The 62,210-nt window shown below is 36.5% G+C and overlaps 5 protein-coding genes and 1 long non-coding RNA gene across 8 annotated transcripts; all 6 read right to left on the bottom strand.

Annotated features, from left to right (window-relative positions):
* Positions 1-11,993: 11,993 nt before the first annotated feature.
* LOC110849840 (retinaldehyde-binding protein 1) lies at positions 11,994-14,752 on the bottom strand. The gene is made up of 6 exons (XM_022097302.2): positions 14,493-14,752; positions 14,332-14,432; positions 14,110-14,260; positions 13,748-14,052; positions 13,110-13,267; positions 11,994-13,012 (listed from the first exon to the last, which is right to left on the bottom strand). The coding sequence occupies exons 1-6, from the start codon at positions 14,563-14,565 to the stop codon at positions 12,949-12,951; spliced, it is 852 nt and encodes a 283-aa protein (XP_021952994.1). The 5' UTR covers positions 14,566-14,752; the 3' UTR covers positions 11,994-12,948.
* Positions 14,753-15,687: 935 nt separating this feature from the next.
* On the bottom strand, positions 15,688-17,868 carry LOC110849821 (alpha-tocopherol transfer protein). Its single transcript, XM_022097273.2, has 6 exons — positions 17,586-17,868; positions 17,416-17,516; positions 17,190-17,340; positions 16,559-16,863; positions 15,966-16,123; positions 15,688-15,880 (listed from the first exon to the last, which is right to left on the bottom strand). The coding sequence occupies exons 1-6, from the start codon at positions 17,656-17,658 to the stop codon at positions 15,805-15,807; spliced, it is 864 nt and encodes a 287-aa protein (XP_021952965.1). The 5' UTR covers positions 17,659-17,868; the 3' UTR covers positions 15,688-15,804.
* A 1,646-nt stretch (positions 17,869-19,514) lies between these two features.
* On the bottom strand, positions 19,515-24,129 carry LOC110849761 (retinaldehyde-binding protein 1). 3 transcript variants are annotated; one of them, XM_035851986.1, is made up of 6 exons: positions 23,811-24,129; positions 23,643-23,743; positions 23,414-23,564; positions 22,720-23,092; positions 19,931-20,088; positions 19,515-19,859 (listed from the first exon to the last, which is right to left on the bottom strand). In XM_035851986.1, exons 1-4 carry the CDS (start codon positions 23,869-23,871, stop codon positions 22,740-22,742), a joined length of 666 nt encoding a protein of 221 aa, XP_035707879.1. In that variant the 5' UTR covers positions 23,872-24,129; the 3' UTR covers positions 19,515-19,859; positions 19,931-20,088; positions 22,720-22,739. The 3 variants fall into 3 exon arrangements, with proteins under 3 accessions (XP_035707879.1, XP_021952897.1, XP_021952895.1); XM_022097205.2 differs by having other exon boundaries at positions 19,515-19,852; positions 22,757-23,092; positions 23,811-24,128; XM_022097203.2 differs by having other exon boundaries at positions 22,757-23,092; positions 23,811-24,128.
* Positions 24,130-27,038: 2,909 nt separating this feature from the next.
* LOC110850156 lies at positions 27,039-27,935 on the bottom strand. The gene is made up of 2 exons (XR_002547939.2): positions 27,726-27,935; positions 27,039-27,657 (listed from the first exon to the last, which is right to left on the bottom strand). It is a non-coding gene; the product is annotated as an uncharacterized LOC110850156 (long non-coding RNA).
* Positions 27,936-38,972: 11,037 nt separating this feature from the next.
* On the bottom strand, positions 38,973-40,377 carry LOC110850293. The gene is made up of 4 exons (XM_035852528.1): positions 40,244-40,377; positions 39,564-39,863; positions 39,320-39,489; positions 38,973-39,212 (listed from the first exon to the last, which is right to left on the bottom strand). Exons 1-4 carry the CDS (start codon positions 40,259-40,261, stop codon positions 39,182-39,184), a joined length of 519 nt encoding a protein of 172 aa, XP_035708421.1. The 5' UTR covers positions 40,262-40,377; the 3' UTR covers positions 38,973-39,181.
* A 47-nt stretch (positions 40,378-40,424) lies between these two features.
* LOC118432923 (cytochrome P450 3A24-like) lies at positions 40,425-43,096 on the bottom strand. Its single transcript, XM_035852527.1, has 7 exons — positions 42,841-43,096; positions 42,743-42,756; positions 42,333-42,466; positions 42,096-42,252; positions 41,886-42,037; positions 41,086-41,601; positions 40,425-40,773 (listed from the first exon to the last, which is right to left on the bottom strand). Exons 1-7 carry the CDS (start codon positions 43,072-43,074, stop codon positions 40,469-40,471), a joined length of 1,512 nt encoding a protein of 503 aa, XP_035708420.1. The 5' UTR covers positions 43,075-43,096; the 3' UTR covers positions 40,425-40,468.
* Positions 43,097-62,210: the final 19,114 nt, after the last annotated feature.

Consider the following 62,210-nt stretch of genomic DNA (forward strand, 5'->3'; position numbering starts at 1 on the left):
ATCTAATTTATCCTAATTTAATTAAGATTTAGTATTTTTCTTGTGAATAATAAATTATTTTTGCGTGACATCCTCGTCGATTATATTAGTTAAGTAGGCTCATTCCATCTGAACCCACACGATCGTCGTCGCACCCATATTTGATATCTTGTCCACAATCATATCATAGTTGCATAATATAAAATAAAACATGTCATAAAAATCAAAATTTGAAAATTAATTTTTTTCGCAAAGATATAGCATTTAAAAGAAAATTTGCAAATGCATTGAAAATGCTTTCGTCGGGTAAGTGTTGGTTCAAAGGGGTAGGTTACATTTACAGATTTCATTCATTGATCATTCTTTGCTATGAAAAATTTTAAAAAATTTAAAAATTCAAAAAAATCTGAAATTTGAAATGTATTTAAAAACTCGATTATCGAGAAGACGGACAAGAATCGCTCATTGAGAGATAAGCCAATCGATGCCTTTGGGCCTGAGGAAGCAAAAAAGTTTAAAACGCCACGCGATTTTTGTCCGTCTTGGAGTTTTGTCAATTTTTCGAAAAGGTAAAATTAATATGGGCTGTTTGTGTAGACAGTAGTAAATAATTCTGTGTTCCTACGTGGCCGGGAACATTGACAAAGTGTGAGTTGTGTAGTGTTCTCTTGCAAAAGAGAGAAAAATACATGGCCAGGCAACCACCACCAGGGAGCAGGGTTTAGCACCTCTATTTTCTGGTACTCGATCAAACGTGTTGCTTACAAATGGAATGAGCCAGTATGTCTTGCATCATTAAATACACTATGCCTTAAAGTTTACACATATATTATTTATTACTTATTCGTTCTTCTTCTTTTTGAGTCCAAAAATATGAAATTGGAATCTTTAATAGGCCTGATGTTCGCTCAGTGTATGTACGTCTTTGAGAAAATAAAAATCCGACTAAACGCATGAAATAATTTGACCCCTAGAAAAATTGCTTTAAATTTTCTGAAATGCCAAACTATCTTAAAATTTCTTAAATTATTTTAAAATTTCTGAAAAGTAATGGGAGGGTATAGACGAAATGCGAAAATTTGCCAGTTTCGAAAAATTGTTAGATAATTTACGATAATTTAGTCGACTACGTAACCGTAAATTCATTTGAATGTACTGCACATTAAGAAATTTAAAGGCGAGACCCCATGCACGTGTTATTTGGCATTATACATACGCGCTGTCAATGCTGATAAGCAGGGTTCGGAAAACCCCGGGGTTTTTGTAGAAAAATCCAACCCCGTGGGTTTTTCCAGGGTTTTTGTGGGTTTTTGTAGATTTTGGGGCAGGTTGAACCAGAATTCCTAAAATTATATATTAGAGAAAAACTAATCTAATATACGAATTCAGCACGCAATTTTAACCGTTATCATTGACTAGGACTGTTACATCGAAAAATCATGTTTAACATGTAAACCTGAAAATATTCAATGATATTTGGAAATTCAAGTCGCACAAGGAAATTCTCAAAATTTCATGATGAATCAAAAAATTTAATTAGCATTGATCTACAAAAGGCGTTAGGTGATTGTTTTGACGAATTCTCGGGTGAATATCTTTGGCGGGGAGTTGAATTTTGAACTGATTTTTGGTAGGTTGCAAGATAATACTCTCAAAAAGATATCTTTAAAATTTTAGGGTGATAGCTTTACAAATGCACCCTACAGTGCCCCCGGAGTTGGTAGAAGCCAAAAAAACACTTTCCAAACTTAATTGCTTATATAGCATGATAACCAAAGAGGTCAGAGGTGAATGATTGTTAATATAATAACCCTAGATAATCATTGCATGTAATAATAAAAGAATCCGTAATGAATCACACAACGTGGGCCTTCCATCAGATAGGGCGGATAGTTTGCCCAAAAAATGATAAATCAGACCGTGCTCGGAAAAATTAACCTGCTGACCTTGAAAGTTGACCCACCGGGTCAAATGCAGCTTGAGGGTAAAGCTGGAAGTGTCCTAAGTAATATTAAAACAAACAGTCAAGATTTTGTGTAAACAGTTTTATAGAAGGACCCGAGCTAATCAGCTGTCGCAGAATCCTAAAAAACTCGTGAACTTATTTGGAAAATTAATGGTCAAATTTTTTCGAAAATAAATTTTAATAATCTTTTGGTGTCCCCTGCTGCAGAACTATTTTATCTACAAGGTACAAGTGAAAAAATAATAAAATTATTGCGTTTTGGTTAGTTAAATTATTTCTGAAGTTCGACATCGAAAACGACGGGAACTTTTCCAAAAAGTTTATAAGGTCTGATGAAAACTCAGTCCGTGGGGTGTAACCACTTATCAAAATTTTGTCAAAAGTACTTACAGTGCAATATACTATATGTACCTTGGATAAAAACCACGTTAGGGATTTTTAGCATCAAAGTCGTAAAATGTGGGGGTTTTAAAAGTGGAAGAGTTGCGTTAAAGAGCGCATTTCATTAGGACAAGTATGAAATTAGACTGTAAAACGGACTTAAAAGATAAGCATGAGGCAAAAGTGGTTTTATATAGTGAAAAGCATGCTAAGTCCCTTAAAAATAGTCGCAAAAACTATTTTTGCATCAGGACCTCAGAAAAAAATATTTTGTTCAACGCCATTTTATAAGAACACTGGTTTGGAAAACTAAAAAAGGACACCTCTCCAAATTTGACCTTGCCTCTGTGGGCGTTGGTCTTCCGGTGGGCGCTTGGTAGGTCAGAGGTGAGTGCAGTCGGGACGGACTGGGATGAATGTTCCGGAAGGACACCACACAGTTTGGGGGCGTAAGGCCGTATGTACGATCGGCAGCCCCACTTATGATGTGAGATACACGAAAGTTAATGTTTTATCGGATTTAGCACTCGAAATCAGTCACCGAAATATAATATGCGTCACCCCGAGAGTTATTGTTTTTACATAGCAACTAGTTATCAATTTATTTTACGTAGCCGTAGGATTTTACATTTAGGTATTAAGAAACCAAAATATATTTAGAGGTTGTAGATATTATAGAATTATGGGGGACTTTTAGGATGGCAGTTGTGGAGAGAGGAGATACGTCTTGGTAGACGCCGGAACTCCGTCTGCCAGGATTCTTGGACAGAAGACAGTATATGTCCTTGTTGAAGGAGACGATGTCCTTCAGTCGATGTATGGATAATTTGGAGTGACTGGCCGGTCGAGATATCAATGTATGAATATGGAGACGAGGAAGAGATAGGAGGGGAGGATGCATATGATATGCATAGTTCCCTCACCTCATTTCGCAGAGTACACAAAATCGGAAGCCAGATATGCTTACCTATAGTTTGAGACATGGGCTTTCAGATAAAAAAAAGTTAGAAATCTCTACGACTAAAATCCATCCCGCAATTAAGGCATGAATTCGTCAAAACCATGTCCTAACGCCTTTTGTAAGTTGTAGCTTAAGGGATTTTGTTTCAATCTGCCTCAAAAACCCACAAAAACCCGCAAAAACCCCATTAAGCATTAGGGGTTTTCCAGAGATTTGATACCCTAAACACCCACAAAAACCCCAACCCACAAAAACCCGGGGTGGCGAACCCTGCTGATAAGTCGGATTTCCTATTCCTTTAACGTTGACACGCCACGTGGCCGAAATATATATGTCAAAAATTGACGGCGCCGCAAAAACTATTGGCTTCGACCTTTGCCAAGCGCATGGCGAAATAAATTCGGGAAAATATCTATTTCTCTAGTTCGGGCCATGCAATAATCTTTTTACCACCATGAATATTTTATCAAAGATTTCAACCATCGTTATATTAGCTTAGTTAACCCATACTGTATTGTACAGTTTGCAAATGTAACCCACTTAAATAATTCAATTTCATGAGGACCCATCTTATTCATATCCTGTTCGACAATGGACTTATTTCAAACTTTTTTTAGCCTTTCACTGAATCAGTAATCATCCTGGACGACTGCTTGTGTCAACATACATACATTTTTCAGGGGTGGGCAAGATACTTGGTCAAGATACAAGATAGTATCTTTATCTTGTATCTTCGTCGCCTGAACAGAGAAGTATCTTGTATCTTCTATCTTTTAGAAAGTCGAAAGTATCTTGTGTAAGTATCTTATCTAGATATGCATGGCAGAAAAGTATCTTAAGATACTTTTGACAAGATACAAGATACTTTTTCTCAAAATTCCGTCAAATTACGTCAATTTCTTACTAAAGTCAGTCAATTTGACCATGAATTTGTCGTAACCAGAATTTGGTGAATTTTTAGTTTATGTTTTGCCAATTCGTAACAAACTTGTACATATATGCACATATATATATATATATGTACATGTGTACTCGTACATACATACTGATACATACGTTGCACATTACATCTACGCTGAACTAATGTAAAGATCTTATAGGGTTTAGTTTGAATAAGCAGGGAATATTGTAAAAATAATACCAGCTTCTTAAGAATATACGTATGTTAGGTAGAGTTCTAGTTTTTCGAAATTTAGACCTTTTTCGATGTATAAGCACTGGCAACAAAATTTGTAAAATGATTCTAGAATGATTTTAAATTTTGTACTCACTAGATTTTTTCGGTTAAATGATTAAACATGACTAATTGGGCATGAATACCAAGCTAAAAAAGAAAGTATCTTATCTAGTATAAAAGTATCTTAAGATACATATCTTGTATCTTGTATCTTGACTACTCAATTTTTAGAAAAGTATCTTGTATCTTGTATCTTGTGTACTTAAACAAGATGTATCTTTTATCTTGTATCTTATATCTTGTCTTAGAGAGTATCTTATCTTGTATCTTGTATCTTACGACCAAAGTATCTTGCCCACCCCTGACATTTTTACGTACTTATTGACCTCAACATTATTTAACCACCACTACGTTTCCAGTAATTTTTAAAATGTGGCAAGTATTTAAAACCTTCGTAAACCAGTTTCGACATCGGGATCCAATCCCACTCCGGGTGTCGGTTCGGCGGCAAAAAGTGTCTCATGCACCATTGTCCAAGAAAGAAAACACCTTTGTCCATTTCTCATTCGCAGTATTTGTGCTTCACACAATTTACTGCTTTCTGCGCATATTGTGGTTGTGGAAAAATGGATTTCCGTTTGAAAATGAGGAACACAATTTGGAAATTATTCGAATTTATAGCCTTCTTTTCTTAATATTTCTACCTCTTTCTTTCGCGTCTATGGCGTTCGTTATGGCTCACAGGTGTTTGGATGTAGTAAATATCTTGAATCCGATTATCGACCTGAAACAATTTGCGTATGGTATTCAAATTTATAAATTTTGTATTGCCTGTAGAACTTAACATATGTATTTTACGAAATCCTTTACAAGGAGTGCTAGCTTTCTTGTGCCTTTTCCACATTTCTCGAACTTCACTGGAAGAGAAATGCAAGGTGCAAAAAAATAAGAAATAGGCGCCACCTATTGTGCGTTCACAATCTCTATAAGATATTTATGTTCAAATTTGGCCGCTTTGAGCAGTAAGAATGAATTTGAGATTTTCCGTTCCGTAGCATAATTTATGAAAAATAAAAAATCACAATAGTCACAACCACAACAACTACGTATAAATAAATGATTACGGGACTGTTTCCTCAGCTCAGCCACGTGCTCATCATGTTTAGAAGATTTGTTATGTATGATTGGGATCGCAAACCCGTAGTAGATATTTAATTTAATTCCAGCAGGTTTCCGCTAGGTGGCAATTATTTCTTTCACTCATGCAAGAAATTATGCTGAAGCAATTTTTTACAGGTGTGTTTTTCCTAGAAAATACTACAAATATACCTGATTTCATTACAGATATACAGATAAGTTCCACCATCATGGAATGCCCTCCCGACTACAGAATTTTGATACGAGCTATGAGAGCAGTGGTTTGGCTCACAAGGGACACTCACGACCTGTCGTTTGAGTCCAGGGTACCCACTATGTTTTTTAGAATCTACTAGGACCCCTGATGAAGGATTCATTCATATTTCCGTGTAAAACTCATATTTGGCGCCATGGCGTGGCGCCAAACTTCAAAATTTGCATTTTCGACCAGTTTCAAACCCCCATAACTTTAGCAGTCTATGTCGGATTTTCAAAATTTTATGCTTAAAATGATCACAAAAGTCGAAATTTTTGAGAAAAAAATAAAGATAAAAAATTTCTAATTTTTGAAATATTTTTAGCATTTTTTCGACGAACCCCCATTTATAACTAAATTACGAAATTTTGCGAAAAGTTAAAAGTGATAATTTTGGAAAAAATTTCATGGAATACGAAAGTTGAACTCCTTGTCATGATTTTTGCCAATTTTTTTTAAAATCCGTCCAGGATTTCAAAAGTTATGGCGGTTTCAAAAATAAAAACATGCAAATTTGGCGAATTTGGCGCCACGCCATGGCGCCAAATATGAGTTTTACACGGAAATACGAATGAATCCTTCACCTGGAGTCCTAGTAGATTCTAAAAAACATAGTGGGTACCCTGGACTCAAACGACAGGTCGTGAGTGTCCCTTGTGAGTAGATACCCCTTCAACATGGTTGCCTTAGCCGGCATAGTGATCCGCGCCGACCCCCTTGACCTGCCAGTAACGAGTATAATTCGCCTGTTATCTTTATCATCCATTGTTCCCAAATTGGTTCAATTTCTTATTCGAGTCAGTTTCTTTATGATTTTTTTATCGGAGTTGCTGAAAGCAGTAAATGCTTTCTTAATCCTTGGTTTAATGGTGGTATGCTCGGCTAGCGAAGTACTACAAGTTTTGGACATTTTGAACTCTAAGACAACAATAGGCGTAGTTTGGAGTTATAGAAATTTTCCAGCTCGTGAGATTCAGCTGTACCGACAATTATTGATCTGGATGGGATTCACTAATAAAAACTTTTGTAATTTTGCCGTCCGCCGTTGATATTCTTTGGAGTTTCCTTTATAATATTGGGGTTTTATGGGACAGTCCGTATGCAAAATCAGATGCCATTTGTGCTATATTTGTTGTTGCCCATGGCAAGTTTAACTGCTTTCTTGTTTGTTGTATTTTTGATCCCTGAGGCAGCCAAAGTGTACGAAAGGTCAAACGTGTATTTATGTAAGGTGGGAAAGGACTTGCGAAGAGGGACGTGGGAAAAGAAAGTCGTCAAGTCCTTGAGACCATTGGCTATTCAGATTGGACCGTTTGGATTAGTTAGAAATAATTTATTGACAATTGTGATGAACGTTTTGATAGAGAATACGTGCAACTTGCTAATGACGTTCTGAAGGGAGCAGTTAAATATATTTAATTATTTAAATAGGTAACGAAAATTGCATGCATTTTCTCTTAAATAAATAAAATGTAAAGAAGTAGCGTCAAAGCGATAGAAATTTCTTGTAAAATTATACATGACAATCGTGTATTTTTTGTGTTCGACCTCATCCTCACAGTGATGGGTTAGTCAGAGGTCCAAAGAATTGACTGTATTGAATTCATATATAAATTTCCCTTGAGATTACACCCTAGTTTATGAAAATTAAGGTCCAATTTGCCATCTCGTCGCACACCAGGGACTGACCTCATTTTCGAAAATAACTGGGTCAAAAGTTAAAACCACAATGAAAACAGCGATTGAATATGGTGAGCCGTTCTGGAGATTTCCGGCTTAGAAATGGACATACAGTGGGTGGACAAAACGTCTCATATGAACTCTGCTTTTTACAGGTTCATGGCTAATCATAAGAACTACTATTCCATAAACTTATATATGTACTTTTGTCTTATGCCCAGAGCTCGGCTTACATACCAAGTTAATTATTTCCGTTGTCCACTTATACAAAGATAATAAACATTTTAATTAGGTTCTAAACATAATAAGTGTGTTTGCTACATACATGCCAATTTCTTTCCATGCACTTCCGCTTGCCATCAGCAAATAGACGAAATTGTAAATACTTATTAATGTAAATTCATTGTGAAGGTTGCATAGTTACAGGGCGCTTTGGGGAAACTATTGTTATGCTTCAGTTCTGAGTTTGATGAAAGGATAGATTAGGTAAGGAGAAGTTGCAAAAATAATTCCCAAAATACTTTTGGCCAGTAATTTACAATTTGAATTATCCTTTTTTGCATTAAGAAAGTTATAGAATAAAAAATAATTTGAAATATTTGCAATAATTTGTTGAAATATTTGAAAGTTTCTGATTACTTAATAGTTAAAAATTGTGGACGCGAAGGTACTTACATATTCCTTCCACAGCATGTCATAATGTCCATAGGAATAATAATACCGTGGATCCTACTCCTTCCGCTTCTTCATGCAACCCTTCCATCAAACTGCCTCTGCACAATGACTCACCTATTTGATGGACATCACCTAATTTTTGTCACAAGAAAACCCACTCGACCAAATTACTCCACAAGTTATCCCTCCTATTTTTACTGTCTCGCTCACTCAAACCAATCTCCTTTGATACTTTATCAATTCCAAAGTAATAATTCTCACTTTGAACTTCTCTGTAAAAATTGTTCACCTCCAATTTCTCGAAGAAAGCCGATTACCGTTCTCCACCCAACTTACCTAACATTTAAAGAATCTGTGTATGACAAACTGGCCCAGGTAAAGTTGCATGACACCATAGTAACAAACTTCCAGATGGAATTTATTTTCCAACATAGCGACGACACCCATGGAATGTTGGAAATTATGCCGAGTTTCATAATCGTGTTACAATAGCCACCTTTATTTTATTCAGTTCCAAATTGCCATATCAAATCTGCATTCCCTGCATAATCTGCAACTCCTTACCACAAAAATTCGCAGTGAAAAAAAACTTTTCTCTTTCAATGATACGAACTTTGTGGTTTTCCTTAAATAGGAATTTGAACAGAAACCCTGTTTTTATTCCAGCTGATTCTCAGTTAAGTGATTATCAATGCGAAAATAGTATATTCGATGTTAACAAGCTATACAGTTTACGCTTATGTAGAATCTTATCCTTATCGGAAACATTCAATTTCACCCCAAGCCTGACTTACACAAGGGATTCCGTTTACAACTTTTACATCTATATTATCCTAAACCCTCTTACTGTGGATTATGTCGTCAATCGAGGCGTCTTGGAGGCTAATCTAATTGAATATAACATCGTTAAGTTTGGATTTGTAACACCATTTCCGACAGCATTGAATGGATTGGACGCATTTTTATCGCCATTTGATGAACTGATGTGGTCAGTTTTACTCGTATTGTGTGTAATGGTGTCCTTAATTGTAACGTTTTCCCGCCGTCTAGGAAATTATACTGTCATACAGTCGACCCTTAATATAATTGAGGACTTTTTAAATATTGCAACCATTCTTTTCGGACAAGTTAATGCGGAAAGTGTGAAAACCTATTACAAAAACGTGGCTTCGGTTCCCCTCTTAACTGCCTGGTTTTTATGTGGAGGCTACATAATAATGGACAATCTGTACATGGGATCAATTTTCTCTTACCTAAGTGCCATCAAGCCTCCCATATTACCATCAAATTTAAAAGAATTACTGGAATCTGACATTCCAATCGTGACGTGCTCTTTTTACAAGAAGGATGGCATACCGGAAGACTCTATTCTGAAAAATGTCATAATTCCAACATACCAAAATTCAATCGGAAAGGAGTCTGAATTCATGAAACTTTTGGATAATTTGGTTAAGAGGGTTATGTTTATTAATTCTTGCATAACTTACCCCGAACTTAGCAAGTTGGTAAAGTCCATTGAAAAATCTGAGAGTATTATGAACAGTTCCCTCTACGGAACGCACCTTCGTAGTCATGGATACCAAGGATTTTGTTAACGTGGTAACTAGTCGCATAAAAAATAGCGGACAGAGACTAATCATCGATGGGCGTGAGGAGACACCGCTTCGAACCATTACGCTGGCCTTGTGGACGAAAAACTATCTACTTCCGGTTTTCTAGTGTTTCTCACGGGTTCGGGTCCTTACTTCGGGTTTCGGGTTCGGGTTCGGGTTCGGGTTCTGCTTCGGATACGAAATTTAAGAACCCGAAACTTTCGGGTTCGGGTTCGGGTCCGAAAAATGTCATGTCAAAATTTCGGGTTCGGGTCGGGTTCGGGTACGGATTAAGAACCCGAAACCCGAATCAAACTTTTTTGGATCGATATCACAAAACGATATTAGAAAAATTGTTGAACTACATGTTCTTCAGCGGTTGCAATACTGAAGTAAGTAATTCCAATTTCTAGTTGTCTTAAATTCGTTTAATTTCAATGGTTTCCAAAAAGGTAAACGATTTACAAGAGCCTGATTCAATTAGTGTTACGGTGCGAACTATAAAAGAAATCGAATTTTTATCCTAATTTTGCTATGCAATTACCTGAATCATACCTAATGATATAAGTAATAATATTGGAAACGTCAAACTGGAAACAATTATCCAATTTTGGACTGATTTTCAAATTTCTAAAGGTCTCGGAAAGCCATTCTGGGGCAGTTTTTGAAATATTATAAATATTGTTGATTTTTAAGCTTTTAAATAATTTTTAAGTACAAATTCAGCCCATGCCTTAAAATTAAAAATATTTTCGGGATTTCGGGTTCGGGTTTCGGATTTGAACCGCCAGTTCGGGTTCGGGTTCGGGTCCCTGCAAACGGGTACGGGTTCTTCGGGTTCGGGTTGGCCTCGGGTTTCGGATCAGTGGTACCGGGTTCGGGTTCGGGTTTCGGATTTGCAAGAACCCGACCCGTGAGAAACACTACGGTTTTCCATAGACAGGTTGGATACCTTTACAGTTCTGGGTTGGATGATAGATGGGGGAAGAAGGCAGAACTGTACCATCCTTTAACGCTCCAGTTTAAAAATAAGGATGCGAATTATAAAAGAAATTTTGCCAGGGCGATGGCTGATCGGAAGGAAGACACCATTTTTCATGAATCGGATCCAGTTTCATTCGAATCTGTGAAATCTGTGTTTATTTTGTGTGCGGGGGTTTTAATGGTATCGTGGATCAGTATTTTGGCAGAGTGTAGAGGTACGATTGGGAATTTAGTGAAAACTGTGGAACAATTTTTTTTGTGACTTCAACGGGGGTTCGGTTTCTGCCTTTGTCCCGGAAAAGGGGGAAAATTTGGGCCGAAAAGGGTCCCCACACATACTAAACCTGCAGAAATCTCAAGTTCAATCCTAAAAAGCACGAACGATATTAAATTAATGAGTGTTGATGAGTTAGACCAATGGAATAATAAATACTCAACTAACTGCGCAATGCAAATCATGTTTGTTTCTTTATGTCTTATTTACGCCAAAGTGTCCCTTTGTTATGATTAACAATCGACAACTTCCTTCATTGTAGTGACGCACGTGGGAAGCTTTGCATTGTCTGATGACTCGTTACACCAAGAAAAAAAACTGGTTTTGAACTTATACAAAATACATATATGCAAATAAATAATATGAATAAATGACTTTGTTGCACTCCACTCAAATTTCACCTGATTATGCAAATACATATTTGCGTATTTATAACCAACGAGACTTTTACAGGGTCAAACACATACGGGAATTTTATTATTTGAAACGAACCGAAGGTCCAAAGGTGTTTATATCAGTAGTACAAATAAATATTCCCATTTACTGCATCACATTTAATACGTATGCATTTATTTATCTGTCATTAAGGTTAGTAAATGAGATCATCATTAACCCAACGTCGCTTGACTTTATTTGAACCCACGCAATTTATCGAGTTATATATGTATACATACCTATGTTGTAAATTTACAAATCAATTGATTTGCGCGTGATACGAGAAATCAGGTATGATTACCATGATGAGAATGTAATATTTGCACACGTGTGTTATATAACTTTTTTTATCAAAATATGTATGGTCCAGTTATGGAATCCACAATGGTTCAAGTGGTGACATGCACGCTTACCCTCTTATAAATTTAATCATCGACATTGACTCATGAAATACAGACTTTGCAAAATTGGACAAGAAATTTCACAAAGAGAGGAATTGCGTTGTCGCTAATAAATTTATTGGTGAATTGTTCACCGGTTACATAGTATTTATTTACACATATACATAACTAGCGTATAAGCCCGTCTCCCGCCGGGCGAGAGATGATTAGATTATCAAAATTTCACGATTTAAATTTGTTGTAGATATTTGTTTAAAAAACAATTTGACGCCCACGGAAGTGAAAGTAATTTGCAACGAAAGTTAAAGTGGGAAATTAAATGTCACCCATTTGGCTCAGTCATCTCTGCCAGAGCCAATGACAGTGCCACTGGCAGTTTGTCTGACACCCACTTGGCTCTGCCATCTTTACCAGCCTAGTCTGCCATTGGCAATGGCAGTGCCACTGGCAGTTTGTTTGGCACCCACTTGGCTCTGCCAGCTTTACCAGCGTAGTCCGCCATTGGCAATGATCTGCATTGGCAACCACACCCAAACGACAATCCATCAAATAACTACTCCCAGATGACCACCGTGAGACAGCCACACCCTGATAACCACCACCAGATAACCATCATCAGAAAGCCCCCAAGATAACCAAAATCAGATAACCACTGCCAACATGACCGCCACCAGGCCGCCACACCCCGATAACAACCACTAGATAACTACTTGCAAGACAACCACCATCAGAAAGCCCTCAAGATATCCACTCCTAACATAACCATCACCAGGCCCCCACAACACGATAACCACTATTAGGCTGCCATGTATAACCACCATAAGGCATCAACGACCCCATAACCACATCTTCTCATATTTAGGTTTAAAATTAAAATTTTTGAATTTTCGCGCTGTTCGAAATTTAACTTTCCCTGCTTTCACTTCCGTCACGGAAAATAACTTTCACTTTCGTTGCCGACAAACATTTCCAGCTTATAATATAGATTAGTAGGATAATTTACTGCAAGATGGGACCTGACGCACTAATTAGCTAAAAATTGGAGTGCAGTCATCTACGAGGTGACGATGAGGATAGGGATTTGTTCCCGTGACGAGTTGCATTGTCAAGTTGGCTAGAAAGTTTGCATGTGTTTAGTGTTTTTTATTATTTCCATATACATATTTGCAAAACTTATGCATTTTAAATACAGTATCTATCTATATACGTACCTGGATAGTCTTTCATAAAAGTCATCGTTACTGCGGATTTCGGGAACGACACTTAAATCGACTGCGTCCTCCAAGGATAATTCGCCGTTGAGAGAGTTTGGTAGAATTTTGGCAGGAATGTGATGATGTAAATGGTCCACGTCGGAATGGAAGTGGACCTGTTTAATTATAGAAATACATATATACATATATTAAGATTTGCATCTATTTTTGCGAATTTTGTGAGCAAAGATAAGTATATAAAAATACGGTTTTATATGGAAGCGGGCCTGTTAATTTATTTAAGTCCAATTGAGAACAACTAGCCTATAATTTCAGAATTATAAACTAAATTTTTCATTTTTAAAAAGTAATTTCAAACACACACTATTTTTTATTGTATTGACGAATTATAGAAGATTCGTAATTTCAGAGCGATACTATTCGGGGAGGATTTGCAATTGCGGCTTGTAAGGAAAATTACATATTGCAAATTTTGCCTTCGAATTATGCAAAAAATGGGATTAAACAACAAAGTAACAATGAGTTCTTCCATGGCCTCAATAAATATTGAAGTCATGCAAAACATTCCATGCAAATCTTACTCCACTACATATTTCAAAATCCAAAATATCTTAAAAATTTACACAATTCCATACCCGTTCTCTAATTTTCTTCTCCAAAAGAGGGTTTATCACACGGTACAGGTTATGAATTAAGAACCCGTGATTAACAAAATGAATTGCTTTCGGCCGACTGGGAATATTTTTCATGAACATGTCCAGCAGGAGGATCATATTTCTCGGCGTCATCGTTCTCATCTGGGCGAAACAGAATCCGGCACAGTCAAAAATCCCGGCGACTTCGTTTCCCACCGAGAAATAGGATCGGATCCCTTCGTCCATTATGAAAAGGGCGGTGGCGATCGCTTCGTCGAAAGGAACTTCGGACGGGAACCAATTATCTAAAGAAAACTTTGCAATACAAAATTTGCGATTTTTTTTTTGCATATTTAACTTACTAATTTGCGCTAATAATATAACCCTTCCAGACGGATCGGGATGCTTCAAGATCTGAAAGACACCCTTATCCAACATGTTCACAGAGGATGGACGGTAAGCTTTTGTAAAATTCTTGTATTTTACAGTCCTCATTTTTATGTAATGTTCTAGCTAGTTTGCGAAAAAATTAGCAAAAATTGGAGTAACTATGTAGATCATTCATTTGCAAATTAAATACTTACACAAGTCACCGTCTTATCCACGTCGCCTTTCTTCCCACGGAGAAACCCAGTTAAGAAATTATCATCTAAAATATCACTGAATGGTTCGATCTGATCGTGCTCTGCAAAATTGGACGCAAATTAAGATGCTATAAAATTTTGCAAACAAAAAATCTGCAAACCTTTTATCCGTCCTTTCAACTCGATAAGACCAAGACCGAATTGGTCATCTTCTGCACGTAATATTTCACCCATCTCTCCACCGGGCAAGAAATATGACTAGTTGGGTTGTTATTTGCGTGTTTGGCTGGAAAATTATTGTTATTCGCCCTCAGTTTTTTTCTTCTCGTGATTAGTCGTGATGCATAGAACTATGTATCTCAGTCTGCAATTATTGAGCGAAGTGGTTGATGCTTGATGATGCATCAACCGAAGAATAAAAATGTGTGCAAAAGTGGCAGGTGTATGTATAGTGAGTTGATGAACTGGTTAAAATATGTGCAGGATGGGTAGAGAGATATAAAAAAATTGCGACATTTACACAACCTGCCACACGGGAACAACTTCACCTTAAGAACATACCCTTGACTCTGTCATTGAGAAATGAATGAATGTGTTTTTTTAATCGAGATTTTTCGTAGTATTTGAGATTTGTGAGTATATGAATGTATGTAATGTGCAAATATGTATGTATATTATGTCCTGTTATCTAAGGAGTGGGCACGCATTTGTGTAAATGATAATGAAAATACGGGACATGTTTAGGAATGAGTATGGCTTACTAATTGTGTTATCAAGTACTTATATATGTGCAGTGGCCTAGCCGCATTAGGTGGACATTAGCATTTGGTCCCCACGGAAATTTTGACGTGGGGACGTGCCATTCATTTGTCCCCACCGTCAAGTGGGACTCAAGATCGACGACAAACTCAAATCGAGGTAAGGTAATTGATTTTTATAAATAGTTTTCAAATATATAATTGATTTCGAAACAACCAGATGGTAAATTTTGCTTTCCAATTTTCTTTAATTTTCCTGAAACTTTTGTATTTTTCTAATTTTCAGATTATTATGCCTAACATTTTTTTCAAATACTGCATTTTTTTCGAAAGAAATTATCGAGCTTGAAAATAGACAAGCAAGATTTTTTTCGACCGCCGCAGACGCAACGTTAGCGGCTCATACATGCATATACTTCTAATGTCCCCACGGTCCAAATTACCGTCCGCAGCCACTGCTTCTGTACATTTATCTGCATAATCACTTGAGCTTTAGACGTTGTAATTACATACACATTTATGCGTAATAAAACCCGAATAATTTATGACAATTAAATCTGACAGGATTGATATTACAATCATGCTGGAAATACATACATAAGTACTTATATTGGATTCATTCTTTATTTGATTGACGTTTGTGGTTTCACCGGTTATAAAATTATTGACATTAAATATTTACTTAAAAATATGAATTAATATATTTACTGAGTAGTTACAATTGGAATAGCCCTCTTCGAGATGACGATTTCAAAGATTTTTCTCCGTGGCGGGTTGCATTGTCAAGTTGGCTGGAAATGAGCAAAAATTTATCTATGCATACATATTTTTGTTTTATGCCTACATATTTTCACTTTTTTCAAAATCTGTATTTACCTGGAAAGTCTTTCATAAAATGCATCGTTACCCCGGACCTTAGAAATGTTGCTCAAATCGGTAGCATCCTCTAAGGACAATTCGCCGTTGAGTGAGTAGGGCAAAATGTGGGGAGGAATGTAGCGATGCAAGTGATCCGTGTCGGGATGGAAGTGGACCTGTTTAATTAAAGCAATCTGTGTATAAACATGTTCACAATTTTTTTAAGAACTAGGGATAAACTGTTTTGGATAATTTTTGGAAACATGGTATATAAATGTTAAAGTGTAGCAAATTTCTATTTTATCGGAAATAATATTTTCAGGGTAATCATGTTTCAGAAATCATTAAATTGGCATCGCAGTTTTAAAAAGAAAAATTTGCGAATTTATAACTTACACCTAATCTCTATTTACGAATTAAAATACCGTATCGGTAGGAAATTTTTACGGATCGGTATATTTAGTTTCAATACCAAGCGGTAAGAAATTTACCACCAAGAAAACAATGCCTGCCTGACTATGTGAGATTTTTAATGGTGTAGAAGAAAATTAGAGTGGTTATCTTCTAAATAATTGTATGATCAAATTTCTTAAAAATTCACAATTTCATACCCTTTCTCTTATCTTCTTCTCTAGCAGAGGGCTTATTATGCGAAACAGGTTATGAATTAGGGGGCCGTGATTAATGAGGTGAATTCCTTTCGGCCGGCTGGGAATATTTTTCATGAACATGTCCAGAAGGAGGATCATATTTCTCGGCGTCATCGTTTTCGCCTGAGCGAAACAGAATCCTGCACAGTCGAAAATCGCGACAACCTCGTTTCCAGCAGAAAAATAGGAACGAATCCCTTCATCCATTATGAAAAGGGAAGTGGCAATCGCTTCGTCAAAAGGAATTTCGGATGGGGACCAATGATCTAAAAGTAATAATGAGAATTGCAATATTTTGATTGAATCGGATTCATACATAAATTTTAAGCAAAATTCTGCACGTTTTTGCATGCACTCTTAGAAATCCAGTATTAACATAATACCAAGCGGTATTCATGTATGACTCTACCTAAGTGGTATTAATACATAAGTATTGGTAATACCGTGTGGTATAATATCCCTATGATATGATATGGTATTAAAGTTTTACCATATCAGCAATGATATAATTTTAATACCAAGTGGTAGTAACTTTAACACCGAGATATCAATACCCACGTGAGCATCCCAGATTTCTAACAACGTGACTTACTTATTTGAAACATTAAAATGACCCTCCCCAATGGGTCAGGATGCTTCAAGAGGTTTACGACACCGTTGTCCAACATTTTGACGGTGGAGGGACGATACATTTTTGTAAAATTCTTATATTTTACCGTCCTCATTTTAATATAGTGTTCCAGCTGGTATCGCAAAAAAATAAAAATTAGCAAATTCATCAATTTGCAAAAGAACTAAATATGTATGCAAATACGTACACATGTCACCGTCTTGGCCACGTCGCCCTTCTTCCCACGAAGAAATCCAACCAATAATTCGTCATCTAAAATATCACTGAATGGTTCAATCTGGTTGTGTTCTGCAGATAAAATTTGCACACATTTACATATTATCAAATTAGATGAAATGCAAAAATATTTTTGCAAACCTTTTATCCGTCCTTTCAACTCGATAAGAGCGAGACCAAATTGGTCATCTGCACGTAATATCTCGTCGTCCATCTCGTTGCTGGGGATCAAATATGACTAGTTTGGTTGCTATATGCGTATTTGGTTGTTGAAGAATTAAGCATGTTCGTGACCCTTTTTTGCCCATGGTACTAAAAACTACCTCACTCTGCAATTACTTGTCGATGTTCTTGGCCGATGATGCATCCAGTTAAACCGAAGTATACGTAGCATAAAGAATGACAATCATATGGAGGAGCATGGAGAACTAGTGGACGAGAACTGGTTAAAATGTGGGTAAGGAATCAGGAATGGGTTACGTATATGTTATGTACATATCTATGTATCTATGCATAAAAGGGGAGCGAGAGATCAGCGAGTTGTATACTATGTATTAAAGTTTGAGAGAGATACACAAAAAATTACGACATTTACACAACCACCAAGTTCACGCTACAGTTGAGTCTGGAATTGTAAAAATGTATGGATATATTTATTGAGGAGGAATACGTTGGGTTGAATCTGCTTACATATTCTTGAGATTTAGGATCTGTGACTCACAACTTGCGTGTGAGTAAAAGTTCGTTTTTAGCTGGTTTAGTGTACAAATTCTTAATTCATAGGTGCACACATATTGTATTTTTTCAGTGTTGATACACAAACGCATACTTATGTATATAGTATTTATACACGTATTTATGTATGTATATAGGTTTTAAACATGAAATAGCAATCATGACAAGAATACTGGACAGCTATCTTGTTAATGGGACATTGACATTATACATTGTTTGAAATGTGTGATACATATATTTGCACACTTGAAGACTGGAGTGTGAACATGTATGCAATTTATTCAGTAAGATCTGAATTATTTAATTGTATTTACCTAAAAAGGTAGTTTGCTTCTGTTCATTTATGCATAAAAGTCAGTATTTTAATTAAACAATTTGCATATATACTTGGCACCAGAAAGTGTCCAAAGTTCATGAATTTGAGTACCTACGTAGATCGTGTTATATTATAATTAAATCGGGGTGAATATTTCAAATCATGTCTGTACTAATTCGTTGCAATATTAGGTGTACCCATTTGCAAAATTTACCAAAATGTTTTTAGTTGTGCATGTGCATATTTTGTGCATAGCCCTGATTTGACATAAAATCTAAAATCCGAAGATTCAAATATGAGAACATACGTTATTCAGCATTACACCTATTTGAGTTTACATTATACTGGCGTATGTACATATATACTGATATTTACGTCAATAATGTATCTCATAAATACAAACGCTATACTATTTACAATGAGGTGTCAAATGTCAATTTTATTACAAAAAAACCGTAATCATCTAAATTATTATGTACGTGTTGATCAAGTGAAGTCGACTCATAAACAACTGCATAATTGTACGTTCATACATATATTCTGCTTCTTTATCTACGTCAAAATGCACCTTTGTTTGTTACCGTTTCCTCTATTGTAGTGACGCACATGGTAAACTTTGCTTTGTCTGATGATTCGATAAATAACAACAAAACAAGTTACATATTTAACAACACATGTTATATATAAAAGTAACTATTTATGCATAAACAAAAGGCTTCGACAGGGTCAAGCATACACGAGTTTTTGTATACGTGTGAAATGAGCTTCCAAATTGAGGGTTTTTTTAGTCTTATTTATGTATTTGCGTTGTGGACCACAACTTGTGGTCTTCCCATTTGCAAAATCACTTTAAATGTATATACTTATTTATCTGCGATTAAAGTTAATGAATGAGGCCGATTGCAACCGAATGTTTTACTTTATTTGGACGTACACACATTATCAGTTTATATAAGTTATTTGCGTGACGAGAAATTAAGTATGGATATTTCGTCATGGTGGGAATGAAATGTTTGCATACGAGTATTATATAAATTTTATTACAATATTGTCCAGATACTGGGCTTAAAGTTAAAAGCAGTTAAATATACATTCGTGTTTACTTACAGACATCACCGTGCGAATTATGAACACTGATTTAAAAATAAAATGAGTATTGTAAAATTGGATAGAAAGTTATACAAGCTTGGTATTATTAATTTGAACCACAAATCGATGGGTTTAAAACTATTGCGATTATTTCGCTAAAAATATGAATATTTAGAATATCACTGACATAGTAAAATAATTTTACGATCGTCGACGAGACGAAGCAGATCTAGATTTATCCCCGTGTCGAGTTGTGTTGTCGAGTTGGCTGAAAACTTTGCAAAAATGTTTTTATTTGTTTTGCATTTGAACAATTTTTTAAACTTTCAGACTTTCAAAAACCCACCTGGAAAGTCTTTCATAAAATTCATCGCTACTCTTGATTCTGGGAATAGTGTTTAAATCTATTGCATCCTCGAGGGATAATTCGCCTTTGAGAGAATAGGGTAGAATTCTTGAAGGAATGTGGTCATGCAAGTGTTCAACGTCAGAATGGAAGTGGATCTGTGTAATTGAAGAAATTTGAATTATGAATTTAAAGATTATCGCTATTTTTTCGAATTATGGACAAATATGAATTCCGCAATTTTTTGAATATTCAGCTTCTTTTTTGTGTAATAAAGTTTTTTTTAGGAATTAATGTATCACTGTCATTTCTAACTATAAGGAAAGTTTCATGAAAATTTGCCCCTACGTTTTTTGAGAATTGCATAAAAAGGTTAAGTTTTTAGCAAAACATGCTAATCTTTTAATAAAAAAATTCACGTTTTACATTGTGTCGATATGCAATTTCTCATGCAGAGAAATCTCATGCAGTCTCTTTCGCACGTGCGAACCATTCTTGCACCACTTTTATTAAATTTATTAACAGATGGCTCATTCCATCTGAACCCACACGATCGTCGTCGCACCCATATTTGATATCTTGTCCACAATCTTATCATAGATGCATAATATAAAATACAACATATCATAAAAATCAAAATTTGAAAATTAATTTTTTTCGCAAAGATATAGCAGGGCCCAATTTTTCATGGCCACGCTTTTCACTTTGCACTTTTCACTCTGCATTTTCGGAAAAGTGAAAAGTGACAAGGCAGAGCGTTTTTTATGCATCGTGAACTCTGCACTTTTCACTTTGCAGAAAAGGGTCAAATGCAAAGACATTTTGCAGAGTAACATTTTCTCACTTCTCGCAAATATCCTTCAAGTCAAAATTATCCCTGCGATTTGGAAATTTTTTTAACTAACCAATTTTTACAATTTCAGCCCTTCTTCCGCATCTTTGTAATTGCTAATTAATATTAATTATAAAATCGTTAAAAAATCCCTGGATAAGTTTATCCTAATTTTGTGTCGATAAATTAAAAGAAAGAAAGAAAGGCGTTGGTAGAAACATTTACAAAGTAGAATTTTCATAATTGTGCTTCGTGCGAGGAACAACGACAAATTGCAAAACTCTTATCATGCAGATTCTTGTTTAAATATTTGTACCAACGGCGTCCTAACCTATTTAAAATTAATAGGATAAACTTTTGTAAAAAATTTATTAACATTAATTAAGTCGAGTTAATTAGCTATATGTATACAAATGAAATAATTATTTTGAAAAATAGTGACGAGAAGCGAGAGTTTTGAGAAAAAATGACCTATAAAATGCACCGATTTACCACGTTTTATCCTCTTCGGATGCAAATGTTACAAATTTCATACTAATTAAATTTGTGATCGATAGAAACTACTTTGGTCGAAATCTGCGAGGAAATGTACGTTGAGAGACTAACTGGGATTAGTTGTCTATCTGACAATGAAGAGGTGTTAGGTGTTTAACCCCGATTTTGACTGGAGTAATTTTAAATTATTCACTTAGGAATAAGTGGACACGTATTTTTGGTTTTCCAGAATGCGCGTGTTTTCGTCAGTGGCGGAATTTAAAAAATCAGGATTTTTTAAAACGCTGTCACTTTCCGAATTTGAACCCGATTTTAAAAATTAACACAATGTTTGGTAAGAAGTACTGTAGCGAAATTATAAAAATTCATTTTATAAAATTTTACAAATTTGATATTTGCATGCCATTTCTAAGTTTTTAGAAATTCAAATAACATTAATGTTGTTTTAAATTACTAGTTTTATAATTTTTTTGTAAATTCAGGGAAGTAATTCAGAGCAAAAATTGTGTTTAATTTTTGATAATAATTCGTTAAAAATTAGTAAAACTACAACATTTGAAAACTCCTTATTTTGGCTGAATTTCCTTAAAATTCCGCCACAGGCGAAAACATGTGCATTGTGAAAAACGCAAAAAATATGGGTCCGCCTATTTCTGACCGTGACAATTTAAAATTAGTCCGGACAAAATCTGAGGTAACCACCTTATAGGGAGCGAAAATGACCGATGGTGAGCCGGAGTAAAAAGTTTTGAAAAGTGAGGAGTGAAGTGCCTCTTGACCTTTTGCACTTTTTTGTGCAAAGTGTAGAGAATATTTGCAGAGTGAAACGTTAAAAAACGGGTCCCTTCTCTGCAGTTTTCAAAAGCTCTGCGGTTTCGACTTTTCACTTTTCACTTTTCACTTTGCAAATCGCAGTCGCTGAAAAACCCTCTGCTTTGCAAAATTGGCGAAAAGTTGAAAAGTGCAGAGTGAAAAGTACCATGAAAAATGGGGCCCAGTTCAAAGAAAATTTGCAAATGCATTGAAAATGCTTTCGTCGGGTAAGTGTTGGTTCAAAGGGGTAGGTTACATTTACAGATTTCATTCATTGATCATTCTTTGCTATGAAAAATTTTCAAAAATTCAAAAATTCAAAAAAATCAGAAATTTAAAATGTATTGAAAAACTCGATTATCGAGAAGACGGACAAGAATCGCTCATAGAGAGATAAGCGAATCGATGCCTTTGGGCCTGAGGAAACAAAAAAGTTTAAAACCCCACGCGATTTTTGTCCGTCTTGGAGTTTTGGCGATTTTTCGAAAAGGCAAAATTAACATGGGCTGCTTGTGTAGACAGTAGTAAATAATTCTGTGTTCCTACGTGGCCGGGAACATTGACAAAGCATAAGTTGTGTGGTGTTCTCATATCAAAGAGAGGAAAATACATGGTCAGGCAGCCACCACCAGGGAGCAGGGTTTAGCACCTCTATTTCCTGGTACTCGATCAAACGTGTTGCTTACAAATGGAATGAGCCAGATCTTTTGTTCGTATCCGTTCTCTTAGCTTCTTCTCCAGCAGAGGGGTTATCACACGGCGCAGGTTATGAATTAGGAACCCATGATTAACAAAATGAATTGCTTTCGGCCGGCTGGGAACATTTTTCGTGAACATGTCCACCATGAGGAAAATATTTCTCAGCGTCATTGTCCTCGCCTGAGCAAGGCATGCTCCGGCACAGTCAACAATCGTGACAAACTCATTGCCTGTGGCGAAATAGTGACGAATTCCTTCGTCCATCATGAAAAGTGCGGCGGCGATCGCTTCGTCCACAGGAAATTGGGATGGGAACCAATTTTCTAAAAAATACAAAATTTGTAATCGGAGTACTCACTACGAACTCACATGTTCGGATCGTCACATAATTTTGAAAAATGCGAAGTAAATACTGGGCTTGGAAAAAAATGGCAAAATTTGCAATGAGGCGATTCATTCGCGGTCCGGATCGCAACATATTTTTGAATGCAATGGACATGCGCAAGTTCGCAAATGAATCTTCTTCAAGCCATTTTTTTGCAAATCTGCAAACCTTTTTTGCTAACGTTGCAAAATCGAGATTACATATTGGAGGATTGAATTTAGTCATTTTTACGATTAATTTTGCACTAGTAGTGACTTACTAATTTGCACTAATAATACAACCCTTCCCAATGGATCGTGATGCTTCATCATCTGAAGGGCACCCTGGTCCAACAATTTTACCGTGGATGGACGGAAAGTTTTTGTAAAATTCTTATATTTGACCGTCCTCATTTGTATATAGTGTTCCAGCTAGTATTGCAAAAAAATGATTAGCAAATTACAACATTTTGCATACTTAACTTCGTAAAGTTTTGTATAAATACGTACACATTTCACCGTCTTATCAACGTCTCCCTTCTTCCCACGGAGAAATCCAGTTAAGAAATTGTCATCTAAAATATCACTGAATGGTTCGATCTGGTCGTGCTCTGCAAAATTGCATACATGCAAATTTATTTGTTTATTAGGAAATCTTGCGAATCAAAATTTGCAAACCTTTTATCCTCCCTTTCAGCTCGATAAGCTGAAGATCAAATGGTTCCTTCGTACATTCCATGACTGAGGATAAAATGTGACTGGTTTCCTTATTAGTGGCGAATTTGATTGTCGGATGATTACGTTTGCAGTCTCCATTTTTTGCTCAGTAAAATTGTTTGCTTCGCTAATATATAATTGTTTTGTTTTTTCTTTGATTGATGAGATAAATATGTATAAATATATACATACAGTTAAAACCAAATATAAAAATGTAGGCAAAAATGACAAGCATGTGGAGCATGTCGACTCATGAACTTAGAGGATGAACTGGGTAAAACATGGGATGGGAGAGGTTGCCATAACTACAGGATAGACAAACAAATTACATAAATTGCGAAATTTGCACGAGTACATATAGGAACAGGTTAACCTTGCACTTGACTCCGTGCGAAGAAATGTGTAGGTTCAAGTAGGTTGCGTTACATAGCATTTTTCATAGTAAATATGCACATAAGTAAATACATAAGTAAATTTTTTATACACAAAATTCTGCATAATCCTGCTAATATTAGAGTGTGGTATAAATGCTATTGAAAAATTGAAGTAATATGACCCACATTAATTAACAAGCATTGCAAGCAACGGAATTGACACTAACACTCGAAACATGTACCTTCTATGTATGTGTGACGCGTCACTTACAATTCAGTAAAAGTAAATGTACGTACATATACAGTCAAGAGCAAAACTTTACGACATATGGAAGAGACTTTTGGGACATGTTATTCAAATGGGGAATTAAAGGCCGTAAAGTTTTGCACCGCGTACCTTTCCGAATAATTTTTTTAACGCTGTGATATAATTTTTATTGAATAAAGCGTGCAAAAGTAGGGGGTGACGTGGTAAATTATTTTTGTCGCCGAATTTTTTTCAAGGAACTACAAGGAATTGAAAGAATTAATTTTGGAAGAGACTTTTGGGTAGGGTTGCCGCGGGTAACGGGTCGGGTACCCGTTACCCGCATACCCGCACGATTCTTGCGGGTACCCGTTATCTGCGGGTAGCGAGAACTACCCGCACGGGTAACGGGTAGTTCAGTTTTTATTTAATTTTCGTCAAAACTCAGTTCACAAAGCAAGTTAGCAGCTAGTTAGTCCATTTACCAACAAAAGCGTCAATTTATTATTTTTCCATTTCAAAATTTGTCATTTGTCAGCAACAAACGTTTATAGCCGGAGTCTCTTTTCGGAAGCCACAGAAGCCTATGCTAGCCTCAAATATATTTGACGTCCAGATACTGCGGAGCAATTATTGTTTCTCAAGCATAGTTTGCCTGCTCTAAATATAGTAATAATTTGACTTGCATTTGTGTGTATTTATGTATGTAAGACTGACGAGATTTTAACATGTTCGAAGGTGAAAAACCTGAATCCGATTCAAAGCAAAAAATTTATTTGTAGATAATATTTTCGAATGAAAACTTAATTCAAATCAAAATTTGAAAAAATCAAACTAAAAATTGAACCTTTTTCAAGCCATACCAAGATTGCCCAGCGAGTATATAAAAAATTCAGGCCACAAATTAGGAATCGCGTGATACTTATCTTTCCGTTGAACGGCCCCTTCGAAGAAAAATATCGGCGGCAAAGTTTAATTTTCAAGTAAATGTTCCGTATTTTTTCCTCCATTAAACAAATACCATGGTGGACTTTGAACTCTCTATCCCATCCCAATAGTTTCCATTAAACGGGTCATTCAACGGAAAAATAAGTGTCATGTAATTCCTATTTTTTGGCTCAATTTTTTGATATATGTGCATAAATCGGTTTAGCTTGAAAAACGATTCAATGCAAGCCAAAATTGTTGGTTTCAAAAATAACGAGTGATATTTACGAGCAAATTATGGCATGCGTTACTTGCATAGCATTATCTTAAAGTACATATCAACCCAAATGAACAAATAATTGATCAAATCATATTTATTCTGAAGTTTGGTTAGTTTTTAACCTAATTCTCATAACGGGTAACGGGTACCCGCACGGGTACCCGTGCGGGTACGGGTAGTTGTGCTGCGGGTAGCGGGTCGGGTAACGGGTAGCATTTTCGCTACCCGCGGCAACCCTACTTTTGGGACAACACATTGTGCTTATGGCTGTCCCAAAAGTCTCTTCCAAAATTAATTCTTTCAATTCCTTGTAGTTCCTTGAAAAAAATTCGGCGACAAAAATAATTTACCACGTCACCCCCTACTTTTGCACGCTTTATTCAATAAAAATTATATCACAGCGTTAAAAAAATTATTCGGAAAGGTACGCGGTGCAAAACTTTACGGCCTTTAATTCCCCATTTGAATAACATGTCCCAAAAGTCTCTTCCATATGTCGTAAAGTTTTGCTCTTGACTGTATGTATTTACAAAGGCATGCATTTAAAGCCTGTTAGGATAATACGTTTTAATTGAAAGTGACACTTGGAGTTGAAGAACGATGTCCATTTAATTACTTTAAATGGTTGAGGACTGTTCAGAATGAAAGTGTATGTCGCACAAATCAAAGTGGGATAATTATGATAAGCTTAGATCATTTGTGTAAAAGATGCATGAATAAATATGTATGCACGGTATAAATACATAAATACCTCTTAATTATTTAGTATGTGCTGATAGTAGGGTAAAACCTATGTATGTACATATGTATATGCAGCCTTAAAGGAAGTCAAGATTTCATAGGCAGGCAGGCAGATAGGCAGGCAGTGGTGGCCGAGTGGTCATCACACTGTGCTTCAAGCCGAATGGAGGTTCTGGGTTCAATTCCCAGTACTGGCTGAGAGTTTTTTCCCTTGTGGTTTTCCTCTCTGACTTGTTGCACAGGTCTGTGCGGTGTCCATTGCACTACGGGCACCATAGTTAGGAACCTGTGACCATCTATTTCTCACTTATGTGAGGTTTGGTTCACTTGTAATTCAAATGTAATGGCTAAAATTGGGAATCAATAAAGACGACCTTTTTTTTTTTTTTTTAATTTCAAATCGATATATTTTTTATCAATTTCCTGTAAAAACGTAACTTCAAGTTACTATAACTTGACATATATATGTAAATATGCATATGCAATTTCAAATCTCTCAAAGCTAAAACCCTAGTGGAGATATCAAGTAATGACAAGTAATATTAAGTCAGGCAGTAGATTATGCACATCGTATGTATTGAAACATATTTATGTGCATATATGTAGGTAATGTGTACATATTTAAGTGATATTTACATGTATATTTAATACTATTATTTACATATCCATTTACCTTGCACATATGTGGCGAATTATGTATTATTTAATTGTTACAGATTTTCTACGACATAGTTAAGATGATAGTTATTGTGCAATATCGGTTAATTTTCACGAAAACGGCATCTCGTCAATTTCAATTTGTGTTACATATACAAATATGTATGTAAATAGAATAAGTTCGTCTTATAAGTATGTATGTTTATATAGGCTCAATAAGTATTTCTGCAGACAAAATTATGTTACATATTTATTTATGGTTATTTAACAAATTTACAGCCAAGAGAATACATTACACAATTAAGATTTTCCAAATGTTGATACATACTCAACGTATTTAAATGTGCAACTTGCTTTGTGCATCATAAGTTAATGATAGTACATATTTTAATTTAAAACAAAATAAACTTAAGGGGCATTTGTTATTACAATGCAAAATATTTACACAAGATTAAAATGTGTCCTTCCCGAAATGGTGGATCTGTTAAACGTGGAATTCTTCCACTTTAAACTGTTTTCTGGGACATAGTTGCATTTTGCCAATCTAAGCTGATCTTGTTCCATGTGGTATTTCAATATTTCCTGAAAATATGCAAATAAATTATCTTAATTTAAATGCCGTCCATTAAAAATGCAAATTAAATACGTACCTTGTCTGTTTCACTTCTTCTCTTCAAATTCGCGGTTTCAATCAACTGCTCAAGTCTGGAAGGGTTACACGACATGTCGCTGTATGTAGATATGAATGATTCAAAAATTTAAAATTTTTCGAAAATGTACCGCTAATAATCCTACAAATTTTTTTTGCAATGGAAATATGATCTTTATTTCTCAGTGCAATCGCACCAAAACTGAACCAGTTTGTGAATTTGGAGGTGGTACTCTATGTAAAATTTATACATATGTACAGGGTGTTAATAAAGTCCGATCCCATTTTTCCTGTAAAAAAGTGAAGGCTAGTATAAAAAAAAACTACCCGTGATACTTACAAAAAATGTTCGACATATTTACCTTAGTATTTGGTCTTGTTACCATTTACTTTAACCATGCCCTCAACTCTTTGTTTAAGGCTCTGTGCTAATTTTTCCAATGTGCCTCTGGAAATCGAATTCCATACATCTTGAACTTTTTTTTACTAGCTCTTCCCTCGTCCGGGGTTGTGGCTCTTTGTATACATTTTCCTTAAGTATGGACCACTGGTTCTTCAGGGGATTCAAATCTGGGCCGTTAGCGGCCCACACCCCCTTGCTCCAGACCGTTGAAACTTGCGTCTTGATGAGACTCAAACTCGCTTTTGCTGTATGGGCTATAGCACCATCCTGCATGAAAACTATTTTTCTTTCATTCGGAAATATTTCCTTGTTCCCCATGCTATCGAAATAGATAGGTAATATTTTTTCCATATAATGCTTTGCATTGACTGATTGGCTTTTTGGTATGATATGTAGAGGGGTCACGCAACGTGCACAAAATCCACCCGCTACCATAACTTTAAGCCCGAATTTTGGGATCGCTCTTGATGGTACATCCGATTTGTTTTCTGTCCTGTAACGAACATTTTGTTGGTTCAATTTTGGATATAGTTCAATAATAGATTCGTCAGTCCAAAGGATGTGACTGCGCAATTCTTCACCAAGTCTTTTTTCACTCAAATGGGCACTTTTCTGAAGGAGTTCTTCAAATTTCAGACGGTCATCGATATATTTTTGTGACATGAGAGGTTTTTTTGGTTAGTTTGTAAGCTGTGTGACCCCACTTCGTAGTTTTCACAAATTTTTGCACGGTCACACAGTTAATTTGCTTCTTCTTCTCTTTATAGCGTTTTGAGTCATTTAACTCCCTTGCTCAATTACGTAATGAACTACCGGTTTTCTTGCAAAGTCTGTTTTTAATCATTCTTTTTGTGGTAGGTGACACCTTTCTGGGTCGCCCTGGTCGCTTTTTGTCGTGGACAAAATTTTTATTCTTCCATTTCCAAACAGTTCTGCGGCTGCAGCCCAATTTTTGCACAATTTCTGTAGGTTTAAGCCCCTGCTGATGCAATGTTTGTATCTCAACTCTAAGATGCTCATGACTTACACGTTTAGTTGTTCCTCCCATGGTAAAAATTTGAAATAAATAACTTCACTGGTTCAAAAGTTCCAGCTGAATTTGTAACAACCACGCTCCAAAAAATGCATGGGATCGGACTTTATTAACACCCTTTACATGTGCACACCTGCATGTAAATATACATTTTTATTACGTTTTCCAGGTGTCAGGCATCATTTGGGACCGTTGTCAATGTGATCAAGAAACTAGTAGGGAAACCCAATTTTCCATGGACTGGTTTATGTACTGGTACATTAGTGCGCATAAAAAAGTGGAAAATCTTCATAATCAAACATGAACATTGAACTTGATCTAATAAGCGAATAGATGTTTTACATAGGGACATGTGTACAAGGGTATTTATTTTCACCTGTTAGCTCGTAAGGTATTGCATAATGACAGATGTACATAAAATGTTAGGTACGTTTTATGTACATCTGCCATTATGCAATATCTACCTAGAGGTACATGCATGTCTTAAGATATTAATAGACATAAAGGTGACATTACTTTTATGGTATTTAATATTTATGCGCTATGAATTATTGGGATAAGAAGAACCCCTTAAGGAAATACGGATATGTTATGAACATAAATATTTATTAATGGCTGAAATTAATGACTGAAACTGGTGACTTATCTAATAGTTCGTTGACTGAATGCTCAAATTAAATTTTGTACTTTTTTTGTGAAAAATTATTTCTGGATTTAATGAGGATATGCACATACTTAATAAGTATGTGCATAAGTATTACTTATGTACGGTTTTGTCAGTTTCGCTGTTTTTGATCACATCAGACGATCTCCTCGATTCAGCCGTGACCGTGAATTTTTAAGCTATGAGATCTGAGATACATATGAGTTTATCTTTCACTCCAACAGAAAAAGTGGGGCAAAATGACCCCCCTTCAAGGCGAGGCCGATTAATTTCTGCCCCCCTTCGTAAGTATGTGGGTTAAATTTTGTACATACTTTAGTTGTCGAAACGATGATATTTATTTAGTATATACAGGGTGGTTTAAATGCCAGGTTACAATGGAAAATTTGTCAATGGGAAAAATTCGCAAATCTCCATTAGTTACCGAAATTTTTCCTCTGAAATTCAATACTTTAAGAATTTTGTCATCAGTTTTCCATAAGTTTTGATAAAAATTAACAGAAATCTCAATCCCAAATCGTATGGAAATTTACGAATTTTTCCCATTGTAACCTGACATTTAAACCACCCTGTATTATTAGATTTATTGAATTTGTGAAAGTTATATGTTCACAAAGTTTGCAGTGAATCTTAAATATGTAATGCTGAAAAAGTTCCAAATTTTGAAATTCATATCATCATTGACTCTACATAAAACTACTCAATTAATTAATTATGGATTCTAATTATGTACATGAGTAAGTTGAGCTAATTAAATAATATATATCCAAGATTATTTTGACGAAGAAACCAACGCATTGATCGTCGTGTCTGCAATCGTCGTATAGTACAGCGTCCTTGTGGAATTCTTGAGATTAAATATTCTCAAATTCCCGATCCTCACCGTCCACAAAATTACCCTGATCGATGTTAACTTGGTTTCCAAATACTTTTTCTCATGACTCCGTAAAATCGCCAACTTCCATTTTTTCATCAACTCCTTGGCCGCATTATGAGGGGCAATCGTCATTTCGAACAGGAGGACCAAGATAAGCCCAAGAAGTCCAGACGTGGCCGGACACAGGAGAAAAAATGGCATCGGTATCACGTGATGGAGTCGAATCGTGGAAAAAGTCGCCGCGACAGAAATTACGAATCCGGAACCGAGCACGACACATATCGTGTTTGACAGGACGTCATGCAACATTTGGGTGACGAGATGAATGCGCGCGTAATAAAGGAAAATTCTCCTTGACCGGCCATACCGCGTGTCGCATATTACCCCAAGAACATTATTTGTCCCTAGTTTATAAATCCCGCGAAGTATCTCTTTCCCCGAGATGAGAAGTACGCAGCAACCCAGCCCGTAAACTCGGCTGTCTTGAATCGCCGTGGGAAGCTGGATGGCGAGTCGGATAGAGAAAAAGATAATTTTGTTTATCAGGGTGGGAATTGTTAACGGGGCGGGTTTCGTACTACCCGGAAAGAATTGTGTAGCGCAGTTGTACATGGGATCAACATTTGCGAAGATGGAGAATGTAATGAAAAAATAGGGGTAAATAGCGACCAGTATGACGGCCAGGTTGAGACCGACTTCGACCATGTCGACTTTGCGGGCTGCACATGCTTGGAGTTTACCAAGTTCGGAGTACATCGATGGGACTGGGGAAGCTAGCGATGAAATAAAAATATCAAATTTTTTACATTTTTGTATGTCAGCCAATATTAATAAAAAATCTCGAGGTTTTCTTGCCGTAACTCAAGTTCGTTAACGTGAAATGCCTCATTAAATATTTTCCAAAAACCAAATAACAATTATTGCTTAATTGCTCAGAATATTTTCTAAGCAATTAAGGCTATTAATAATCGTTAGCTGAACAATACTTAGCTTCAAAACCAAAATATATTTAATTGCCAAACTTAAATCACTCAGATTTTTGCAAGTTACTAAATAAACCCGTTACGGATTTGCTCACCTGATTCCATCGCGAATAACTGGTTGCATCCCGCCGCAATGTATCGGCCATGTGTTAAAATCGCTACATCGCCCAAGATACCCATAATTACGATGAATACAACCACTCCCATCATGACGACATCTTTAGTCGGGAGATTGCAAGATTTAGAATTCGGAGATTTACAAATTGCCAGAACTCCGAGGCATGGGAGGAGTACGAAAAAACCCTCCATGGCGACCAACACACCAAACGTGACAAGTTTATCAGGTCGATCTGTGTAAACCAATCTTGAGCTTGACGGATCCCATCGTAAAGGTTGCGTCCAAAGGAAACGGTACGCACGTTCCCAGTTATTAAAGGCCGTCCACAAAAGTGACTTTCGCATTTTTTTCCAAGTTAATTATGTAAATGTTAGGTAAAATTTTGCAGATATACGTGTAATCTACTTTCGGATGGTTTTTAGGAAATTTTTGAATGTATGTAAACAGTACGGGACAATTTTGTAAATATATTTGTAACCTTGTCTTTAAACCACAACACTGTGAGTCATGTTGATCGATTATATCTAACTTGTGAATTGTACAGCTTCATAAGTATTTTGTTTAAATATGTATTTATTTAGTAACGTAATTAAAGAGGTAAATAGATAGTCTCGTTTTGATTCAAACTCAACCTTGTATGCAAACTTCCCTATTATTAAGTAGCCACAGAAAAAATGAAGCTACTTTTTGGGATCGATGTGTTCGTCGGTTTGTTTATGAGTATCATAGCGCTGGAGTATTTTTAAACCTATTTTCGTATATCTAGAGCTAATTTGAGGTATTTAAATTAGGCAGGATTTTATTAGCCGGGCCTACTAATGTATTAGGACACGGTGCCAGATATGACAAAAAATCGCATGGGGGATTCCCCCAGGGGGATCAAATTGCTCGTGTTTTGCAATGTGTGTCGAATGCAATATGTGCTATTTTAACCCTTTTTATGATGACCGTAAGGATGCGTTAAGAAAGAAGTAAACCATTGTGAAGTTTAAATTTTTCCACAGAATGGTGTAAATCGATAATCAAAGCATATCACGTCCACAACTAAATTATGTTTGTGCTGGACTATACATTTCATGCAGATAGCTGATAAAGATTGTGTGTACCCTTCCTTATATGTACATACCTACATACATGTACTGACATGCAGACCAGAAATGATTTATCTTAGGAAAATCAAGTTTCCATGGTCATCAATACCGAATTTATGTAATATATTTATGTATGTATGTAAGTATATACATATTTGCGGTAAACCGGCAAGTTTTTTGGGCATATTAAAAATAATCTAATCAGGCAAGTTATTGGGACGACTATATTTATTTATGTGAGTATGTATATTAAGTACTTATTTAGAAAATAATATTTGAGTTAAAGTAATCGATAATTTTCAAAGTATGTATGCATTGCAAACTGGCAAAAAATTCTCCAACGATAAAGATTCAAACATATGTACGTGTACATATCGCCCCAAATTTAAAACTTAAGCTTTTTTGATTTTATAATGGTGATATCCACTCGAAAATTGACGCTACAGAGCTTATCACGGCACTTATCAATTTGTCAGATAAGCAAGTTTGGTTTATCCAAATCGACCCAAATTTAAAACTTAAGCTTTTTCGATTTTATAATGGTGATATCCACTCGAAAATTGACGCTACAGGGCTTATCACGGCACTTATCAATTTTTCAGATAAGCAAGTTTGGTTTATCCAAATCGCCCCAAATTTAAAACTTAAGCTTTTTTGATTTTATAATGGTGATATCCACTCGAAAATTGACGCTATAGAGCTTATGACGGCACTTATCAATTTTTCAGATTAGCAAGTTTTGTTTATCCAAATCGCTCCAAATTAAAAACTTATCTGAATTTCTAAATGCCAAAAATCATGAATTTCGGCGATTACAAAAAATTCGTATTATAATGTTTAGTAGACAATATGCAGTAATTTTGGGTTTCGACTATGCTTAGTCCAAGAATTATTTGATTATAAATAATTCCTGCTGGAAAATCCAGTCATCAGCGAGATAGCAGCAATCTCGGACCCTGGTCCTTTGCGCCTTAGGTGATGTTAATTTAATTATCGCGCGATAATTAAACTAACATTCTTACCAATTAAAAACAAGTCATTGAAAGCCAAGTTGATGAATTAATTTGCGATATGCGATCATGACTAAATTACCAAGAGATTTTATTTTCGTAAAATTGAATGAATTAAATAGGTTTATAAACCTATTTTACAACAGGTTTATAAAACTATTTAATGATATGATTTAATAAATAACTTTATTAAAAAATATCTTTGGGAAACAGTCACCAACACCACCATTCGAAGTCCATCTTCGCCACCACTTCCTTATTCATCGCTGAAATTGTCTAAAGAGTCTGTCTACTTCTTCCTGCTCCTCCAGTGAGATGTTGATTGTCCTTCCACGTCTTGATGCTCTTGATGGGAAGATCTTCTTGAGAATTTGTCCAATTTTGATGTAACAGGACGCGTTTTCAGAAATATAAGAGGTTCCAAGTTTTAATTTTGAGGTGTTTTGTTTCCAGAAAGTCACCTTTACTTCTTGGTCAGCAAGGTCCACTTCATCGATGATGGCCACGTACCACTGGTTTTCGTAGACACATGCAATCCAATCGCTGACGGCACATTCATCGATGATGACCAGAGGTTGAGCAACTTCGGATTCCATTATTTTAGTTGCCATCACCGTGGTGTCCCGAGAAACTTCATAAAGGTGAATTTTTCCCGATCCAATTTCAACACGGTGAGCTTGTTGAGTTCCAGGAATGGTTGTGATGGTCTCGTACCGGGTTGTCAAATCTTTTTCTTCAATAATCTTCTGAACTTCGGAATCCGAGACGAATATATATTCAATTCCCTCAATATTTGAACTGCACCAGAGGAAGAATTCTTCTGCGGTTGTAATTTTGATACCTTGAAGAGATGCAATTCTTGCTCGACGTTTGGCAATTCCTCCTTGAGCATCTTGAGGTCCCTTCATATGAGCAGTTGCTCCATAGTGCCATACGGCTATAATTCCAAAGTCGTTCTGATGGTGGTATAAGTTGCAGAAATTCTTGCGATTCTTGTATTGAGCTGCAGATCCATCTGAAACGTAGTGAATTTTGGTAATTCTGATTTGGGCAGCAGCAAACTCTCGAACAAGTCTTGGTATGAGCTTAGTCTGGAATGCGTAGAAGGAATTTGTGTCATGAGTGGTGCAATCACTGATAATAGATATGCTCATGTTGTATACAACTTCGTTCACGGCCCAGTAGATTGTGAAGGGGTGAATAGTGATCTGTTTGTGGGAGAAGTATTCGGACTGGACAGCATTCTGGATTACAGGTGAGTAGTTTTCGGAAAAGTCTCCCCAAATGAAGAGCTCACCAGGCTTGAGATTCTTTCGAAGATCCACAAGAAATTCATGCTGAGCTTTGCTGATGTAGTGATGTTTCAACAGCTTCTCCAGTTCCGAAGTTGCAAAGTCCAAGAAGTCTTCGGTTTCTTTTTCCTCAGTCACGTATTGAGTTCCGTCTGTCGTCAGCCATCTTCGGTATGAAATTGACGTGTTGTTCCTGATGACTTCGTTTTCTCTTAAAGCTATTTTGAAGTTTGTTGTAGATCCTTTACACTTTGTACATCGTCTGTAGTAGCAATCCTTGCCTCCACTTTCACAGACTAATTGTGAAATTGAAGGCTTGATGGATGAAATCTTGATGGCATGGAACAGCAGCTTCACATTTTCATGGTAAATGCACACGCAAACGTTGTGGTATCCCTTGCTGGTTAGCGAGATGCATTCTCATGGCCGCAGCATCATGAATGACGATTTCCCAACTTTCGAATCCGGGTACTGAATCTTGAAATTTTGGTAGAGCTCCCTGAGATTGCTTAGAAGATATCGTTTCTGCTTGTGTTCTCGTCTTCCTGTTTCCTTGTTCTTGATGGACAGAAAATCCTTTTGTCCTGGGCAGGCTCTTGACACATCATCTTGATAATAGAAATCTTGAATATTGGATTTGGTTTCTTGGGTAATTTTGTATCCAGATTTTGGTTTTATTGGAGGAAGGATTGTGTCGGTTTCTTTACGACGTTTGCGGCTTCCCTGGACCAAGCGTTTCCCAATATTGAAGAAATCTTGAGTCTTCTTAATACTCCAAGACGGTGGAACTAAGGTAAGCAGTTGTTTTTTTTCGGCTTGAGAACATCCTTGCAATCTTAGCTTCAAGTGCTTCATGATCCAGTTGAGATCTGTAGAATCCTGGAGAAGTTGTTCTTGATTGTGTTGTTCTTTGTCTGGAATTGGTAGTCCGACATCTTGGAATCCTGTGGTGATTGTCTTCGTTACTTGCTCAAGTTCTCTTGTGACTAGATTACTTTGTTGCTTGAGATTTCTTCTGTTCAATGCTATTGCAGGGGCCGAAGGGGAAATTGTTTGCTTGATACTTGTTAACGTCTCGACCAATCTCTTCTTTGAGGCTGGTTCTTCAAAGGTAGGATCTTCCGAATCTTGATCTTGAATTTCTTGGGTATCATCATAGCAGAATTTTGCGTCCTTGCATATCGCTTGATTTGGTAATAATCCCAGGGCTTTGTATTGGGTAAAGTAATCTTCCGCAGTGATGTATTTCACATTTTTGCCTTTGTATTTATTGTTATGCCTTGGATGACAACATGTGCGAACACGGCGCCGTCCAAAAAACTCAATGCATTTTGCACAGAAAAAATTATCACTGAAAATAAGTTTGAAATTGAAACCTGGAAATGACTGCCTGACAGACTGCATAGTTCTGCTTTGCACAATCTTGTCTAGAGGTCGAGATTCGTCTTCAGAACAAGTCCATCGGTGGTGGGCAATCAAGAGTCCAATGTCGCAGCGACGTACTATAAAGAAAACGATTACCACTACTTGAATTTTTGACATACTTTGAAACGTTTTTACTAATTGGAATCTTCCAATAGAATTTTATTAGCATGTTCTAATTTTAAAAATTAACCTCTCTGAATATTCAAAACTTTTGTAAAAATTTCCAACTGTTAATAATAACCCAATCTGTTTTTTGAAAATTTTAAAAATCTTCCCTAATTTAAATAATTATCTTGCAAAATTTAAATAATTACCCTATGTCTGATTTTATGAAAATTTAAAAAATCCTGCCCAAGTTAAATAATTATCCCATCGCTGATTTTTTGAAAATTTTAAAAATCTTCCCCAATTTAAATAATTATCCCATCTCTGATTTTTTTTAATTTCAGGAATCTTGTCCAATTTAAATAATTATCCTATCTCTATTTGTTTAAAAATTTTAAAAATATTGCAAAATTTAAATAATTAAGCTATCTCGGCTTTTTAGAAAATTTTTAAAATATACCCCAACTTAAACTACCCCATCTCTGAGTTTTTGACAATTTTAAAAATATAACATAATATAACAATTTTAATATTTATCCCATCTCTGATTTTTAAAGCATACCATTTTCAATAATCCGTTGCAAACAACGATCGAAATGTAGCAAAAAGGTAAAGCGACACGGTCACACGGTCGTGACAAGTCAAAACAAAGTCGATTTTTGAAATCCACGACCAATCTAAAACGGTCAAGACAAAAAATTCGACACGTTTGACCGTTGCTCTCAGAGATTCAACCTTAAAAGGTACCTACCTTGGCTTATTTCGGTGGGTGTGGTAGTATCCGGTGGTGGTGGTGGAAGTGATGTCGAAATTGGGGGTGGCGGTGGTGGCAGGGGTGATATTGGGGGTGGTGGTGAAGGTGGCTGCTCTCTTGGGAGGGAGGAGTGAGCCTCCATGATTCACTTTTTTAATATTTTATAAAAAAAACTCCCACTTTTTTAGTTTTATTTTAAAAAACTGGAGAATTCCAAAGATGAACCAACTCGTGTGAGAGATAAAAAGCATCTCAACACGAGTTGGTTCATAATCCCGGTAAACAATTTGCAGAGAGTGAGAAGTGAGACAGACCACCATACGGCACTGTCGCATCGACAGTCGCCGGTGGTGGTGATACCCACCAGAGTCCAACTCTCACTCTGCTTTTTGCTAAAAATGGAAACAGGGTTTGTGGAACAGTTGGTATGGCTCTCCTCAACAATGCTATTTTAAATATATGTAAAAATATAAAGCATTTGATATTTTTGGTAAACATATTATCAAATGTGTGTACATAGGTATGTGTACGTATGCCACAACTTCGGAAGGATTATATTAAATTAATATTTTGTCAGTTTCATGTCTCATGACCCTGAGAAGAACAGTCATATTAAAAATTACAAAAATATGGTTAGATAAGTATGATCATATATTTCCCATATCATAAAGATTTGATATTTAAATAGTTGCAAATTGAGCGTATCATGTTAAATAAAAACTAAATGTGGGATGCATTTAAATTTTACTCGAAAGAAAATGATACATATGCCCAAAATTTTTAGACTTACCAAAAACAAAACGATGTATAAATTCTGCAGCCTTTGGTATAAAATTTTTACCTTAAACATAATTAATTGCAGTAGCTTTTTGAAGGTACGTTATGTTATTGCACCTTCTATCAAGCTTGATAACAAAACACTTAGGATTAGCAAAATGGTATTCAATCATTACTGACCAGAGTACATATATGACTTCACCTGCACTGTAAGGCATTAACAGGTAAATAAGTGGACGCCCTGGGAAAATGAAGTGGTCACGAGTCCTTTTCCGATTCGAGAAAAACACTTTTTTGACCGAGTGGCAAACTAATTTTTCCACCTCCTCTAAATTTTGTGCTGTCATTTTTTAACCTGAAAGAGATAATCAAATTCTGTTTTCAATTTTAGAAACCTTATCAAATTTGCCAATGTTTATGCTTTTTTATGTATCCAAAATTAATTTTTAACTCGTTGAAAAAATAAGGAGAACCTTAACACTTTTAATATGAGGACAATTCATAATTTTCTGTAATGAATATACTTATATTTAAAAAAATTGCCAATAAATTTCCTGACCAAATTTTGGCATGATATTTACCCATGATCATAATTACTTAATATATCTAAAACAAACGGATGTTTATCTATGAATATGAATTTTACGCAAATGGTTAAAACGATGAAAGTAAACTCCAAGGAGCGATGTTTTGAGAAACTACGAGAAATTTTGGCGTTTAAACTTATTTATTAAGTGAGATCTGGAGGCGAGTCATTTCCATAAGGGAAGTCATTTCGAAAACTTATCAGCATAATGTGTACAAAAGTTACTAGGCTACATAACGTAAGGTATATATATATATATGGTTAATCTAATCTTATAGACTATAAGTTATAGTCAATGGTCAAATCCGTCATTATTATTAAGGTTACAAATTTTTAATTTCACGAAGGGTCTGCAGGGGTTGGGCTGGGCCTACAAAGAAAAGTAAAGATGATGCACATAACTCTCACAAATTACACTCACGCTAATAATGTAACCACAAAATTATATTATGATAGCTAAAAATAATACAAACTTACACTTGGTTAAGTATGGCACGAACATTCTTGAAAAAAGTCGTTGCCTTTTTTTCCGTTGGAAATTCAATGTCCCACGAATCGGAACCAACAAGGATGTAAAGTTTCTTCCCGTTTAATTGGATCAAGGGGGCGTTGGGAGTATCGAGTTTGAGGTGGCTTATCGGAATTGGCTGAAAAATAAAACAAAAATCAACTCAACCTGCTTTATATTGAATTTTGAAACTATGTATTAAAAAACACTCACTCTTAACAACAAACTTTCAAAAGTAATTTGCGAAAGTGCAATGGATATTTTCGTAGTGCCGATTGCATCCCAACCTTCAAATTTGCAAATAAATTTGACCGTCATTGCGCCTGTTTTATAATAACGCGACTTCTTCCGGGAATGACGACTAGCATGGCGTTTTCGAGCCTTCTGATTCATGGAACTACGACTAGTGAGCCGTCGGAGAAGACGATTCTGTGCTCGTTGTTTCTTCTTTCGAAGATTAGCGAGAAAACCTTTGACCGTAAATTCTGGCACCTTGAAGACATGTTCGTCAGCCTGTAAGGAATTGAGGTTAATTAATTGTTTGTCTTTATTAATGCATTTTAAAGATTCATGGTGGTCACATACTTTTCAAAAAAGGTGGAGTTATATTGATATATTTTGAATTGATCAATATCTATTGAAAGCAATTAAAACCTAAAATTAATGGGGGTATTCATTTCAAGCTCGCATAGTTAGCAACGTTTATAAAAAATTTCAGGTTCGCAAAAAAGTTTGAAAATTTGAGGACTTGCACGCAATAGTTAGTTCGAATTTGTTTTCAAAATTATGATGCAATTTGAACATGTGACATGCGAACTCGTAATGAATACCCTCATTTAACAATTACCGTAAGCAATTCAAACTGAAACAATTAAAACAATGGATAACCTTACCTCCTGATTAGTAGCCATTTCTTTGCAGACTTTTGATCACCATAATTCGCAACTTAAGACTAAAATTTAAAGACAACTTTACATTTATTACGTCAGCCGAAAAATAACGTTCGAATGTGTCCCCGCCGCGCAGGGTAAATAAATATATAAATATATTGAGACTGACGAAATTTTGATGGAATTTGCACTAATTTTATTTATTTACGCGTGAAAAACAATTAAGATTCACTTCCTTGGGACCATGGTCAACTTGAAAGGCTCATAATTATTTAAAAATAAACGTCCCGGTTTCATCTTCAATTTAGCTCCTTCGGTATCCTCGAATCTGAAATGTTTCAAAACGGAGGCCATCGTCATTTGAATTTCCTCCTTGGCAAACCTCATCCCGATGCAGTTGTGTGGACCTTGGCCGAAAGAAAGGAACGCGTATGGGTTCAAAGCATCCTTGTTTTCGGGTAAAAATCGCTCCGGTTTCCATTCGTACGGTTCGGGATAGTTTTTCTCGTCGAAATGCACAGCAAAGACGGGAACTGAAATGTTAATTAATTTTTTAGGACAGTTAGGGATAAAATTGCGGGATTCTTGATGCCAAATGTTAACCTCCTCGTTTCTAACGTGGCAGGATATAAAATCTGAGTGGTCAAAAATTTTGCAAGAATTTTGCATTAAAAATAATGCCCAAGCCGAATTTTTCTAGACAACAACAGTTAAAAAAGTGCTAATGCTTCATGGAAGTCCTGAGTGTCACATTGTTTCCCACATTATAAAAAAATTTGTGCAAAAAATTCGCAAAAAGTTTGCAATAAAAATTCCCCCACGAGATTCACTTAATTATTCATCACCTTGAATTGTCGTCCCCTTCTTCACCTTCAACCCCGTTCCTTTATGAGTCCAATCACTCTGGCAGTCACGTTCCAGTCGTATTAATGCCGGGTTCATTCTGAGCGTCTCGTTCATGCAGGCGTTCAAATAGACAAGTTCGCTGACATGGTCATGCTCAATTTTTCCGTCGTGTCGCTCATAAAAATCGTCCACTTCTCGAATAAGCTTGTCCTGCTTGTCTGGTTTTTGTGACAATCTGAACGCCATTAAAGTCAACGTTTCTGCCGTGGTTTGGAAGCCTGCGAATAAAAACGCCATCGCCTGACACATCGCGGTCGTTGGTGTGATGCCCAATCGGCCATAGTCTGGATCCGTTTTGCACTTGTCGATCATGTCATTCATCACGTCGACGAAGTCGTTGGCACGTTGTCCACTTTGTTTTCGCGTGGAGAGGATATTTTTCAAGAGGTCGCCAAAAAAGTTGATGGCATCGAGGGGAAAAACCGGTTCCATTTTGACCAGGAAGGGGAACATTTCTGAACAAAAAAAGTATGTACATGAGTGGAAATTATGAAACATTTGGGGTATTCATGATTCCTTCGTATCTTTTAGTATTCTTCGTATCGTAAAATAAGTTACGACGGTATTGAGATTTTGCAAGCGTCGTAAGATTTTGACATAAAAATTGTGTTATTAAGGTTATAATTTTTGCGAGGCTTGGACTCTTGTTTTTTCTTCGTAAACTATTTTGCGATACTAAGGCTATGAAGGAATAATGAATCATTTTGTGATTTCCGTTTTATTCATATTGTGCACTTACGGACTAAACTAAACATCCAGCTGGGTTCTTCATCATCAAGCGTTAATTTCCTCACGTAGCGGAAGAAAGGGTCGTTTGTATCATCTAAAACGTTGATCCTTGTCCCGAAAGCGCAACGCGCTATGACATCGAGCGTCAATGAGGTGAAATCTCTGAACAAAAAAATATGATTTAATACATGAGGAAATATCGTAAATTTGATTTCGATACATTTTGGGGTTAACTATACAGCGCTGGCCGTCAGCCTTTTTAATCAGCTTGTCCATCCAGTCGTGAATCGTGTCGAGCATTTGATAACTCATCGTCTTAATCTTTCCGGTTGTGAGTTGAGGGGAAAAATATGTTCGAACCACTTTCCATTTCTCGTCTGAAATGAAATTGCATAGAATTAAAAATTTTCAGGTCTTAAAGATAATGAAATATGCATATATAGATAATTTTGCATACATGGAAGAATGTCCATCATATCATTGATTAATTCATGCCCCTCGTCATACATTCGTTTATTTTGGAAATGGTCAAAGTCCTTAATAAAAATCAATCGAATAAGGTCCGGGTCGGTTATGTAAATATGTGGAGCCCTACCAAACAAATGGTAAGGTAAAACAAATTGGTAAAACAAATAAATAAAATTATTTATGTTTGGTGTTTAACAATGAGGGTGTTCATTACGAGTGCACATCATTAGCAAAAAAACAAAGTTCGCACAAAAATGGATTGAAAATTCATTTGCGAACTTATTTACGCATCTCTAAGGCTAGTATTTAGTTGGTATTTTTTTCAAAATTATGTTTCAAACATTTGAATTAGTAATGAATACACTCAATACTGATAAAATTTCCACTATAAACCATTACCTTCCTTCGTACATCTGCAAGTAATAAGCATGTAAAAGTAAACGAGTGACTACTTTTGAGATGATAAACAATTTCCGACAAATACATAAATAGCTCACCCCAAAAATAGGACCGTACATCTTGACACGTTTTATATCCTCTTCACAACAAATCCCCTTGTAAAAGAAGGGATCACTTCCCCCAACGAAATATGGCTTTATCAAGGCTGGAAGGCCCTCCGTGGTCTCTAAAACTCCATAGTGCCATCGAGTATAAATAACCCCTGATGCTACCACCCCCACGAGAAGGGTAATAAATATGTAGCCTGCCCAGGTTAAAAGTTCCAAAATCATGATGATGCTTGCGATATGCAGAATAAAATGTCAACTGAACTGAACATGAGCTTGATTCGAATTTATATACCAGTATTTTGCATCATGATTTGAAACGCCAATCTGCCAGTCGACCCCTGTGGCCGTGTGCCAAAGAAAGTCTGCCAGTTGACCCGTTCAGACTATTGCTGCGTGGAGATACATACATATGTACATAAATATGTACATATGTATGTATGAGCCAGGCTAAAGTTATCTCAATTCGGTGTGACTTTGTAAATCGCGAGTTTGTTTTTTGCATACATATTTATGAACATGTGCTCCTATATCAATATCTGAGGACGAGTCCAAAACCCATACTGGTTGGTTTTAGATCTGTATGATATTGCATTTTGAGTTAACGATGTTATTGCACATTTTTTCTGCATATGCATACATACGTACAATTTGTGCAAGGTCACAGTCACATGGTACATGTGTCAAATGTGATTATATACATATGTATGTACATATGCAAGTAAATTGGATTGTGTCACACAATTTGAGTGCCGTAAGATAAACTTACTGAAAAAGTTGTTGCTTATGAAAAGTGAATACAATGTGAATTACAATTTGTCATTTTTTCTATTTACTGTGTGAACGAGTGTAGAGTGAGTAATATTTGTAAAAGTTGCCCATTTTAATATACTTACTTTAATATATATTGACGAATATGTTTGACATGCGTTATCATTTTCCATGCCTATCCCAGATATATGTATTTACTTTTACTCATGCTTACATAGATCAACCCTTGTATAAACGGAATACAAAAAATGTGGCGAAACCAAATGCGACATTTGTATGTACATACAAAAGTAACTTCACCAATACCGCATAGCTTTAAAATCACAAAAATTACCACGTCATGCATGAAATAATCGGTAAATTTCTTCAATTTCCTTAATTAAATAGTGTACCAAAATCTGCTTCTTTTCTTTACTACCATGTTTCTTATGTCCTAGGTATTTTCTCCATTATCTTTACATTCATTTACAAGTATACGAACTAGTCGCACATTACATCTTGTATAGCGTACTTTTCCTGAATAACATTTTACACCTTGTATCACACTAGCAAAGTATTTTGCCCACTTCTGAAAACAAAATATTATTCGCCTCATAATTATTACACTCCAAGTTACTAGATACACTTTAATATCAATTATGTCACAATCACTTAATAAAACTTTGAAGCATTCCGCCCCAAAACAAGTCACACCCACCAGCAACAATCCACAGCAGAAGGCAAACGAATATTTCAACGCTTCATACGATACGGGCTCCCATAACGAAAATTTTCTCCCAATATTTCCTCCCACGTGTAACACTTTTCTCAAAAAAGTACTCCTGCTCCTCCCTTTCAAAAATTCATAACCTTGTCTCCTCTTTTTCGCCAGGTTTATCAATTTCTTCCACTGTCCGAAAATTCCAGCCTGCTCTAATTGTCCCAAACCCTTGGAGTACAAAGGGTACAAAAAATTGCGTTTCCCAACCCAAGGAACGCGACTGTTGAACGGAGTCACGGCGTGATTTCGTACCACGATGGGGTCTGAAAATGATTGAATTGCTTCCACAAATATTTCAGCCTCGATGACACGGTCCAACACAACTATCGGCCAGTCGACGCTTTCGACCCTTGCATTTGTTGAGGTCACCCCAACCTTCCGACTTATGTTGGACGCGAGCTGGAATTTATTTCCGGAAATGTATTTCGTCCTTTGGCTTAACTTTTGGAGAAATTTCTTTGTTCCATTATTCAGTGTTGCTGCTAAAAGATCTGGTATCATTCCTACCGTCAAGATGGATTCTGGAAACTCATTTTTACGCCAGGCTTCCGACATCGTCACGACGTCCCAATCAGTTTCTTGAAGGAGTTCATCTAATTATGGTGGTACGTAGGGACCCAGTTTGGCCGTCATGCAGGAAAAAAGTTCCCCTTGGTAGAATATTCCAAGCAAAAATATAACCGCGTACCAAACCCCGATAAATATTAATGCTTTCCCGCCACAATTCAAAAATTCAGCAGCGGTCCAATGTCCATCAGTTTGGCCGAGTATCGTCGAAATTGTCCAGAACGTTTTGTCCCATAAATTTCCTCGCAGAGTAGTTTTCATCCGAGAAAAATGCACTGCAGTCAAAGTAACGCCAAAAACGCTGAGCAGCGTTAACAGCCACATTGCCGAGTCGAATGGCATTATCAGCGTTTCAAAACTCATCTCAATTTTTGGCACGATCACCAGAAATATATAAGGTAAATAATCTACGGCATGGGTATACCACACTTTCCTGTTAGGACTTCTCCTCATTACATAATTCTTGTTGAAATTTTTGTCCGCGAGATTTTTAAACGTAGGTGTGCTTACTAGCACTCTGTTAACAGCTCGAATCATCGTAAAATTCGGGAACACATCTTTTCGATCTACATACTTTGAGAAATTATGTTTTGCTGCGATAACCTGGTTGGCGCAGATCTCCCACGGAATAATATTTCGAAAACTGTAGCTAACACAATCATTGGGAACAAATGGTTCGTTTTGGATGATTATACTGAAAGTGACCACACTATTTTGCAAATTCCCATTGTATTTGGCCCAAGCGGATGAAATTTTTCGCAATGTCCGGAATTTCGGCATTGCGACAGCTTTCTTTGTACACGGGATGCAAATAATTTGCAACGGGAAGCCGTCACGGAACATGATAACACTGGAAGTCAACCAAGCGTCTGCCCAGTAAAATTCGATGCCTGCAGTTACTCTGGGGTCGAGATGGATGAAAATATAGGTCGGATTTTCGTTCGATAAACCCATTCCGAAGACAAGTTGGTTTAGGAGATATCTCCAAGCGAGTTGTTCGGGCCCTGGATTGAATAGAGGAACGAGAAATGTAGCGATTCTGGGGTCAAATCGTGGAGCGAATTTTGAAAATGCTGTGTTCAGTGGGACAGATTGATTAAGTAAATTTTTAAAACTGTACCGCGATTGGTTGAATACATTCCAATTTGGAACATTGTCAAGAACCAAGGGACAGAATGGGTTTGCTGAAATGATTCCGTGGAAAATTAAATGGTAAACGTGGTTATGCAGTTCTTGAAAATCTAGAATAAATTGGAGAGTAATATCTTCCAAGAAGTTTGGCTGGTATAATTCTAATGTGGGTGAAGGGGATGAAGATATAGGTACGTAAGCAATTAGCGTTAGTATTGCTAAAATCATAGTAACGTCAAAACCCATAACGAAAGGTGGTACATTAGATAGAGAGAATATCTGTACTACTCAACTTTAAAGGACACACCAGACCAAGATTTTCATATTGGTGCGTGTTACATCCGAATTATTTTGGTCCAAAGTATTTTAATTGTAAAATACAACCTCGTGAAAATTTACTCAAGATTAAAAAAATTAGTTCTGGATGGGGAAAATCAGGATGATCGATTTTCATTTAGCGCCATTATGTTTGACAAAAAACTTTGATTCTAAAAACATGAATAAATTTGCTCAAAGTTGTATTTTACAATGAAAATCGTCCATTTGACCCGAATTGGGGTGTAACACCTACTATGGTCTATGCAAGGGGAATTCTTGAAGGGCAACTTAACACCCAGCAGATACAAATCTTGGACACAAGTTCAAATTGGACTAAACAGGTTATCATAATCAAATCGCCATGGGTCGCCTTATCGATTAAGATAAATACATATACATTCATATGTAAACAACCGAATTGTTCCAAGCCTAGAGTATAAAAGATTATCTACTTCAGAAAATTATTGTACCTAATTTAGTAATTTAGTTAAGTATGTTAAAAAGTCTGAGTGCCGGAAAAACACATCCTACTTTACAAATATGAGTTAGCGTCGCAAGGTGTTTAGATTTATCTGAATGAGGATGTAAAACTTTTATAATTCGTATCCTGCGAATACAATTTACTATCCAAGTAATGATATGAATGAAAAATGATACACGTGTATACAGTAGTCATTATACGGCTTTCATTTAATTTGAACCAATTATGTATAGATTGGTCTTTGGTCTTGGAAAACTAGACCAACACAGCCATAAACTAACCCACGCAGATAGATGGTCACACACGTAACTTAGGATTAGCGATACGTACATACATATATTTGCATTTCACTAGGACTTTGAAAAAATTAAATTTTCGTCAGTGTACTCAGGTTTTATTAGAACCAGAATTGGCAGGTGGGTAAGAAGTCGTGCATTTTCGTTCCTTAAATAACATGATAATTATGATAACGTTTAGTTTAACATACATTTTTAGCTATCCATATCTATGCATTCAATATAATATAGGTATTCCTATGTGTTTATGTATATGCATGATGAATTAGGTGGTAAGGCATCCTCTATTAAAAATTCGAGTGCAAAAAATCCAGCAATAAACACTGTTTAGTAGAACATGTATCTCAAATAAATAATATTTACATACTTGTATATGTACGTACATCTATATGTGCCGTAAGTTTTGTACATAATAATCACTGTTTTGTAATAAAAATAACTTTACAAATAGTACATTCGCAGCATCAATATTGCAAGATTTTCTTTAAACCATAGCGTGAAATGGCCAATATTTTTCTTAAATTTTCTTAATCAAATTGTATTCCAAACTTGCTTAGTATTTTAACTACGCTGTTTCTTGAAAAGTATTTTGCACCTCATATTTTCACACAGAAGGCATGTAATTAACGCGTCTCATAAATGTCTACATGAAAATGTTTCCTAATATTATTTTGCTGGTCTCATATAAATTTGTAACTAACTCTTAAAAAGTCTTATAAAAACAGTTTTTATTTCATATTTTTATCAGACTTTCAGTATTAACAAAGCCTTGATTGATTTTTTGGGGCGACCAGGACCATGTCGACGACCTAGGGGAATATCTTTAGCCTCAGATCTACGTTCAAAAAACTTCTTATGAACTGCTACTATTAGCCCTATTAAATGTTTGCACACATAAGTTTTCAAGAAGACTGGACAAGTACATACGGATTCTTGATAATTAGAGGTTTTGAACGTCACTTTCTACAGACGTGTTGTACATAGTTGGTAGGTATCAAAGCTTTCCCAGGATAGCATTTCACTAATTCGCAAGAATTTGTTAACGTCATTCTCCCTTAACATTGGTTTCCCTCTTGCAGATATAAAATGTTGAACTACGTCACCACTCGTCCGATATTTAATGTATGTATGTTCATTTTTAATATACTCAATCAAATCATTTGCACTTTCCCTGTACTTTTGACAGAATAATTCTTCTCCAAGATTGAACTCCTCAACTAATTTTGCCAGTTGAAGATGTGTCACGTCCGTTTTTATATCACTCCACAAATTTTTGTTCTTGAGAAGCGATTTGTGCGAGTCAATATTCTTGCAGGTATATGGCACTTCAAGAGAAGGACAAAGATAAGCAATCGTTTAGAAAAAATTATCCAATTACGAGACAAATGTAAATACTAATGAGACATTTTTTTGTATTAAGAGACGTTTTCCATGTAGGCAACTCGAATATTATTTATGAGAAAGTTTATTTATATTTAAGAGTCGCTAAAATTTAATGCCTTCAAGTACGTGAAAAAGTCTCACTTTACATATTGCAAGACATATCTTTCCTGAATAACATCTTATACATTTTGCAGCTTGTATCACTCGACTAAAGAATTCTGCCCATCTCTGAAAACAAAATATTACTCGCCTAATGGTAGTCACACTCCAAGTAGCAAGCCACATCCTAATATCAACTATTCCATATTTAATTAATAATGACATTAAGCATTCCATCGCAAAGCAGGCCACTCCCACCACTTTCAAGACGCAACAAAAGGCAAAAGCATATTGCATCGCTTCAAACGACACAGGCTCCCATGCCGAAAATTGAACCAAAGCATTTCCTCCCACGTGTAACATTTTTCTTAAGAAAATGCTCCTGCTCCTCCCCTTCAAAAACATGTAGCCTTGTCTCCTCTTTTTTGCTAAATCTCCGAATTTCTTCCACTGTCCATAAATTCCGGACTGCTCTAATTGCCCCAAACCCCGGGAGTACAAAGGGTATAGAAAATTACGTTTCCCTACCCAAGGAACGCGACTATTGAACGGAGTCATTGAGTGATTTCGTACCACGATGGGGTCCAAAAATGATTGAATTGCTTCCACAAACATATCGGCCTGTAGCACGCGGTCTAACACGATTATGGGCAAGTTGACCATGACCAACGCCTCATTAGTTGATGTCACTTCAAGCTTTCCACTAATGTTGGACGCGAGCTGGAATTTATTTCCGGATAGGAATATAGTCCTGTCCCTCAACATTTGGAGAAATTCTTTCCTTAGGTTATTCCGTGTTCCCGCCAACAGATCCGGCATCATCCCCGCGGTCAAGCTGGATGCTAAAATTCCGGTGTCAAGCAGGACGTCCGACATCGTCACGACATCCCAATCAGTTTCTTGAAGCAATTGATCTAATTTTGGTGGTACGTAGGGACCAAGTTTATCCATTTCCTCCCACGTGTAACATTTTTCTTAAGAAAATGCTCCTGCTCCTCCCCTTCAAAAATATGTAGCCTTGTCTCCTCTTTTTCGCCAGGTTTATAAATTTCTTCCACTGTCCGAAAATTCCAGATTGATCTAATTGTCCCAAACCCCGAGAGTACAAAGGGTACAAGAAATTTCGTTTTCCTACCCACGGAACGCGACTATTGAACGGAGTCATGGCGTGATTTCGTACCACGATCGGGTTAAGAAATGATTGAATTGCTTCCACAAACATTTCCGTCTCGACGACACGGTCAAATACAATTATGGGCAAATTGATTTCAACGATCGTCCCATTTGTTGAGGTCACCCCAAGCTTTCCACTAATATTGGATGCTATCTGGAATTTATTTCCGGAAATGTATTTCGTTCTTTCGCTTAACTTTTGGAGAAATTTCTTTCTTCCATTATTCCCCGTTGCTGCTAAAAGATCTGGTATCATTCCTACTGTCAAGATGGATTCTGGAAACTTATTGTTACGCCAGGCATCTGACATCGTCACGATATCCCAATCAGTTTCTTGAAGTAGTTGATCTAATTTTGATGGTACGTAGGGACCTAGTTTGGCCGTCATACAGGAAAAAAGTTCCCCTTGGTAAAAGTTATCAAGTAAAAATATAACCGCGTACCAAACCCCGATAAATATGAACCATTTTCCGCCACAATTTAAAAATTCGGCCCTTGTCCAATCTGCATCCGTTTGGCCGAGTATCGTCGAAATTGTCCAGAACGTTTTGTTCCACATATTTTCCCGCAGAGTAGTTTTCATCCGAGAAAAACTTACTGCAGTCAGAATAACGCCAAATACGCTGAGCAGCATTAACAGCCATGTTTCCGAGTCGAATGGCATCATTAAAGTTTCACTCCTATTTCTTACGAACTTCTCGTTGAAATTTTTATTCACGAGATCTTGAAAGGTAGGAGTGCTCACCGGAAATGTGTTTAAATCTCGAGTTATCGTACGATTCGGGAACATATCTTTTTGGTAAAGATATTTTGAGAAATTATGTTTCTCTACGATTGTTTCGTCCGCACAAATCTCCCGCCAAAGAATATTGCGAACATTGTAAGTTACGCAATTATTAAGATCTTCAGGTTCATGCTTTACGATTACATTGAGAGTGAAAACAAGACTATTTTCCAAATTCCCGTTGTATTTTCTCCAGGCGGATGAAATGTTTTCTAACGTCGACAATCTGGGCATTGCGATAGGTTTATTTTTACACGGGATGCAAAGAATTTGTAACGGGAAGCCACTTCGGAACATGACGACTCTTGAAGTCACCCCAGAAACATTATCAGGTCACGGTGATATCATCGCGACGAAATTTTGGGGACGTTCTGATGTCGCCAGAATGTCCACCATTGTCGCCTTTGCATCGTTCCGATCTCTTCAGATAGTTCCTATTTCGCTTAGCTAGCACATCCTCATCACATCCTCCAAGTGATATCAACGCGATATGCTATGTATCTCACTCATGGAGATCAAGGGGACCTTACTCGGTGATGTTATAAAGACATCGCATGAACCTCATTCGAAATAATTTAGGGACGTACTAGCGACAATATTAGGATAGTGATTATTTCATTTATTAATTCGTTTTACTAATTGAATGGACTATACATCAGTTTGTTTAGTGAGCATCAAAACATTATTAAATTATAACAAATAAGAATTGTTTCATACTAGTGTCTAGGCTTTTTAGACGCTTCATTCTTTTTAATTCGGTCAGGAGCATGTTCAGACCATGATGAGATTGCTTCCTCAGCTTCTGCCTCGGTCGATGAGAAATTTTTTGCAGCGGGGGTAGCGCCTATTTGATCAAATTATATATTAGATGGTTACCTTGTATCAAATTTAATTATGACCTTTAAAAACTACGAAAATTGGCTGCAAAAGACAAGCCTTACCTATTACGACTGAGCATGTCGAGGTGCTAGAAAAATTGAAATTTCCCTTTTGGCCTTTCAAACTAACATATTTGGCTACATTATCCACCATTAATTTCTTCAGCATTCTTCTTATCGTTTCTCCGCAATCCGCTCCACCGCATCTCATCAAACATCTTTTCTGTATTAAGACAAATAATTCAAATCTTTAGTTTATATATAAACTTGACGGACAGCGTCAAGTTATATACATTAAGAATAATTCTTCAAAACAAATTGAACGGCTAAAGTTAACCGACACATCTTACCAATGAGAGTTTATCGTCATCGCAAAGGGCTGCATCAAATTCTTTAAATTCTTCAGGTGATTGAAATGGCTGCTGTAAAATTTACGGCTGATCGTTATCCGCAGATAATTTATCTTTGAATAGTTTGCTGTAATTTGGATCAATGGGCTACTTAACTATTGAATTCGCTGTTGGGTGGGGAATAGCAAATCCAAGTAAACATGACAAAAAGAAAATGGCGGAAAAAATGCACTAGGGATGTTGTAGGGATGTCTGGAGGATAACTTTTGCAGTGATGCCCTTGCCACCAAGTGATGTTGTGAAGATGTTTTGAGGATAGTGTCAGCGATATCTATTGGACAACACACCAATGAGTTCACATACATCATCCGATGATCTATTTGAGATAACCTGAGGATATCAATTAATTACATCGTGAGGATGTGTATTGCGGATAAAAATAGTAGGTTATGTGAAATCGTATCGATATCGCTAAGATATCATATAGGGGATATCTTCCAACCTCTCCTAATGAGGAGAATTTGATATCTTGGCGATTTGTAGCGTTTCTGGGGCAATGACGCGTCTGACCAGTAAAATTTTATACTTGCAGCTACTCTGGGGTCAAAATGGATGAAAATATAGGTCGGATTTTCGTTCGATAAGCCCATTCCGAGCATAACTTGGTTTAGGAGATATCTCCATTCGTGTATTCCGGGACCTGGGTTGAATGGAGGGAGTAGAAATGTCGCAATTCTGGGGTCAAATCTTGCAGCGAATTTTGAAAATGCTGTGTTTAGTGGGAAAGATTGATTCATTAAATTTCTATAATTGTACAGCGATTGTTTCACATCCCAATTTTGGATGTTGTCAAGAACCAAGGGAGAGAACGGATTTGCTGAAATAATTTTGTGGAAAATTAGGTGATGAATTTGGTTCTTCAAGTCTTGCAAATCTAGAATAAATTGGATGGAAATATCCTCAAAGAAATTTGGCTGGTGTAATTCTAACGTAGAAGTGGGTGAAGATCCAGCTAAGTAGATGGTTAGTGTTAGTATTGATAAAATCATGGTGATATCGAGCCTCGATTAAGTTAGGATATTGTGCAGTAAGTAGATTCCTAGACAGGGAGAATACTTCTCCTCGTTAAGTAACACTCCAGACCAAGAATTTCACTTACACATTGGTGCGTGTTACATTCCAATTATCTTGATTCAAAGTATTTTAATTGTAAAATACAACCTCGTTAAATTGTATTCAAGATTTAAAAAATGTTCTAGTTGTTGATGGGGAAAATCAGGATGCCGAAGCCGATACTAGTCGATTTTCATGAGCACCGTTGTGTTTCACAAAAATACTTCCGTTTCTAAAAACATCTTGAATAAATTTGTTCCAAGCTGTATTTTAGAATAAAATCTTCAATTTAACCAGGAATAAGGATAATTGGGGTATAACACCCACCAGCATAGATCGGAGTACTCCGGGCTTGGAGTACGTACTCCGGCCTCCGGAGGCCGGAGTACGCAGCTTTTTCTGGAGGCCGGAGTACGCGGAGGCCGGAGTACACGTGGCCAGCCGGAGGCCGGAGTACGCGGAGGCCGGAGTACGCATGGCCGGCCGGAGGCCGGAGTACGCAAAATTTCCGATCGCATAGATAGGAGAATTCCGGGCTTGGAGTACGTATTCCGGCCTCCGGAGGCCGGAGTACGCGACTTTTTCTGGAGGCCGGAGTACGCGGAGGCCGGAGTACGCATGGCCGGCCGGAGGCCGGAGTACGCATGGCCGGCCGGAGGCCGGAGTACGCATGGCCGGCCGGAGGCCGGAGTACGCAAAATATCCGATCTATGCCCACCAGTATCTACATATGTAAAAGGAATTTTTGACTGGTACCTTAATATCCTGCAAAAACAAGTGTTGGACACAAGTTATCATTATCAAATCGCCATGGGCCGCACTTATCGATTAGGATTAATTCATATATGTACATACATGTGTACATATGTACGTAGGTAAACAAGCCAATTCTTACAGGGCTCGTATGTTAACAATTATCTACCTGAAGTTCGTGTCGTAAATTATTGCACCTAATTTAGTAATTTAAGCATGTTAAATGTATGAATACGAAATAAAACTTTGCTGACACTGTGACAGTTTATCATAGCACCATGTAATTTTGCATATGTACATACATATAAGTAAAACATGAATATAAACGAATTAGAATGGCGCTGGTCGTTTAGCGGATGTGAAATGGTTTATACATACAACATACGTATTTACACCAATCCCTCCATAAACCAACCCACGCAGAAAGATTATTTACCATGGTTACGGCGATGGCAATATAAGTTTGCAATTCACTAGAAATTTGAAACAAAATTAGATCCTTGTCAGTATTTAAGTATTAGGGTTTTATTACTTACAACCCGAGTGTGCAAGGGCAAAGAGTTATACCTTTTCTATGTACTTTTGCCATTGCCCGAAATGCATTTTTGGTACATCGGGGAATGTTTTTATATATGTACAGTACGCAATGGAGCTTTCACTAGGGTTGCCGCGGGCAACGGGTCGGGTACCCGTTACCCGCATACCCGCACGATTTTTGCGGGTGCCCGCTATCTGTCCGGTAGCTGGAACTACCCGCACGGGTAACGGCTAATTCAGTTTTTATTTAAATTTCTTCATAACTCAGTTTAAATAGAAAGTTAACAGCTCATCAGGCCGTTTACCAACAAATGCATCAATTTCCTATTTATTCACTTCAAAATTTGTCATTTACCAGCAACAAGAGTTTATTAGAAGCGATTCTTTTCAGAAACTGGAGAAGTCTACGACAGTCTCAGGACATAAATACTTTTCTTTAAGGAACTGCTACATCGGAATTGTCTAGTTACCGTAAAACCTCTATTTATAGCCCTATTCTAATTATAGCCGGGTCTGGAGACCAAGATTTCAAAATTTTAGCCGGGTCTCTAATTATAGCCGGGTCCCAAATTATGACCGGGTTTCTAGTTATGGCTTGTATTTGACGCTTTGCCCCCGTTGATACCCAATCGTAGAAAAATACTGAACATCTAGTTAATCGACGAATAAGGTCAAAATTTACAGAATTATGTGTGAGGATCTTAATAAGAATGCATGTAATCACAACACAAAGTTTTTAAAAACTACAAAACCTCGTCTAAAGAAGTAGATTTAAAGCGAATATTTAACTGATGTCATATTTTGCTCAATAAAATAACTCAAATCGAGTCAACATTAATTATTCGCTAATTTTATAATGACAAAAATTACGCGGAACAAATTTTAGCCGGGTCTCTAATTATAGCCGGTCTCTAATTGTAGCCGGGTCTGTGACACCCAGTTTTGGGTTTTAGCCCCGGCTATAAATAGAGGTTTTACGGTATATATGTCAAGAAATCAAGCCAGAAATTAGGACACATGGTGCATATCTTTCCTGATTGACCTCTTTAAAGAAAAATTTTTGGGGAAAGCATGAGCGCCTTAGTATATATTCTCTGTATGGAGGAAATAACGAGAAAACTCACTATAAAATTGAAATTTGCTCCCAATATTTCTTCCAAGGGCCATTCAACGGAAAGATACATACATAGGTGTGAGTTTATTCCTAATGTTTGGCTCGATTTTTTATACAAGTCGTTGGGAAATTCCAGTGTAACATAAAAAAATGTTTCATTTTAATTCCGGGAAGTGCGCCGAAATTATTGTTTCTCAAGTAAAACTAGCCTGCTCCTAAATTTCAGCTTTAATTTGATTCTTACATACATGTATTTAGGCCGGACTGACAATCTCTTAAAACAAATGTGATGTGACTCACATTGCTTGATGACAAAAACAACTTACATAAATCAAATTGAAAGCAAAAATTCTGTTTGTGTACGAATTTTTTAATGAAAACGTAATTTAAATCAAAATTTCAAAAAATCAAGCTAAAGAAAAAGTTTCAGGAACAACTAATGACATCTTATCAAACTATTTTGAAAGCATCATCTCCAAGTACTTATCAACCTGAAATAGCAAAAAATTAATAAAATCGATTTTATTTTGGACGTTAGTTAGTATTTAACTTGATTCTCATAACGGGTAACGGGTAACGGGTAGTTGGACTGCGGGTAGCGGGTCGGGTAACGGGAAGCAATTTCGCTTCCCGCGGCAACCCTAGGTTTCACACCTTACTGAAATTATTCACAGGGCGAATAAATAAATATTTGTATGTACATATAAGGGTGGCCCCAAGGATTTATGTTAACTAAATGTCATCGTAGTTACATACATACTTAATGTGCACATGATTACATTTAGTTTACAGTAATATCCATGCATACATACATATGCATTCAACATATGGATAATGAATTAGGGGTTAAATTGCACCTTACCTTTTGATTATTCGACAGATCAATCCACAAATGAATACTATGTATTTTTTATTGAAACACGTAAATCAAATTTTATTTATAACCCACATATACAATTAATTACTGTACTGTTATATATATATATACATTAAATTCATATGTTCATGAATGTCGTAAATTTTCTATTTGTCCATAAAAAATATAGTTAATAATATTACCATATGTATGTAGTATTAAAATCACAACAATTTCTTTACAACGTTATGAAAGAAATTATAAGTGCTTTTCTTCAATTTCCTTAATTAAATATTATGCCAAAACTTTCTTCGCATCTCAACTAATTTTCTTGCAAGGTATTTTGCATCCCGCATTTTCAATTATGTGAAAACATCGCATTGTACATCCTGTAAGACTTATCTTTCCTGAATAACACATCCATTTTGCACCTTGAGTCATACGTGCAAAGTGTCTTGCCCACACACGGCCACAGAATATTATGCGACTCATAGTAATTACACCCCATGCAACCAGCCACACTTTTATATCAACTACTTCATACTTATTTAACAACGTTATCAAGCATTCCATCACAAAGCAAACCACTCCCACAATAAATAACACGACACAAAAGGCAAAAGCATATTTCATCGCTTCAAACGACACGGGCTCCCAAACAGAAAATTTTCTTACATTATTTTCTCCCACGTGTAACATTTTCCGTAAAAATATACTCCTGCTCCTCCCTCTTAAAAATATGTACCCTTGTCTCCTTTTTTCCCCCAGATTTCCCAATTTCTTCCACTGTCCATAAATTCCGGACTGTTCTAATTGCCCCAAACCCCGGGAGTACAAAGGGTATAAGAAATTACGTTTCCTTACCCACGGAACGCGACTGTTGAACGGAGTCATGGCGTGATTTCGTACCACGATGGGGTTAAGAAACGATTGAATTGCTTCCACAAATATTTCCGTCTCGAAGACACGGTCTACCACAATTATGGGCAAGTTGATCTTGACGATTCGTCCATTCGTTGAGATCACCCCAATTTTCTCAGTAATGTTGAACGCGAGCTGGAATTGATTTCCGGAAAGGAATCTTGTCCTTTCGCTCAACCTATGGAGAAATTCCTTCGTTTGGTTGTTCCGTGTTCCCTCCAAGTGATCCGGTATCATACCCTCTGTCAAGGTGGATGCCAAAATTCCGGTGGGAATCAGGACATCCGACATCGTCACGACATCCCAATCAGTTTCTTGAAGCAATTGATCTAATTTTGGTGGTACGTAGGGACCAAGTTTTGCCGTCATACAAGAAAAAAGTTCTCCTTGGTAAAAGTTTCCAAGTAAAAATATAACCGAGTACCAAATCCCGATAAATATGAACCATTTCCCACCACACTTTATAAATTCTGCTGCCGTCCAACCCCCATCCGTTTGGCCAAGTATCGTCGAAATTGTCCAGAACGTTTTGTCCCACAAATTCCGGCGCAGAGTAGATTTAATCCGAGAAAAATACACTGTTGTCAAAATGACGCTAAATACGCTTAGCAGCGTTAACAGCCACGTTTCCAAGTCGAGCGGCATTATTAGCGTTTCAAAACTCATCTCAAGTCTTGGTGCGATCACTAGAAATATAAAAGGTAAATAATCTATGGAATGCACATACCACACCTTCCTGTCCGGGCTTCTCTTCATTATAAGCTTCTCGTTAAAATCTTTATTCGCGAGGTTATGAAACGTAGGAGTGTTTACCTCCATTTTGTAAAATTTTAGAGTCATCGTACCATTCGGGAACATATCTTTCCGGTAAAGATATTTTGAGAAATTATGTTTGCCCGCAATTACCTCTTCCGCACAGACCTGCCATGGAATAATATTTCGAAAATTGTATGTGACACAAGTACTAAGATCTTCAGGTTCTTGCTTTCCGATTACTTCGAAAGAGAAAACAAGACTATTTTGCAAATTCGCATTGTAGTTTCTCCAAGCAGATGAAATGTTTTGCAATGTGGAGAATCTTGGCAATTCGACAGCTCTCTTTTTGCATGGGATGCAAAGAATGTGCAACGGGTAACCACCACGGAACATGACAATACTCGAAGTCAATGAGGCGTCCGGCCAATAAAATCTGATACCTTTAACTACCCTTGAGTCAAAATGGATGAAAATATAAGTCGGATTTTCGTTCGATAAGCCCATCCCAAGCACAACTTTGTATAGGAGATGTTTCCATTCGTATATTTCGGGACCTGGATCGAACGGTGGGAGGAGAAATGTCGCAATTCTGGGGTTAAATCGGGGAAAGAAGCTTGAAAATGCTGTGTTCAGTGGGAGTGATTGATTAACTAAATTTCTATAATTGTAACGCGATTGTTTCACATTCCAATGAGGGACATTGTCAAGAACCAAGGGACAGAACGGATTGCCTGTAACGATTCTGTGGAAAATTAGGTGATAAATTTGGTTATTGAGATCTTCGAAATCTAGAAAAAATTGGAGTGTAATATCTTCCAAAAAATTTCGCTGGTATATTTCCATTGTAGAAGAGAGTGAGAAAGATGTGACGAAATTAGTAATTAGTAGTAGTATTGCTAAAATCATGGTGTAAGCCATCCCTACCGAAAATTTGGAATGGATTTCTAGATAGTATTAAGACTTTGCAGCCTTAATATCTACATGTTATTCAAGGAACACAAGTCTTGGACACAAGTTCAAATTGGATTGAACAGATAACCACAATCAAATCGTCATGGTTTGTACTTATCGATCGAGATAAGTACATATATATAAATATGGAACAACTAAAATTGGTCAACCACTCAGGTATTAATGATTATCTTGAAGTACGTGCCAAAAATTATTGAACCTAATTTAGTAATTTATGTACTTATCCATGTATGTTGTTAGCAACATGAATCCGGGAAAATTGTTGTAACATTGAAAGTTTATAATGACAACATGAAATTCAACGTTTGCCTGACGATATCATGCAAACATGAGTAACCAGTCATCATGCTCAACTTTCATGGTTACGGCGATGGTTAGATAAGTCTTTAATTAGATGCTTGAAAAAATCAAAGCTTTGAGCGTATGTGTGCATTTATTCAGGTTTTATCAAAACTAGGAAGACAGTATTTAGATTTGCAATTATTTAGTCAACATTAAGATTAAAATTAAGATTTAACAAATTTAAAATGATTTTTCACAGGCGGGCTTTAAAAATTACTTTAATGTTAGCACAGAAAGGTCTACAGTAATTTAAGGACTTGACGAAATGATATTTTCACACTATGCATATATATGTACATAGGTACATAGGTATGTAACATCAAAAATTTTCGCCCTCTTGTTAAAGGGGGAAACCTTATTATGCTGTAAATAAGCGTTACGCTAAGGAACATTTTGTCTATGCATTTGTATCTAACCTCATCATAAATAAATATATACATCAAATACATGTTATTATGAAAGTACATTTTTACGTATGTACATTCGTACGTATGTACATTCGTAAAATGTCACAATTTCTGCAACAATTAGAACTCCAGCCTCTCCCCAAATGGTTATCTTGGTCAAACTATCCATCTATATTCCGCCTTCTACCGTCAATTTTGGAGTAAATGTTAACCTCTGTTAATGTAAATTGTTATGTATAATTTATAAGACTTTATTCAAATTATTATTACTTCAACTTCATATTCCATGTCCATCCAGGTTTATCAACCCAATGTGTCTTCTGCCCACTCAGATTTGTCCATCCAAATAAATAACTACATATGTCAGCTTCCCGTCATGTTTTGTCCACTCAAAAATTTCACGTCCACTACGCTATTTACACCACCATACATATGTAGACGCAAAAAAAGCCACGTAAGCATTTATCCTTGGAAGAATAACGTACTAAAGGTCTTATTATGTCTTACTTTTCGAAATTGTTTGGAATCCGCCATAGGTCAAAGGATAAACTTCCAATTCGAACTGACATTTTTATGGGCAGTGGACAGGAAAAAGCCGATGAATTATGTATCCACAGTGGACGTGAAAATTTTTGAGTTGATAGCTCAAATGGAATGCATTCATAATTATTAAGGGGTGAAGCGAAGCGGAATCCCTTTATGGAAATGTCTTGTTTGTCCGTCCGTCCGTCCATATCCACGGTAACTTTATAACGGGTTCGAATTTCGACATGAGGTTTTCGCCAACGTGCTTCTAATTTTTTGGAACGGGATTAGTTCGAATATGGGCGTTGTAGGTTATAAGATCACGGCGCCAAGGTCCTGAGATAAACGGTCAAACGTGTCGAATTTTTTGTTTCGACCGTTTTAGGTTTGGGGTAGGATTTCAGAAATCGACATGGTTTTGACGGATCCAGAGGGGGGCGTGGGGGAGGGGGATTTTGAAAGATACTTGAGTTTTTTCTTGAGGGATAATCCAAATGAGGACTGTCCAAACGGTGACTGTGTCGCTTCACCCCTTTGCTACATTTCGTTTGCAACGGTTTATTTATCATGTATGAGCGGACACTGCACAGTTATAAAGTGGACAATATTGTCTTGGGTGGAAAGCGGAAACTGGACAAGTGAGCATCATTATTCAGAGTGGATAGTGAACAAGTGGACAACATATTTTTGGATAGAAGGTGGACAAGTAGACGCTAGCTTGTATACCTATAATGAAAAATGCAATTTCTTAAGATCCATCAACTGTTTCAACTTTGTCCATTTTGATTCAAGGTGATTATAATATGTAAGACTTATGTACGCGTGCAATATCATTTTAGAATTATTTTTCTAGTTTGGTACTTAAAACGATTGAAAACAAATGTATGTCTTCAAAATACATAAACTTATTTTTTTTCTAGTAATCTTAATATCCGAAGATCGCTTGCTTGCACCATGATTTTAACAATACTAACTCTAATTACTCAGTTAACATCAGCTTCATCACTCTCTACTACATTAGAAATATACCAGTCAAATTTCTTGGAGGATATTACTCTCCAATTTATTCTAGATTTTCAAGAACTGCATAACCATGTTAACCATTTTATCTTCCACACAATCATTTCAGCCAATCCGTTCTCTCCTTTGGTTCTTGACCACGTCCAAAACTTGGATGTGGGACAATCGAGATACAATTATGCAAATTTAATTAACCAATCCATCCCACTGAACACAGCATTTTCAAAATTCTCTCCACGATTTGACCGCAGAATTTTGACATTTCTTCTCCCTCCACTCGATCCAGGTCCCGAATTACTCAAATGGAACCATCTCCTACACCAAGTTATGGTCGGAATGGGCTTATCTAACGAAAATCCGACCTATATTTTCATCCATCTTGACTCCAGAGTAGCTGCAAGTATCAAATTATACTGGACAGATGTGTCGTTGACCTCAAGGGTCGTCTTGTTCCGTAATGATGCCCCGTTGCAAATTCTTTGCATCCCGTGTAAAAATAAAATTGTCCAAATGCCGAGGTTCTCAACATTGCAAAACATTTCATCCACTTGGAGAAAATACAACGGAAATTTGCAAAATAGTGTGGTCGCTTCCAATCCAATCCTCTTGGAAGCACCTTTTGATCTTTACTATTGTGTCAGATACGATTTTCGAAATATGATTCCCTTTGACATCTGTGCGGACGAGGTTATCGCAAGGAAACATAATTTTTCGGTATATCTTTACAGGAAAGACGTATTGCGGAATGGTACTATAATTTTTTACAAATTGCCAACAAGCACTCCAACTTTCAAAAACATTGCGAATAAGAATTTCAACGAGAAGCATATAATGAGCAGAAGTCCAGAAAGGAAAGTGTGGTATGTCCATGCTATAGATTATTTACCTTATATATTTCTGGTTATCGTGCCAAAAATTGAGATGAGTTTTGAAACCTTGATAATGCCTTTCGACTCGGCAATGTGGCTGCTAACACTGCTCAGCGTTTTTGGTGTTATTTTGACAACGGTGTACTTTTCCCGGATTAAAACTACTTTACGGGAAAATACGTGGA

Source organism: Folsomia candida, unplaced genomic scaffold, assembly GCF_002217175.1.
Source record: "Folsomia candida strain VU population unplaced genomic scaffold, ASM221717v1 Fcan01_Sc005, whole genome shotgun sequence".
NCBI classification, from domain to species: Eukaryota; Metazoa; Arthropoda; class Collembola; order Entomobryomorpha; family Isotomidae; genus Folsomia; species Folsomia candida.

Coding starts and splice junctions, on each gene's coding strand:
- LOC110850293 (XM_035852528.1), bottom strand. Junction 39,490..39,563: donor TTGAAAGTTTGTTGTTAAGA/GTGAGTGTTTTT, acceptor TTTATTTTTCAG/CCAATTCCGATAAGCCACCT. Junction 39,213..39,319: donor CGTGCCATACTTAACCAAGT/GTAAGTTTGTAT, acceptor TTTTCTTTGTAG/GCCCAGCCCAACCCCTGCAG.
- LOC118432923 (XM_035852527.1), bottom strand. CDS start 43,074: ATGATTTTGGAACTTTTAACCTGGGCAGGCTACATATTTATTACCCTT. Junction 42,038..42,095: donor TGTATAGTTAACCCCAAAAT/GTATCGAAATCA, acceptor TTTTTTGTTCAG/AGATTTCACCTCATTGACGC. Junction 40,774..41,085: donor GAAGGGGACGACAATTCAAG/GTGATGAATAAT, acceptor TTAACATTTCAG/TTCCCGTCTTTGCTGTGCAT.
- LOC110849821 (XM_022097273.2), bottom strand. CDS start 17,658: ATGGACGACGAGATATTACGTGCAGATGACCAATTTGGTCTCGCTCTT. Junction 17,341..17,415: donor TGGCCAAGACGGTGACATGT/GTACGTATTTGC, acceptor TTGCGATACCAG/CTGGAACACTATATTAAAAT. Junction 16,124..16,558: donor AGAAGAAGATAAGAGAAAGG/GTATGAAATTGT, acceptor TTAATTAAACAG/GTCCACTTCCATCCCGACAC.
- LOC110849761 (XM_035851986.1), bottom strand. CDS start 23,871: ATGGAATGTACGAAGGAACCATTTGATCTTCAGCTTATCGAGCTGAAA. Junction 23,744..23,810: donor GCTGAAAGGGAGGATAAAAG/GTTTGCAAATTT, acceptor GCAATTTTGCAG/AGCACGACCAGATCGAACCA. Junction 23,093..23,413: donor TGTATTATTAGTGCAAATTA/GTAAGTCACTAC, acceptor TGTATTTTTTAG/AAAATTGGTTCCCATCCCAA.
- LOC110849840 (XM_022097302.2), bottom strand. CDS start 14,565: ATGGGTGAAATATTACGTGCAGAAGATGACCAATTCGGTCTTGGTCTT. Junction 14,053..14,109: donor TATATTATTAGCGCAAATTA/GTAAGTTAAATA, acceptor AGTTTTCTTTAG/ATAATTGGTTCCCGTCCGAA. Junction 13,013..13,109: donor TTTTATGAAAGACTATCCAG/GTACGTATATAG, acceptor CAAACTTTCTAG/CCAACTTGACAATGCAACTC.